This window comes from Solanum lycopersicum, chromosome 7 (genome assembly GCF_036512215.1).
Source record: "Solanum lycopersicum chromosome 7, SLM_r2.1".
In the NCBI taxonomy this organism is placed as follows: Eukaryota; Viridiplantae; Streptophyta; class Magnoliopsida; order Solanales; family Solanaceae; genus Solanum; species Solanum lycopersicum.
In genome coordinates this window covers 55,930,115-56,002,203 of record NC_090806.1, presented here as the reverse complement: position 1 = coordinate 56,002,203, position 72,089 = coordinate 55,930,115, and the positions used below count along the sequence as shown (strand labels likewise).

Here is a 72,089-nt window from a genome sequence, read left to right as displayed (position 1 = left end):
AAGCTTTTTGATGATAGTTATATGTTTTCAACAAGTCGAGTCGGTATCTTTGCGTCTTTTTTCGTTCTTGAGGATGTTTATTTGGTTTCCTTAATGTATAACCCGTTGTCTTGTATTGGTAGTTGTTAGAGATGATTAGTTGTTAAGACTGTCATGCTAAGCTCTTGGTATACCTTGTTTACGTTGAGGTTTGTATCATAGAGGCAGTATGATGTGTTCTGTAATGTCAAAGTTCAGTGTTTTTTTGGGTGACATGAATGGGAGAAAAGGATAATCCCCTTTAAGCTGGGTCTACAGTTTGTCGTTGTTCACTGTTGAAGGGGCCTTTCAATGGCGTTTTTCATAGTGAAACTATGTTAGCTGTTTGTTTCTTTTTCTTTCTCTTTCTCTTTCTTTCATATCACAAGTCCGTGTCACCGAGCTTCTTGATACGTTTCATATGTGCCGAAGATCCATTTGGATCATCCTCTCTATCTTGTATTGCAGAGGTAAGGCTGAGGCTTCCTTTGCTGGATGGTTGGTTTGGATGACATTATAAAGGAAATAATACGTGAATACAATTCTGCACTAGTTCCAGTTCTGGCTCAAGAATAAGTATTAACATACGTGATTATTTTGCTATCGAATTTTTTTTTCTTACTTGTACTCTTTTCGCCATCTTTCTATTCTTATATCTGTTATTAACTGACATACAAATTCATTGTTTTTTAAGTGACTGTTATGTATACATAGCTTATTTTATCTCTTATGTTTATTATTGGTTTTATCAATTTTCTTCTTCAAAGTCACTGTCTAGTATGCCTCTGTGTAATTGCCTTTAGTGGAATCATTTGTCAATACGCATCTTTCATGGATAAAGTGCTTATTTTCCATCAAGTTAGTTTATTTTCTTGCAATTATGTTTCTCGGATTATATATTTACTCCTTTTCATTTAATTTGTGGCATGTTAAATCTGTCGAGTTTGACAAAAACTCTCATCTCTTCCCGCATTTTTGAGAAAGCCATAAGGGCTTAAGTTCAACCTTTCGAGTCAAGCTGAGACATCGGCGAGATGATCTGAAGTTTGAGAAATTGAAGAAAGATCCAAATATGGACTAGAAGATTTTCTTTAGTTTTTCGAAAGATCCAAATATGGACTAGAAGATTTTCTTTAGTTTTTCTTTATATATTTTGCATTTTATTTATTTTTTTTTGTTTAGAATAGGACAGGTGAATGGGTCAAAAACCCAATAAAACAGGTGGGTCCAAAACTCGGTCAAGGCGAACAGAACCCGAGTTTGGACCCAAATATCTCTCTCCCTCTCTCTCTCTTTCTCTTTACTCTTTATTTACGTGCTTTTACTTAAATGCCATTAGTTTAAGGTTAGAAAATTCCAAACCCCGCCGAGACGCTTTTCTATTTTACTAAATTTAAAACTAAGCCTTAAAAGCGATAAATATTTCAACTTGTAAATTTGTCTAAAATTCTAATAAATTCAAGAATTCAAATTCTGCAACTTCGTTTGAATTTAAAGAGCTTCAACCTTAAAAAATGAAAATTGGCAAGATAAATGTTTCAAAAACTTGTAAAATTTGCCTAGATAAAATCTTAAGAAGTTTGATAGACTAAAGATTTGCAAACTTAAAACAAAATAGTCAAATAAGTTAATCGCTGGAAAACCGTAGTTAACGGAGCGTCTTAGGTGCTTTAAACACCTTCCTAAGACACTAATATGAATCCTGAACCCCTAAAATATTTTTTAAAACAATTTTCTGTTTTAAATTGTTTAGAAAAATGAGTTATCTTAATTTTCTCAAAATTAAGTGGCGACTCCTAAAAGTCAAAAAATAAAACGAACTCTTTCCGAAATTATTTTTTCGATAAAATAGAAATGGAGACTCCGCAGGGGACGGAGGATTCTAACCCTAAGACTAACTCTATTTGACTAACTTGTTTAATTGTTTAAATTACTTTAGTTTTCAAAATTGCATTTTTCATGGCATAACTTTCGCCAAACGGCAAATAGTTGCATTAGGAAACGGAAGTTACGCGGCTTATCACGACTTCTCTCAGAAATACCCCAAGAACTCATTTGGGAGTATCGAATAAATAATCGGAATGCGGTCATCCGGCGTTATTCGATAGCTCCACCCCGATGTTTGTCCGACTCGGGTAACCGTCTATTTGAAAACAACTCTAGAAAGCCTAACATAGAGCGAAACCAAAACCGAAATTAGGCATCAGCCTAGGATGACTTAATACCCAAGGCGTATTAAGTCCATTTTAGTAGAAAACCACCAAAATCACGTCAAAGGTCTTCGACCTCACGACGCACCATATTATGTGACATTCAAAATGTATGTGTGAAAAACCAACTTGGGGTAGGGGAAAAAATCTAACGGGTTTCTGTTTTTCAGATGGATCGTTTCCTGAAATTCAACATGGTCGTTTCAGTGCCACCTCAACTTACAATGTGGCACAACGACTTAAACGAAGATCATAGGCGAACTCTCAACAAGTACGTAGGGTCTTTGACCAAGCTAATCAACATGGACGGTTGGCCAGAGTTGATCAAGGTGCTTACGGGGTACTGGGACAGTCAAAGAATGGTCTTCCGTTTCGGAACGGCCGAAATTACCCCTACATTAGAAGAGATAGGGGATTGCATAGACACCGTGGGCACGGGTCTAGAAAGAAGTGCCCAAAAACAAGAGGACGTTTTCATCCCCAACAAACCTTCCGTAGAGAACATCTCGGATTGGTTAGGGCTAAGAAAGGACTTCACTTATTGGTGTCAAGATTCCCACGTGATGTTCAGGGACCTGTACGTCAGATTCGGACACGCGAGTTTCTACGCTGCGTATAATCGGGAGTTTAAGATTTCCTACAAGGAGTGAAACGAGCTCCGCCCCCTGACATTTCTCGTAGCGTTGTTGGGAACAATGGTCTTCCCGCACGGCCCGAGCCTGAGCATCAACACCAGAGTCATAACGCTCGTCCATACGTTGTTCAAGGGATACGAAAATCAGGCAACAAAAAAGTACTACTCCGTAGCTCCGGTCATATTGTCAGACATATATCGCGCTTTGGGTAAGTGCAAAGAAGGACACCGGTATTTCCAGGGGTGTAATCTGCTCCTCTAATGGTGGATTCTCATCCACTTGGCGAAAGGGTGCTGGAACTCTAGAATTGCACACTCTCGACAACAAGAACACTCTCAAGGACCTGAACGATTTACTGTTCTGGGCAAACATGAACAATCGGAGAACAAGAGAGTGATGGGCCCAAATTTTCTTCGAGCTGAGAGAAGAGGATCTCCAATGGATGCTCGATCGTTTCATATCCTAGGAGGTTGTCGTGGAGAGTCGTAGATGTGTCGTTCTCCCTCTACCCGACATTCGAGGAATTCTCCATTACGCGTCATTCAGAGTCTTGCGACAGTTCGGAAGAAAACAGACTATGCCCAGAGAAGCGTATTATGGCGGTTATGTGTATGACATTGGGGACGACAGAGTGGACGACGCTTCCGAAATGCTCAGAGAATGGAAGAACGCCAAGCGCATGGGTAAAGACACTATTGCCTCTGACCGATTCAACCCTAGATATGACGAAGGTTACAAAGCATGGTTGAAGAGGGATATACAAAATATCTCCTTTCAGATTCCTCATAGCTTTCGCAGTGTGACAGACAAGGAGGCCAAAGCAGTGGCCGCTTTGCGAGAGTTAAAGGAAGAGGCTAATGAGGTCTACGCCAAGTTCGTAGAAAATCAAGACGCTCTTGAGAAGGCGACTCAAGAGATCGAAAGACTGAGGCAAGGGGATGACGAGTTTGACAGCTGGATCCAGCAGAAAATCGAGAGGATGCGATACGAGAGTCTGGAAGACAAAGGGCGTCTGGGTGAAGGTTTTCTGTTGATGCTGAGGTACATGTTCCAACTGCACAAAATCAAGAAAGACGACGACGGAGCAGGACCATCCGGAGCAGCATAGTGGACATCGCCCCTGCGCGGGTTTTTCTTTGTTTGTATTTACACTACTTTAGCCCCTGCGTGGGCCTGATTTTGTTGCATTTTCTAATAGCCCCTGCGTGGGTTTGTCTATTTCCCTTTCCGAACATTTTACTCATTATTAAATATTATTTTAGAGGGAATCATTTATTTGGTTTAAATTCACACGTACATCGTTCGAATGCGCTAGGCCTACCTTTGGCACAAAAGGGTCCCCATGCATGATTAGGACGCGATATATGTGTGTATTTAAATGCTTATGTGTTACGGTTCTTTGAATGAGGATATCGTAAACCCATTCCTAGACAAAATTCCAAAGAGTATACAGAAGACACTATTGCAAAAGTCCGAACAAAATTCCCAAGTCTCGAGTTTCTCACGCAAAAAATCCATCTCCCACAAATCCTAAATACCGCTCTATCGTCTCAGGAAGGTGGATCGCCGCTATGGACAAAGGCAAGAACGTCCAGACAGAGCTCTCTGAGGAGGAATTGCGAAGAAAGATCGAGCGAGTCACTCGAGAAATTCAGAAGATTAAAGAGGAAGGACTTAAGGTAGACATGACCACGACAATCTACAAAGCTACGGTCACGACCTTGGATAAAGATCTGGCGTCGCAAATAGAAAGAAAGAAGGGGGTTGAGATGGAAACCGAAAGCCTAAGAAAAAGGTTGAACTTGCTTCATTTGGAGGTGCGCGAAGGAAAGGCGAGAGAAGCAAAGACATATATTGAGAATGCCGTATTGTTGGCCAGAAGTGCGGCACTCGACGAGGAATTGACGACCCGCAACAACTCAAAGGGCAGAAAATACCCCGCCCGTGACCAGGGAGCAGATAACAGTGGCCTCGACCACGAAGTAATTGAGGAGGACGACGAGGAGAAAATCGTCTACAAGCCTCTATTTTCGACTGTTTGAAGGGAAAGGAATGACGCAGCCACAAGAAGAGAAATCGCCAAAATGTTCTCTTCTAGGAGTTCCAATGTTGTTTTTCAATTCCCCTGTAATCGCAATGAAAGAATGAATGAAAAGATTTCGTACTGAAACTCGAACTACGTTAGGCCTGAATTCTCCTGGTGAGATACGTAGGCAACCTTTCCTGGCCCGGCCCCTATCGCTGAAAATTTTCATTCTCCTCCGTATTACAAAGATATGAAGATAAGATCAACGGGCATCGAAAAACGGTGGCAAGAAGACCATAGCTCAACGTGATTCAGCCTTCCCGAGATAGAGCTAAACAAAAAAATTCCTGTTTGTTCAAAATATATTTCCATCCTCATTCGTGGGTTAAGATATCATCAAACAAAGCGACTTGTGTGTTTATCTGTTTTCTGTGCGATCTTATGCATTTTTGTACTCCGAATATGCACTAACAAATTTGCCTTTGAGTTGTTTCACCTCTAAGGTACCTTTAACATATCTGTGTCGATAAAAAGTGGCAGATTACCCCTACTTCACCAGATCAAAAGGTCCCGCAGATTCCTTCCCCGGACCAAACGCAAATACAGCCATGGGAGACAACAATGAAGAAGTCAGCCTCACAGATGTTGTGGTGGCTCAGCCCACCATGGAAGAGCAGAACGAGCTAATTGCGCAGCTGATGTAGCAGATAGCTGACATGAGGTTCGAGATGCAGCGAAGACAGGATACGCCTCCACCTGGATTCGGCCCCAATTTTATCGCAAGACCTCCTATGTACTTCCCCTCATCCAACGTGGATCCAACTCAGAACCATCTATTGACGCTCGTGCATAACCCGTCTGGATAGATATGACAACCTAAAACCCCCAATACGCGTCAGTCTCTTATCAAACTCCCTCACCACTTCCAAACAAACCCCCACAGATGCCACCACACCCCCAGAACGCTCAAACAGCCCCACCACCCCAAAATCAGAACCAAAATCCGACCGCTTTCAACCCCCAAACACTGCATCCCCACTTGACCCAAAATACCAATCCCCAAAACTATTCGCAAAACTATCAAACCGCAGAGAACATCCCGAGCCCTTCCATAGCCCCACCCATCCCCAAAAGAACCACATTCCAAGTCCCTGTCCCGACTGAGCATGAGGTGCACGGCTCCGAGTTGGACCATTACTAGGAGCAGGAGATAGAGTGGAGGGCGAGGGAAGAAGCGAACCTCGACATTAAGGAAAAGATCAAACGGGCAATGAAAGAATTGCAATGCATCCCAGACGTCACCGGATTGAGCTACACAGAACTATGCATCCACCCAGACTTGAACTTGCCTGAAGGGTTCAAAATCCCGAAGTTTGATACCTTCGGAGGGGTGGGCAACCCCATGGTGCATTTAAGAGCGTATTGTGACCAACTCGTGGGAGTTGGCAAAGATGAAGCTATGCTGATGAGGTTGTTCAGCCGGAGTCTGTGCGGTGAAGCTCTGGAATGGTTAACGTCGCACGAGACTCGACAATGGCCCAATTAGAGAGCACTGGCTAAAGATTTCATCGACAGATTCGCGCACAACATCGAGATAGTCCCTGATCAATACTCTTTGGAGAAAATGAAGAATAAATCCACAAAGAGCTATCGGGAATTTGCATACAGGTGGAGGAAAGAGGCAGCGAGGGTGAGGCTTCCAATGACAGAAAAAGAGAATATAGAGGTGTTCGTACGGGTGCAGGAGCCCGAGTACTATGACAGAATCATCTTGTTAATCGGCACCAAGTTCGCCGAGATAGTCAAAGTGGGTGAGACTATCGAAGATGGCCTGAAGTCAGGAAAGATAACCGAGTGTCCGCGTCGCCTGGATCTTCCGGACTTGTGAGGAAGAAGAGAGAGGAGGTTGCTGCCATTTCATATGGGGGAAGAAAAGTCCCTAGAAACTCACCACTCCCTCAAGACCGCTCCAAGCCTCTACCAAAGTCTCACCAAGCCTATCGCCCACAATACCATCCCTCCAACAACTACAATGCTGCCCCCGCTTATCCAGATGCCCATATTTTGTCATATCAAAATCCACCCCCAATTCCCCAAAATTTTTCCTCCATATACCCAAATTACCCCCAGGCTTATCAAATTCCTCCACCTTACCAGAATGTCGCTCCCAGCTGCACTAATGTACAGCCAAGCTATCGAACACCTTCCCCTGCATATCAAATTCAAACTCCAGCAAATCAAAGCCCCCTCCCAAATTACCAAGATCCAATGCCAAATTACCAGACAAATCCCTACCCCAGAAGCCAAGCTCCACACCCAAATGCTCGCAGTCATCAACAAGTCCCTCCCCCTCAATAGAGCGGGTATGATCCCTCCCGCCCCAGGTTTGAGAAGAAGCCCTCCAGAAGCTTCACCGCGTTGGCTGAAAGCAGAACCAAGTTGTTCGAAAGATTATCCGCGGCCGGATACATCCATCTTGTGTGGCCCAAGCCCGTGGATGTTAACTCCAGATTCTACAAACCGGAGCAGAGATGTGCTTATTATTCCAACAGTGTTGGACATGACACTGAAGACTGTATCAATCTTAAGCACAAGATCTAGGATTTGATCGACCAGAAAGTGGTCTCCCTCCAACCTGCAGCGCCGAACGTCAACACGAATGTGTTGCCGAATCATGGGGGTGGAAACATCAACATGATAGAAACAACAACAATGAGCGTGAGACTAAGAGGATTACTCCTGTTGAGCAGGAAGACTTGGAAAAGGCTGTCTTTTCTTTAAGCGTCGGGGAAAAAGGAGAGTTTGTCATTCTGACACCTGCGAAGGCTGTTGCCTTGGTGCCATCGGAGACTCTCGCCAAACCCAAGTTTGTCATAGAAACGGTCGTGGCTCAAGGCATGACTAGATCTGGCAGATGCTACACTCCTGATGAGCTTGCTCTCGGAGGACAAAAGAAAAATCATGCCAAGAGACCCATAAGTGAAGCAGAAGCCGAGGAATTCTGGAGGAGAATGCAGCCTAAAGATTACTCCATCGTCAAGCACTTGGAGAAGACTCTAGCCCAGATTTCTGTGTGGTCCCTACTGATGAGCTCCTAGTCCCACAGACAGGCTTTGATGAAAGCCCTGGATGACACGTATGTGCCCTCAGGCACAAGCAGCGACAACGTAGCTGCCATGATCCACCAAGTCATTCGGGGACATCGCATCAGTTTCTGTGATGATGAATTGCCGGCTGAAGGGAGATCCCAAAACAAAGCTCTACACGTCACTATGATATGCCGCGAAAAGGTCGTCAATCGTGTTTTGGTAGACAATGGATTTGTTTTGAACATATGCCCCTTGTCCACATTGAAGCAGCTGAGGTTTGACCTCGGAAAGTTGGAGCAAAACTAGGTTAACGTAAGAGCGTTCGATGGTGTGCAGAGAGACACATTAGGAGCGGTGAACTTGACCATCCAAATGGGCCCCGCTGAGTTCGAGGCAAAGTTCCAAGTGTTGGATATCGACACCAGCTATAACCTTCTTTTGGGAAGGCCATTTATTCACATGGCTGGAGCTGTCCCCTCCACTCTCCACCAAATGATGAAACTGGTGTGGAAAAATGAGGAGCTAGTTATTCATGGCGAAAGAAACCACTCAGGCAAGTAGGTGCCAGTCTTTGACGAGACGCCGCAAGGTTCGGATTTTTACACCGTGGAGTTGGTAAATGCCACCGATGAGGGCTTGGCCCCGCAGACTCCCATGTTGGTCGTGTACAGAATTATCGCCACAGTAATGCTGCAGAATGGGTCCGAACCAGGTTTCGGATTGGGAAGAAATTCCCAGGGGATGATCGAGCCAGTTCTGGTCCTTGCTACAAGATCAAAGTATGGTTTGGGGTACATCCCCACAGATGATGATGTGAAGATAAAGAGGAAAAAGGATCAACAGTTGGCTAAACCGATCCCGCATCTGTATCAGTCCTTTCCAATCCGAGAATATGCCGAGCCTGAAGACTGTGGGGAAGGAATTTGTGGCCTTTTCAAGGAGATCAATGCCATCATCGAGGAGGAGGCTGAGCCAGCTGGCATACGTGATGCTGAACAGGGGAGATGCTGCAGAATTAGACTTCCACGCCAATCCTGATGTCCCGAACTCTTTGGTAGAAAGGAGTTATTTTATGCATATTAAAATCGGTGGTTGTCCGGAAGAGGCCCGAGACCCACCATTTCTGCATTTTTTAATTGCTTGAATTTTGAATTTTCGTTGTGATGTTTAAAAAGGGCGACATGGCCCTGTGCCACGACCCCAGTTTGCATTTTGATTTGAACAAAAGCCTCCTTATTTTGACGTTGTTTATTTAATTGCTCGTTATATCTTACTTTCCTAATTTTTTCTGTTTATGATTTCAGTAACGTAAGTTACAAACCTGCCAATGTCATGTCATGTCATGAGCTAAATGAGCAAAATGAGGCAGATGACGACGAGGTTGACGACTACGACGAATAAAGTGGGGAACCGGATTATGTGGCTGAAGAATTTCGGCAGTTCGAGAATCAACATAAATTGAATCTGGAGGAGAAAGAGACGGTGAATTTGGGAGATTCAGAATGTGTCAAAGAGGTTAAGATCAGCACTCACCTGAATGAAACTCAGAAGGAGAGCCTGGTTCATTTGCTTACTGAATACAGTGATGTGTTTGTTTGGGAAGTCAGTGATATGCAGGGTTTGAGTACTGATGTCGTATCTCATAAGCTACCTATCAACCCAGGGTTCGAGCCGGTGAAACAAAAGACTCGGAAATTTAAGCCTGAATTGAATTTGAAGATTAAGGAAGAAATCACCAAGCAGATAGAGTCTCGATTGGTAGAAGTAACGCAATATCCAACCTGGTTGGCCAATGTCGTTCAGGTCACCAAGAAAGATGGAAAAATCAAGATTTGTGTTGATTACAGAGATCTCAACAAGGCTAGTCCAAAGGATAATTTTCCGTTGCCAAATATCCATATTTTGATTGACAACTGCACCAAACATGAGATGCAGTCGTTTGTGGATTGTTACGCAGGTTATCACCAAATTTTGATGGATGAAGAAGACGCAGAAAAAACGGTGTTCATCACACCTTGGGGGGTATATCACTACAGGGTAATGCCGTTCGGCCTCAAGAACGCCGGTGCCACTTACATGAGAGGTATGACGACTATTTTTCATGACATGATTCACAAAGAAATTGAAGTGTACATGGACGACGTCATAATCAAATCCCGCGAGAGTTCGGATTATTTGACACAACTAAGAAAATTCTTTGAACGTTTGCGTCGGTACAACTTGAAGCTAAATCCCGCCAAATGTGCTTTTGGAGTCTCAGCAGGGAAGTTGTTGGGGTTTATAGTCAGCAGAAGAGTTATTGAGCTCGACCCTTCCAAGATTAAAGCGATTCAAGAGTTACCTCTGCCGAAAATGAGAAAAGAGGTGATGAGTTTCTTGGGGAGGTTAAACTATATCAGCGGGTTTATAGCACAATCAATAGTGGTATGTGAGCCTATTTTCAAGTTGCTGAAGAAAGACCCGACTAAGTGGACTAAGGAGTGCTAGACCGCTTTCGACGCTATCAAGAGCTATTTGTCTAACCTGCCAGTATTGGTTCCTCCGCGAGAAGAGAGTTCTTTGATACTGTATTTGTCTGTTTCAGATAGTGCCTTTGGATGTGTACTTGGTCAGCACGACGAGACAGGAATGAAGGAAAAGGCTATCTACTACATAAGCAAGAAATTTACTCCGTACGAGTCTCGGTACACTTTGCTGGAGAGAACATGATGTGCTCTGACGTGGCTTGCCCAGAAGCTGAGACACTACTTGTCATCGTATACCACATATCTGATTTCCAGAATGGACCCGTTGAAGTACATTTTCCAGAAAGCGATGTCGACCGAGAAGTTAGCTAAATGGCAAATGCTGTTGGGTGAGTTTGATATCGTGTACGTGAATCAGAATGCAATAAAAGCACAAGTTTTGGCTGATTATCTTGCGGAAAATCCCATTGACGAAGAGTATGAACCTCTCAAGACATATTTTCACGATGAAGAAGTGTCATTTGTGGGTGAAGATATTTTTGAAGCGTATCCAGGTTGGAGATTATTCTTTGAAGGAGCGGCGAATCACCAAGGTAAAGGTGTTGGAGCAGTCTTGGTATCAGAATCTGGTCAGCACTATCCTATGGCAGCTAAACTGCGATTCAACTGCACAAACAACATGGCCGAATACGAAGTTGTATTCTTGGTTTGAAAATGGCCATTGACATGAATGTCTACGAGTTACTGGTTATTGGAGATTCAGACCTTTTGATTCATCAGGTTCATGGAGAATGGGCTGTGAAGAACCCAAAAATTGTACCTTACATACAGTATGTGCAAAATCTGTGTAAAAGGTTTTGCAAGATCGAGTTCAGGCATACTCCAAGAATACAAAATGAATTGGATGATGCTCTAGCCACTATCGCTTCTATGATCAAACATCCGGATACTGATTACATCGACCCGCTGTATATAGACTTGAAGGAGCATCCAGTCCATTGTTCACATGTCGAATCGGAACCAGATGGTTTGCCCTGGTATTTTGACATAAAGAGGTACTTGGAGTCTGGGACATATCCAGAAGACGCTACATCTAATCAGAAGAAATCGATACGTCGTATGACTCTCAATTTCTTCCTAAATGGAGAAGTCTTGTATAGTAGGACTCCAGACCTGGGTCTTTTGAGATGTGTGGATGCTGCTGAAGCTGTGAGGCTTATCGAACAGATACATGCTGGAGTTTGCGGTACACACATGAATGGGCTTACTTTGGCGAGAAAGGTTCTTCGAGCCGGTTATTTCTGGATGACTATGGAGAATGACTGTTGTAAATTCGTGCAAAAATGCCACAAATGTCAAGTGCACGGCGATCTGATACGGGTGCCACCTCACGAACTTAATGTTATGAGTTCACCTTGGCCATTTGTAGCTTGGAGAATGGATGTCATCGGTCCTATAGAGCCAGCCGCTTCTAATGGACACAGGTTCATTTTGGTTGCCATTGATTATTTCACCAAGTGGGTGCAAGCAGCCTCTTACAAGTCGGTAACCACAAAAAGTGGTAGCCGATTTTGTCCGCAACAATCTGATATGCAGATTTGGAGTTCCCGAATCCATCATTACCGATAACGGTGCAAATCTCAATAGTCATTTGATGAAAGACATATGTGAACAATTTAAGATTATTCATCGAAGGTCAACTGCTTATCGCCCTCAAATGAACGGAGCTGTAGAGGCCGCCAACAAGAACATCAAGAAGATTTTGAGGAAAATGATTGACAAACAACGAGGTTGGCATGAAATGTTGCCATATGCTCTACTAGGTTATCGAACGACGGTCAGAACATCGACTGGGGCTACTCCATATTCGCTAGTATACGGAACAGAAGCAGTCGTACCTGTTGTAGTCGAGATACCGTCGTTGAGGATCATCCAAGAAGCTGAATTAAGTAACGCCTAATGGATCAGTAAACGGATTGTTCAACTATCTTTGATTGATGAGAAGAGAATGCTCGTCGTTTGCCATGGCCAGTTGTATAGACAAAGAATGACTCGCGCTTTTCACAAAAGAGTAAGAGCCAGAAATTTTGAAGTTGGTAAGTTGAATCTTAAGAGCATTTTTCCTCATCAAGACGAGTACAAAGGAAAGTTTACACCAAACTGGCAGGGTCCTTACATGTTTCATAAAGTACTATCTGGAGGTGCTTTGGTTTTGACGGAGATGGATGGCACTGTATGGCCCAAGCCTATCAACTCAGATACTGTCAAGAGATAATATGCATGAAGTTTCATTTTTGCATTTTTCTGTTATTTACTTGTAATCGTTCTGTTTGATTGTATTTGTTCAGTTTGAGTTACTACCCCTCGTGTAACGAACTACGTTTGACCTGAATTCTTGAGAACGAGATACGTAGGCGGCCTATGTCGGCTTCGGTCACCCCATTTACCCCCTTTAATTATTTCTTTATATCTGAACTATGTTCGACCTGAATTCTCAAGAATGAGATACGTAGGCGGCCTATGTCGTCCTCGGTCGATTTCTTTGTAAATTTTGTTCTTGTTAACCTTTAAGGGGAACTACGTTTGACCTGATTCCTGCCTCAACGGGATACGTAGGCGCCACAAGGGCAGGGACAGAATTTTTGAGAGAGACTCAAAAATTCTCCAGAAGAAGCCTCCTCTTCAGCAAGTCAGACAAAAGACATTTCGAGATTTGCGACTAGGACAGAATTTCTGAGAAGATCTCAAAAATCCCGCGATCTGTTCGGTTACAGTAGAAAGACGAGCAAGATAGTAAACTGGGACAGAAATTTTGAGGATGGCCTCAAAATTTCGTTACGGGTCTTCCCTACAAGTACAGAGTGCCTCTGAAACTCATTAGTGAGTGTTGGATTCAAGGGAGCTCGTTAAGCCTGACATGACATGACTTGGCAATGACTTTTTCAAGATACTATTTCTTAAAATTTCTTGTTTCTCTTCAAATTTCCCTTTTATGTTTCATTTGTTTCGGCATAAAATACTTTCTTATCTATCAAGAGTCGGGAAATCGGGAAATCAACCGGAGATATCAAGACAAGGAGCAAACAACCGAAGGAATCGACACAGATCAGTATGTCTTAAAAATGACAATTTTTCTGTGGATGCTGGTTTGTAGCTTTGATTTGAAATCGGCCAAATTCTCCCGATGTATGAATACGGAGAGCTCCCAAAGAGGAGAAAACCATGTCTGAAACCAGTAATTTTACTGAAAGCAGGAGGCAATTCATACAGTCTGTGTCAAGATGCTTGTGAATGTGTTTTTTTATTTCAAACAAGTATCAACAATGCGAAATTTACAAAGTGTCCGGCCAGATTCAAAGGTGAATCAAACAGGAATCTCAACGAGGATTTCACGATTTCTGTAGAGGACGCTATTCACATTACATTATCAAAACAAGATAATTATTGTCAATCAAGACAATGCATTACCCCAGAAGAGATAGTTATTTTATTATTATTTGTTATTATCGATCAAGTCAGTATATTATTTGGAGGTCGTTTTGCCGTTATTATCAACACAGATGATATAAATATTCATGCATCGTGGAGAATCATGTGTTGCTGAAAAATCATGCATTGCGGAAGTCATATACTGTTGAAGAACCATGCATCGCGGAACTCATACACGGAAGAATCATGCATCACGGAATTCATACACGGAAGAATCATGCATCGCGGAATTCATACACGGAAGAATCATGCATCGCAAAATTCATACACTAAAGAATCATGCATCACGGAAATCATGCATCGCGGAAAAGTCATGCATTGCGAGTTAACAATTATGTGCGACGAGAAGATTTCATGCCTCGTCAAAATTTATACATCGCGAGAAGATTTCATGCCTCGCTGAAATTTAGACATCGCGAGAAGAATTTATACCTCGCTGGAGTTTGTGCATCACGAGAAGTATCCATGCCTCGTTGAAAATCATGCATCGCGAAAAAATCATGCATTGCGAGTCAACAATTATGCACGACGAGAAGGATTCATGCCTCGTCAAAATTTATACATCGCGAGAAAATTTTATGCCTCGCTGAAATTTGGACATCGCGAGAAGAGTTCATACCTCGCCAACAATTATGCACGACGAGAAGATTTCATGCCTCGTCAAAATTTATGCATCGCGAGAAGATTTTATACCTCGTTGAAATTTTGCACATCGCGATAAGATTTCATGCCTCGCTGAAAGTTATGCATCGCGAGAAGATTCATACCTCGCGGGAATTTACGTATCGCGGGAAGATATTCATGCCCCGCAAGAGGACATACACGGATAAAGAAAGGGAAATTGTGTATCCCAAGAACAACATTTATCCATCGGCCTCAACTGCATCTTTTATTTTTGATAAAAAACAAACATCAAGAAAGCATCAAAGATGACGACAAAAGAGACATCAATATCGCATCAACATTTATTTATTTATTGCGACATCAAGTATAGAGTACATTGAGGCTTATATTGAAAAGCACAAGGCATAAGCTTTAATTGTTGGACGTCAGACCGATCGAGTCAACGTCGAACATTGACGAGAACATTGAGGTGTCGACATGGTAAAAAGACACTGTCTCCCATCCTGATTTCATTTTTAAGCTGACGAGTTTTATCTCAGTCTTTGTCGAGAGCATCCAAAAGGATGAATTCTCCAAAACCACAGGTGCGGACGACATCAAAAGGATGCAGCACAAAGTGAAACTTTTCTTAGCAGCGAACTGGGACACAGTCCGAAGAGGAATGTCAATCTCTTAGGACGCGAGGAGAGGAGCGACTTCCACCACGATCGAACCATTCCTCTCGAGGCATGCGGGTTTTCTTTAAGTTTTGTCAGTTCCAGTCTCGCATCCAGAAGTTTCGATTTATCAGAAGCAAGTTTCCAATCTGAGTGACAACTCGCCAAGAGCTTTGGAAATTATGTCCGTGTAAGTTCTTAATTATGGGTGTGAAGCGCTCCACATTCATGGTTAAGAGGTTACAAGCTTCTTTTTCATACTCGTTTAACTGGTCACTTGTCCAAAACCGAAGGTTATCTAGCATAATAGGTTTTCTTTTCCATCGATTGAGTCGAACTACACACAGCCTGATTCCGAAGGTCTAAGGATATGTAGGCGGATTCAATGTTGAAAACTCGGCTGTATTCCAACATTCGCTCTCGAATTCTATTCTCGAGTGTTTCAATACTTTCATAATTCGGTATCGAGGTGGCTTTTGATTTCTTCAAATCATGCAGTAAATCAAGCTTATCGAACTACAAGTGGCCAGAATTCTCATATAGCCTGAGATATGTAGGAAACCCGTTTGCAAGGGTTCGGCCATGATTCTTAAACCCTTTGTTGAATCCTTTAAAATGAATGGAATTGGTCAAAATTGGTTTGGTCAGTCTCATTTTCCTTGAATTGCTTGCATCAACCCAAGTAAAATGAGGGACAGTTGTTGACACCCAATTTTTGAACCGTCTTGGTATAGATTAGTTATCGAGCTTCCTAAATTTTCAAATAATGTAAATTAATTAAATTTCGCAAAATATAATAATATTAATGCTTACATAGCTATGTATATATTGGTATATTTTACATTCATTCGAAAATCATGCCAAAAAATATTTCAGTTTTGATACTCATGCTATTTTAGTTTAAAATTATGATTTTTGAATCACTCTTTTTAATTATATTACTAAATAGAGGAGCTCGTTAATTAGTTAATGCGAATTCATCATTTTAACCGGTTGTTCGTCAAATTATTTCAATTTCCTTCCCCATGTCTTATTAGTTCCCCTCCAGCCCATTACAATTTTTACCCCCCCCCCCCCCCTTCAAGCGGCCCATTCGTTTAATGGCTCCCAGCCCCAACACTGTCCGACCCACACATTTCTAACAATCCACTCCAATTTAATGCCCAGCCCAACATTCCCCTCCATCCCATTTTACCACTTACCCATACCCAACCCAATCCAATCCCCTTCAGACGGCCCACCTAATTCCTTCTTGACCCAATTTCCCCTCCACCATCGGCCCACTCTATGTAATAACCCGCCTGGCTCCTCGACCCGTCTGACCCAACTCCCCCTTTCTTCTTCCCTTTCCCCAAAACCCACGCGATCCCCTCCCCACAAACGAACCCAAAAAAGAAAATCCCCAGACGCGAAATCCCTTTCGCGTCTCCTCCACGTACAGAATCCCCAAACGATCTTCTTCTTCCCCTTCGACGACGCGCCTCACGCGAGCGTAAGCAACCTTTCGTGTCGTCTTCCTCCTTCACCCGTACAGCAGTGTGTCCGCGTTGTTGCAGCGAAGAAGGCTGCAAATTTCGTCCTTGTAGCGCAGGATCACTCCACGTAATGGTGCAAGGACGATGGATTGATCCGAATCGTCCACCTCACCTCCCATCCATTGGGAATTTGGAGCATCAACAGAATATTCCTTCGAATGCGGATAGGGTTTGGGGATTTGAATTCGAAATGGGCCTGAGGATTTCTAAAAGCCCCTCCTTGGAAAACCCTAGTTGTTCTGCCTATAAAAACCGCTAGTTCCTTCAGTTTGGGGGTTGGACTTTTGGGGGTTAGAGATTTTTAGAGAACAAAAAAAACCAGTTTCCGTTCAAGCTTTCTCTATTCAATCACCTTTAGCCTAGTTGGATATCGAGTCTTCTTCTCAGACTTCTCGTTCGGGGGTTGGAATTTTTCGAAAATTTCTGGGGGGAATCCTTTCGTTGGTTGTTGTTTGTTCTGGCTGAAATCCCACCAATATAGAATACAAAGATATTTGGATTTTTCAGTAGTAGCATTCGGACATGATAAACAGTTCAAGTTTTGGGAAAGTTCTTTCGTTCTTCGTTGTTCATTGACGGAACGTTGGACTGGTGTTCAGGCTCGCACGGTGGTAGTCGTCTCGCTCCTGCTCGTCTTTCCCTTGTTCGCTGCGCTCAGGAAGGTAACATTCAGTTTGTTTTAACGCAACTTACCATCAGTGTTACTTCGTTTGCTCTTCTCTTATGTAAGCAAGTTTATATGTGGATTTTCGAATTATTGTGATGTGTTGTTGATCGCTGTAGCAAGGATAGGTTCTGTTGTTAAAAGCCTTCGTTGGTTAGGGCTATTTTGATGTTAGCGATTATTTGTGTTGGTTTGTTTTGCTGAAGTTTGTCTGTTTCGTGATCTCTTGCTTTTCTTCTTCGAGTCCATCGTCGCGTGGCAGCCATTGTTTCTGGTTGGCTGACCTCGCGCGATATATGTCGACTCTAAATTTTATCTCGCAAGTTTTTTGATGATAGTTATCTGTTTTCAACAAGTCGAGTCGGTATCTTTGCGTCTGTTTTCGTTCTTGAGGATGTTTATTTGGTTTCCTTAATGTATAACCCGTTGTCTTGTATCGGTAGTTGGTAGAGATGATTAGTTGTTAAGATTGTCATGCTAAGCTCTTGGTATACCTTGTTTGCATTGAGGTTTGTATCATAGAGGCAGTATGATGTGTTCTGTAATGTCAAAGTTCAGTGTTTTTTTGGGTGACATGAATGGGAGAAAAGGATAATCCCCTTTAAGCTGGGTCTGCAGTTTGTCGTTGTTCACTGTTGAAGGGGCCTTTCAATGGCGTTTTTCATAGTGAAACTATGTTAGCTGTTTGTTTCTTTCTCTTTCTCTTTCGCTTTCTTTCATATCACAAGTCTGTGTCACCGAGCTTCTTGATACATTTCATATGTGCCGAAGATCCATTTGGATCAGCCTCTCTATCTTGTATGGCAGAGGTAAGAATGAGGCTTCCTTTGCTGGATGGTTGGTTTGGATGACATTATAAAGGAAATAATATGTGAATACAATTCTGCACTAGTTCCAGTTCTGGCTCAAGAATAAGTATTAACATACGTGATTATTTTGCTATCGAATTTTTTTTTCTTACTTGTACTCTTTTCGCCATCTTTCTATTCTTATATCTGTAATTAACTGACATACAAATTCATTGTTTTTTAAATGACTGTTATGTATACATAGCTTATTTTATCTCTTTGTTTATTATTGGTTTTATCAATTTTCTTCTTCAAAGTCACTGTCTAGTATGCCTCTGTGTAATTGCCTTTAGTGGAATCATTTGTCAATACGCATCTTTCATGGATAAAGTGCTTATTTTCCATCAAGTTAGTTTATTTTCTTGCAATTATGTTACTCGGATTATATATTTACTCCTTTTCATTTAATTTGTGGCATGTTAAATCTGTCGAGTTTGACAAAAACTCTCATCTCTTCCCGCATTTTTGAGAAAGCCATAAGGGCTTAAGTTCACCCTTTCGAGTCAAGCTGAGACATCGGCGAGATGATCTGAAGTTTGAGGAATTGAAGAAAGATCCAAATATGGACTAGAAGATTTTCTTTAGTTTTTCTTTATATATTTTGCATTTTATTTATTTTTGTAATGGGCATAAGCCCTTGTCGTTTTACTTTCCTTGTAATTATTTTTGTATGTTTAGAATAGGACAGGTGAATGGGTCAAAAACCCAAAAAAACAGGTGGGTCCAAAACTCGGTCAAGGTGAACGAAACCCGAGTTTGGACCCAAATATCTCTCTCCCTCTCTCTCTCTTTCTCTTTACTCTTTATTTACGTGCTTTTACTTAAATGCCATTAGTTTAAGGTTAGAAAATTCCAAACCCCGCCGAGACGCTTTTCTATTTTACTAAATTTAAAACTAAGCCTTAAAAGCGATAAATATTTCAACTTGTAAATTTGTCTAAAATTCTAATAAATTCAAGAATTCAAATTCTGCAACTTCGTTTGAATTTAAAGAGCTTCAACCTTAAAAAATGAAAATTGGCAAGATAAATGTTTCAAAAACTTGTAAAATTTGCCTAGATAAAATCTTAAGAAGTTTGATAGACTAAAGATTTGCAAACTTAAAACAAAATAGTCAAATAAGTTAATCGCTGGAAAACCGTAGTTAACGGAGCGTCTTAGGTGCTTTAAACACCTTCCTAAGACACTAATATGAATCCTGAACCCCTAAAATATTTTTTAAAACAATTTTCTGTTTTAAATTGTTTAGAAAAATGAGTTTTCTTAATTTTCTCAAAATTAAGTGGCGACTCCTAAAAGTCAAAAAATAAAACGAACTCTTTCCGAAGTTATTTTCCCGATAAAACAGCTTGAACATATTGTCAACCGTGTGAATCAAGAATTTGGTGGATACTTTAAACATTCTTAACATCAATAATTTGATTTGATGGAATTACGTAAACAACATAGCCCTAAGTTTTATCCTCTCTGTGAACAACTTTTTCATAGTTACTTTTTTGCTTTAGTATAATAAGTAGTATCATCATCAATCATTTGAATTTTCGATATTAAAACTAGTTTGATTTAGTTAAAAAGTTAATTACGAGTCCATGTGAGTTCTACATTCGGGTACTTTAGTACTTGTAAATGTTGCTTCTTTTACAAAATCACATGAAAATTCAGAGAGAGTAGATGACATGACTAAGCCACGGGTTCTGCTCCCTCCATTACACTTTTTTCTCCATTTCATCAAGTACACGTCTAGATGAGAGAAATATGACTTATTTAAAATTTAAAGGTCAATACTATATTATATTAACAAATATCATATACTATTTTTAGAAAATTATTCTTCAAATTCAAAAAAAAACAAGATATTCCCTACAATTTTTTATATTTATTAATATCATTAATTTCAACTTATATTTTTTTATTTGAATATCAAAATTGTAAAACGTAAAATTTTATATTTAATATGATACACAATAATCTTAAAAGACATTTTGCCTTTGAAACAAAGTTTTCTTTTATTTAAAAAAAAAACGAGTATTTTCTTTTGCTCATGCTGACGTGGTTAATGTTTTAGAGCCCGTTTGGCTTAACCTAAAAAAATAGGTTTTGAAAAAGTTAATTTATAAGTTAAGAAACGAAAGTAGGGTGTCTCTAGCTACTTTTAATTTTTAACTTTTATGTGTGTGTATATTATTTTATCAAATACTTTCAAAAACTAAAAATAACTTAAACAAATTTGACCAACTTTTAAATGAATCGATCTTGCCTACTCCTTTTCTCGTCAATTTTAAGCTTCTTTCTTGCCTTTATGATTTAAGCAATTTTTCGATTGCTTATTCTATTGTAACGTGACTTTTTATGTCATTTAAAACTACAACATACGTTTTATCTAAGATTGGTTGCTTAGTGTGGTCCTAACGTAGTTGTACATTTGTCCACAAGAGATCGGTTCTTAATCCAAAAGCAGAGCTATTAATTATATAAATTTTCGAACAATAATTTTAAGTACTAGCATCATTTGACTTTTATATCTGATGAATTTTTTAATATAAATATATTATTCAATTAAAAATTTATTAAATTCAATAAAAACATTTAAAAATGAAAGGTAAATTTTGATGTTTTATTTTTGAGATATTCTTAACTAGAATTCAGAAAGTTAAAATGATATCTTTTACTAGACTTCGACTTTCCTTATTAATGCTTCATTTTCGATGTTCTTATTTTTGAGATATTCGATCATGTAAGTGCATTATGATCTTCCCCACAACTCAAATATTAGGCATTATTGGACTTCTTTTACAAAAGCGGAAGAGCATAGTAGGTCAATTTTCATATTATAAAAAAAAGTGGAAGTCAAATTGTATGAAGTATTTCTTTAATGGGGGGCATGTTTTTTTTTTCTTTTGAAGTAAAGAGGCCAGGAACAATCCTTGCTCTTTTCTAAAATAAATAAATTGTACATCTTACTTAAAGTGTACAATTTTTGAGGCTTTAGAGTGTGGCATGTGATTGGATTACAAGTTATGTCACATTATCAAACGAAGCAAGGCGCAGACCATGCCATAAAAGCCACTTCGCCCGCTTAATAGTTACGTAGACAGATGTCTGCTTCTATAGTCTTTTTTAATCACGTTATCTAATTATATTTATTTTGTTTTTTAAAATTTTATATCAAATTAAAATTAAATATTTATTAGAAATGAAGTTTTTCTATATTCTAGAAACGAATGGAAGTTATGGTGCGTGAGTTGCAGTGACTACAAAAACCTTTAGATTGTGACACAGGGTAGAATTTGGAAAGTGCAAAATATTTCACCTTAAATGACATAAGTATCTTGCAAAGAATTTAGTTTCTACAAGCACATATATCGACCTAACACGTGAGGTTGTTCGTATAGTAATAATAAGAGAGAAGATATAAATTTCACCCTTAAACTTGTATTGAAAAGTCACTTATACACTTAAATTATTATGATAAATTATTAAACATTTTTACTATTTAGAAATGAATTTATTTAGCCCTTAAAACTGACATGGTAAAGAAGTAAAATGAAAATAAAAACTAAACGCGGCAATTAGAAATAAATATATATAAAAAAAAGACATAAAGTCATCACTAAAGTTATTTAAAATTTTTAAAAAGACATCATTACTTTGTGGGCGTCTTGTTATCCCATTAAAATATTGAATATCTTTGTAAAAGGACTATTTTAACTCATGTTCTCACCGAAACACGTAGATGACATGCTTGAAAATCTATTGCTATTGCCAAAAACCAATTAAAAAGGGTCACATTTCAATTATTCTCTTTATTAATTATTTACTTCATTCAAATGCATCATATCTCACTACAACAAAAACAACTTTTAGCGGCATTAAATATTGACACTAATAAAGAGTGCTAAAGTCTTTACCAGCATTAGTAAAGTGTCATTAGAACCAATGTCGCTAAAGGCTTTAAGGACATATACAAAGAGTGACAATTGCCACTAAAAATACATATTTAGCGACAATTAAGAATTATATGTCACTAATGGTCATTCTTGTTGTAGTGTCTTCCCCAAAACGATAACAAATTGGTTGGTGGCTTCATTTTTTGGTTTTATCTTTATTTGGAGACAGTTCTCTAGGCAGCTTCTAGTTCTGTTCCAAATTCTGGGCTCTCGACCACTTGACGAGTCGACGATATTGAAGAGAATACTAAACCAAGAGAGATTTAATTTTACGATAAGATCAGATTCTAAAGTACCATCTTCTCATGCCCATTCGGTGTTTTATACAATGACCTTTTATATTGTCTCAACTTATTTTCTCAGCTAAATGCTCAAATGTAGAAAACATAATTGATTTGGATATTCTTCATCCTTACAACTCTTAGTTGTTAATATGCATTTCACATAAGAAAAACAAAACCTTCAATTTCTTGTTTACTCAAATAGTCCAAGAATTTTGATAAAGAAACATTGAAATTAAGCAAATGATCTTCAACAATACTTTGATTAAAGAAAACGAAAAGACAAACTAAGAAATGAAAAAAATAATAAAGAAAGAGTTTTGGATTTAAGTTAATTTAAATTAAATTAATTAAAAGCGTGAGAATAACGTGCGTGCTCATAGGTGAGAAAATGGGAACAATGGTCCTTTTACAGAAATATTTAATATTTTTGTGCGGAATAGAACGCCCTAAAAGTTAAGGTGTCTATTTAAAAATTCGAGATAACTTCAGTGGATGTCTTCTCTAAATAAAAAAAAAATAATGGGATATGGTCAAAATATCTTTAAATTATCCAAAATAGCTCTTATTTACCCTTAAAATATATTTCAGCTCAAAACTATCCTTTCCGTCAAACTATTGGGTTAAAAGTGCCCGTTATATTAACAAAAGTTATTGAATGTCATGTAGATGTCACATTGCACGCCAATAGCGTTTCACTGCTACATAGACTAAAAGGAAAATGGTCAAAAATACCTTTAAACTATATGAAATAACTCATATTTACCCTTAAATTATATTTCCGTCAAACTATTAGGTCAAAAGTGCCCTTCTTATTAACGAAAATTGTTAAATGCCATGTGGATGCCACATTGCACGCTAATAGGGTTCCACTGCCACATAGACTAAATCCCGAAATTTTAATTACCCCTTTATCCCCCTCATTTAATTATTTTGTAGAAAAGATTTCACCCCTTCTCTTTCACTAGGGTTTCACATGTCTTCGTCGCTGGGTATTAAAGTGGAAATTTGTGGTTGTAGGTTAGTAAATTTTTTTTCTTATTTTATTATGCTTACAATCACGAATATCCACTTTAAAACTCAACCCCAAAGAAAACTATGAAAACCTAGTTGGGAAATGAGGAAAAAGTTGTGAAATCCTAACTATCATGCTTTGAAATCGTAAACATAATAAAATAAGAAAAAAACTTACTAACCTACAACCACGAATATCCATTTTGAAATCGAGAAAACTATGAAACCCTAGTCGCGAATGAGGGAGAAAGGGTGAAATCGTTTCTGAAAAAGAATGAAATAAGGGGGACAAGAGTAATCGAAATTTAGTATATGTGGCAATGGAACCCTATTGGCATGTAGTGTTCATTCACATTGCATTTAACAACTTCTGTTGATAAGAAGGGTACTTTTGACCCAATAGTTTGCCAAAAATGATAGTTTTGAGCCGAATTATAGTTTAAGGTAAATATGAACTATTTCAGATAGTTTAAGGGTACTTTTTGATCCTTTTCTGTTTAGTCTATGTGACAGTGAAACCCTATTAGCGTACAATGTGGTATCCACATGGCTTTAACAACTTCCGTTAATAATAAGGACACTTTTGACCCAATCGTTTGACGGGAAGGATAGTTTTGAGCCGAATATAATTTAAGATAAAAATGATCTATTTCGGATAGTTTAATAATATTTTTGACCCTTTTCCAAAATAACAATTAGAATCAACTTTTAAGCCGCCCCCTCCTCTACCCCCCCCCCCCCATACCTCTTCTTCTTCTTCACACCTTCTCTTTTTTCTTTTCACATCTCTTCTTCATCATATATTCTTTATACATCAAAATCTCAAAGCATAACTTTTCTTTTTGATTGACAATTAGGTTAATTTTCATAAATTTGTTAGTGCATAATTGTATTTTTGAAATTCTTTATCAAAGAAAGAATTTAAAAAGAATTTTGAATAAACCTAAATAAATAAATCATTAAGTTATGTTTTAGGTGATTTTGATTGATTGCTATCTTTTCTCCTTTGATTTTGTTAAAGAAATTTTGATTATTAGGACAATTTTTTGAATTTGGTGTAATTGCAGTATGGGTATGGTAATTCTAGATAATGAGTGAAAAAAAAGAGAGGAAATTGAAGTTGATGAAAATGACTAATCATGAATTTCGTGAAGATGACAACTTTATGAGTGTGGTGGCGCTGAGTAACGATTTTGAAAAAAGAGAGTGAAAATTGATTATGGTGAAGAAGAAAAAAAATTATATTAAAAATGATGATGCTGATATTCAGTGATGGATGACGAAGAAGAAGAAGAAGGAGGAGGAGAATTGAAGGTGATATGATGATGGTGAAGAACAAAGAATAAATAATGAATAAGGTAGTCGAATATGATTTTTTTCGTGAGATAAAAGATGAAGTGGTTGAGATTTTAATATAAGAAGGTATAATTATTAGAGAATTTTAATTATTAATTAGTATAAAATACTGTTATCAAAAGAAAAGTAATTAATAAAGAAATGAAAACAAAATAAATTATAAAAGTTGACATGACACTGACATAGCATTGATGTGGCAGGAAGTATGTTACACGATGCATTCTGAGAGTGATGTTACACATTTCAGGATGATATTAAATTTACTTTTAAATAGTAAAAATATGTAATAGATCACTATGATAATTTATATTTTTAATAGTAATTTTTCAATATAAGTTTAGAGGAAAATTTATATCTTTTTTCCAATAATAAATAATATTAATATAAATTCAGCTACATTTGACCCCTACTTGAGATTTCAAAGAAAGATATAGTAACATATATCTACATGGTTAGGAATAACATATGGTGGTCCAATTAAAACACATTTTACCAAATGATTACATCTTATCACATATTCAACATAATTGACAAATTCAGTCAAAGACATTATAGAACTTCAAATAGAAGAAAATGATGGGCATTCAGAAGACTAGGTGTTTGGCCGGCCTAAGTTGTTATCAAACCAAAGAGGAAAATATGAATGATACATATTTGGAGTAGGTACAATGTCTATTTATTGATTTTCACATCTTAAAGTAGTTTCTATTTTGGAGAAATTTGTTATTAACTACCATTAAGATAATAAAGATGCAACAAAAAATTTGAATACTTTTTTTTTACTAAGAGTGTCACACGTCTGTTATGAAATATGTTTAAATTTAGTATATATATATATATATATATATATATAAAACTCGATATTTATATCAGACTAATATATTTTTATAATAACTTTACTCTTTATTTTGAATATTCGTGCTCCAAATCACTTATATTTTGAGACTTGTTTGTAGGGTTTAAGATGAGATCAAAAGGCTCACGGGTGAATGATTTAAAACAAATTAAATTATCTAAAACAAGAGTTGCAATTTTTTTGTTGTTATTTGGTGTATTGTGGTTGTTGGAGACCACACAATAATCATGATGAACTAGAATAAACATTTGCGAACGCGATGCATTTATCACGATTGTGATGTGTTACAGGAATGCTTCCTAGCATATAATATTTTCCAAACATCCTTTTTATAATTCTACTTAATATTGATTATATTTGAACCATATCTATAATTATGCGTCTAAATAGAAAATTTAGATATATCTTTCAATTTGGAATTATTTGGCATAGAAATCTAAGTAGAATATTCCTGGAGTCAAATTTTCTTAGAAAAGAGTGACAAAATGTTCTTTGAAATGAAATAAATCATTACGAAAGGAACTCATTATTTGATTTGATCAGAATCATAAAAAAGTAGCGTGTTGAGAAAAATAAATTGTTGTAAAGGATAAATATTGTTATAAACATATATAAATTTATGCGCATCTCTGATAAATGGTTATACTTCATATTTATATAGTTATACACAATTTATACAATATTGATGCATTATATATTCATTACATTATTATTTATACAATATCGATGCATTACATATACATACCGTCATTTTTATTAAACTTTATGTTATCACGTATGCAATTACGTAAGAAGCTCAAAATTAAACTTGATTACAAATTAGCTCTACAATTATTTTAGAATTTGACTAATTTGACAGAGAATAGACTTCTTATTAATTTTGGCTTTATATTTTTTTCTAAAAATATAGAATTGACTACAATACATATAATTATTTTGATAATGTATATTATGAACAAGTTAAGAGTCCTTAAATGGAAGATCACAAAGAAAGTGAAAAAACGACTTTAGATCAAGATCAACTTTGAAATAAGTGAAACTTAAAGTTTTTAAATGCTTATTTTTATGAAAAATAATTAATATTATTATAAACACTAATTAAATTTAAAAAATAATATTAAATAAATTAAAAATTAATAAATAAAATTATTTAACTGACTTTTCACTTATAATTTTTTCAATAATAAATTTATCAAAGGAGAGTACTCTAGAATTGATGGTCCATCTTTATATATTCTTAGCCAATATCCAATAATCTCCCCAATAATTCCCTCCCCCACCCAAACCCCAACACACCCCACAAGTCACCATGCGTCAATCCACATTTCCATATTAATTATTTATAAAAACTTGTACTATATTCCTTGATATATAATTTAATTTACTTAAAATATTATTTAAATAATATATCCAGGTCAAGCTTATTAGAAAGAAAATATTGAGTTCATTAAGTTATTTGAAGAATTTCAGGTCAATAATTTATGTTGATGCTTAAAACACAATATACATATCTTATATCTTCTATAATTTAAAGATTTCCTTTTATATTTATTGAGAATTTATAAAATATAACCTTTTATTTTCATGAGATTTTAAAATTTTTATGTACACTCAATATTTTTTATATCTCACTTATTAAATTATATTAAATATATAATAATATTCATTTTCTACACAAAATTATGTATTTCGTTAGATATGCTTGCACAGAACTCAATACACACATATCTAAAATTAGTTATTTCAAAAATCACATACATTAGCTATTTCAAAAATCACATAAATTAGTCATTTCAAAAATCACATACATAGCTTATGTATTATGTAATAACCTAATAAAGAAACAATTTCAAACAAATTTTCAAATGGGTCAGTACTAAAGTTTTTATTTATTTTTGGTTATAAAGATGTCTTCTTTTTTTTGGCTTGTAAAAAACGTTTCTTATTAGTAAAATTAAAGCATATGTTCCATTTGTAAGATTAATAATAAGGAAATTATAAAAATCAACTAATATAAACTTAAATACATTTTAGTTTGTAATATTATGATTCTTATTAGATGTAGGTGCATTCAGATACATTTAGCTATATGTATTTTAAAATATATGAGTTAAAACAAGATATAATTTATTTTAGATACAGTGTATCCAAGTTGATAGATATAACATGAGATACATAAATAAATGATAGCAAAAATACATATATCTAAGTGTGTCTTCCTCAATATATGATAAAAAAAAATCTTAATTAATTGTAAGGTACATAAGGCATAATACATATATTAGAGTCTAAACTTGGCTTCAAATTTTAACTTTGATCTTCAACTTTCATAATGCACAAACAGACACTTTACCTATCCAACTTTTAAATAAATAAACACATGAGTCCTACATGTCACAATACACGTAGGACAAAAAATGACATGTAGGACACGTGTGTCTATTTGTTCAACTTTATACAAGTTTAAGTGTCTATTTGTGCACATCCAAAGTTGAAGGACATAAATGTGATTTGAATCCAAGTTAAAAGACACATTTATGTATTATGCCATTATTTAAAATATAAAAAAAATTAATATAATACGACAATTTCCCCTCAAAAATAAAATGCCATCCCTCACCCCGATTCTCCATGTAGGGGTGTGCATTCGGTTTGATTTTATACTATTCGATTTAAATTTTTTAATTTTTGAATTTGTAAAAGTATAACTCAATTCAAATCAAAATAAATTTGGTTTGATTTGATTTTTCTCAATTAGATTTGGCTTTTTTGGTTATGTTAATAACATAATCAAATTTATATTTTCAACTTGAAATAAGTATTGTGTTTTGAATTATACTTATGATTTGTATTAAAAATAAAAATATATTTAATAGATTCAATATTATTACTTCTCTCTCTATATAAATATAAAATTTATTTATTATTTTATTATTTTTAAAATTCGAAATGAAACAAAAAATTAAACAAAGTAAAATATTGATTCAATATCAAACTAAAAATTAATTTAAGAATTTAGTTTAATTTTTTTAATTTAATCCAAATAATACACATTCTAATCTTGTGTGTAGCGGAAAAATTACAAAAATAAACTTATTATAACCTCACTTGGGAAGATATAAAGTGAAAACAACTTAAAAGATAAGATTCTTTGTACACAATTAGATATCCCCAAAGTCAAATAATTCTAAGCCCCCACCAACCCCTTCCCCCTCTCAAGGCCCTTAACCCCCTCCACCAAGAAAAAGAAAAAAAGAAATTATTAGTGTGTCGAAAAAGACCAAAAGTCTACAATACAAAATAGTTAAATCTAATCAATATCTACTAAACTAATATAGAGCCTAAACAAAAAACTATGGTCCTCATGTCGTTATATCATTTCGTCATACACGAGGGTTCAACCCCTTTTTTTTGGCCAATAAAGTATAATCTTAGTATTTTTCTAAGAAAATCCTTAATAAATAAATAATAAATTAAAAAAATAATAATAAATTAAAAAAAATTATATTTTAGGAGTACAATTAATTTGTATTGACCAATCCTTAATCAGAGATCTCGATTGTCTAAGTCGACAACTTTATTTCAATACTAGATTTTTTAGCACAAATTTTAATATAATCGGGCTTTAATATAGGTACGAGATCTGATAAAAAAATAAAATTTAATTTGTGTTCTAATTCTTAATTAAAACATATTAATTATTACATGCTTCTTTCTTTGTTACACCTTTTCTCTTTGGGGGTTTCTTCCATTTTATCCCACAGAATCTGAACATCAAGAATTATAATACTCTCTCTGTTTTGGTTCATGGCTGCTTGATTGAACTCTTTTTTTCATCTCTGTAAATCTCTATTTCCTTTATCTGATAGAAACCCAAAAACATTTGATTTCACTCTTTCTCTTGACTTTTCCTAATTTGACGATTAATTTAAAGGTGAGTTTTTTTCTATTTATTTTTCATTGTCTTGAGATTATTTCATGTGGGTATCTCTTGATTATGATCTATTTGATGTTTGACGTCTTCTGTCCTTTTTTGGTATTTTTTTCTCATGGTTTGATATGGGTTGTTGAAAGATTTGGTTATGTTTATGGGGTTTTATATGTTGAAATTTAGTGGCTATTGGTGAAAAGTTGTAATCTTTAGCATCTTAACTAAGAAGTTATTTCACAGAAGTGGCCAACTTTTTGTGTCTTTTTCAGCTTGGATATACTTATAATAAATTGTTATATGGATTTGATACTTGAGAGTGGAGGAGCACTGGACTAAAGTAGTTTGTGATCAGTCCTGATGGGAGGAACTTTTATGATCTATAGTATGATAGAGATGTTTTTTTTTGTAAAGGAATGTAATTTTTGACTGCTGAGTTGCTACGAAGTATTTGTAAATGATTTGCCATTGTTTTTGATAGATACATAGCTATAATTTAGTTGAAAGGAATAATAAAGGATATCATACTCATTTATTTTTCAACTGCTTTCTTCTTTAGCAATTTTTTGGCATGGACTTATAGTTTCTTTTGAAAAGTGGACAATTCTTCTCCTTACTTATCAAAATGAAAAAAAAAGAAAAAGAGTTGTTATTCTCCTTGTTAGGATGTGGATGTTGGGAAACTTGAAATGTGTTATGTAGTGAGGACCAATTCACACGGTTTGGGTTGTTATGTCAGTTGGTTTTTGGTGTAGAGCGCACTAACACATAATCTGCACCAAAATGCAGGCGTTCTTTAGTTTTTGTTATTGAAATCACATCCTCTGAGTTTAGTTTTTGCTTTTCATTGTAGAAGAGAGAAGATGGAGAATATTGAAGATTCAGGTAGTCCTAGTTGGGGTGCATCCTTTTTTCAAACAACGGAAGATGTTGCAAGAGCTGTTGCTGCTGCTGCAGCTGCTGTTAGGTCGCCACGACCTTCTGTGGTATATTCATCTAAAGATGATAATGGTAGTCAGCTTCAGAAATTGCAGCGTCAAGTAACTAGATTAATGAAGGGCTTCTCCAGTCCCCCTGAAGTTAAAAGTGGAGCGTACAATCCGGAAATATTAACTAGCCAAAAGCGTCAGTGGGCTAGGTTTCAGTTGCAATCCCTGGTATGCTATATGACTAACCCTGGAGCTTTCTGCTGTATGCTAAAATGCAGCAAATTAAATTATCAATTTGAAGTCCCCCTCGAGATCTAATTCTGGTTTTAATAGCAGTTGCTTCAAATACTACATCGTTTCTATGTTTTTTCTCAATTAATTACTTGTTCAGCTTGAAAATTTGATGATGGTGAATGATAGACATTAAACTCCTGGTTTTGATGGTTAAATATACTTCTCAATTTATTCTATAAGGGCAGAGTTCTTTTGGTTTTTAGATAATTATACTCTGTAAGCTTGTAGGATCATAGAGTTTGGAAAGAGCCATCAAGGCTATTTGAGAGCATGGTGGTGGTTGGACTCCATCCTAACTGCGATATTCAAGCACTTCAAAGGCTTTATTTTTCAAAAAAGCTAGATGGTCCAGGGAGATTTAGAAGCGCACTTGGTGGTCAAAGTCAATCACGCGTGGAACCTAATTTTGAGCCTCAGGTGTTGTTTATTGTAGGGTTTAATTTGCACGGAGTTAGAATTGTATAATTTTATGGACTATAAGGTGTTGTTACTTCTTTGGGTTTCAGGTCTTATTTGTTTACCCTCCAGAGAAACCACTGCCACTGAAATACAAGGATCTTCTCTCATTTTGCTTTCCAGCAGGAGTAGAGGTTGGATTATCCCTATCAACCCCCTTTTCCCTTTATTGACATGTAATGTCTAGATATCGAGGAGATACATTTTGAAGTATTTCAAGCTTCAGATGTGATCCACTTGGTGAACTTCTGTAAATAGTTAATGTTGAAAGCAACAAACTTATTGTTTGAAGCATTCAAAATATTATAGGTGATCCTTCTCAAAAAATAAATAAATTTATAGGTGATGGATCATGCATCTCGCAATTTTTACATTTACCTGTTCCTACCTTAGGTGAGAAAAAGAAACATAGACAAAAGGACTAGTTGATTTAAGATACAGCAACTTAGTGTGGCATTCTCCTTTCTTATCAAAGGAAAACAAAGATACAATTAATTATAGCTTGAACGTGGAATGTGTTTTAGGCCAGGCTAAACAAATACTGTCTCTCCTATTGCATCTCTACCTCTTTTATTCACCGTGCTTGCAGTGCATCTTTTCTGATGGTTCAAAAACGGTGCATCTGGCTACAGGTTCATGCTGTTGAGAGAACTCCATCAATGAGTGAGTTGAACGAAATACTTCTGGGTCAGGTAGTGATGCTTCCTTTCTATAATGGCCTCCGAATTGATAATTGCAATCAAATTCCGTTAAGGAAAAGCCAAACTGTAGAGAAGCTTACTTCCAATAAGAAGCTGATTAAAATACACACTCAACCAAAAAGAAGTGGCTTAATATATTATTTGACTACTAGATTTTCATAGAGGACAAGAAGGCTTTATGCAGGTGCAAGGATATTTTTCCAGAAACTCTTTTTAAGCATATATGCGTCTTTGCAGTGGCTATTCTGAACTAGAAGCTATATCTTCTCGGTTCCATTAATTGGCCATATTTCTGTGTGTTATGTTCTTGGATCAGATTTAGGCTTCTTCTAGACACAAGGATGTGAAAATTAATGAAGACGTACTTTCTTATCTGCTATTTGGTGTATTTTCAACTATCAGTAACTTTATCTATGATACCCTGGACGATCCCCCTCCCTCCCTTTTCTTTTTTGGCCTATGGAATCAAGTAACTGTCCGGCCTCCCCAAAAAAAAAAACCTTAGATGAACATATAACTCCAATGGTTTCCTGAGCTAGAGTAGTGTATTGCCTGTTTAAAAAGTTCTCTTTCCATACCAAGAGAATAACATTAAAGAAATTACTTTTCTGTCCCGTTGTTTATTCTCCATTAGAAATACAATTATATATTTGTAAGTCTTTTGTCATCAATCTGATAATTATCAACCAACTTCAGTGTTTTGATGTGTAAATTTGTTTTTGTGGTGCAACACAATGTCTACGATATTCAGATATACGTTTTAATATGCTGCTACTTTTCCAGGAACACCTTAAACAAAATGATCTGTCCTTTGTGTTCCGGCTTCAGGTATCCCATTTGACATTCTGCTTTCATGTATGCGATATCTGCCCTGCATTACAACATCATATGACCCTTCAAATCTCTGACCAGTCAGTTTCTAATTGGTTTTCTTTTGTTATTGAGCATAACATTAATTTGCACTCGGAACAATTTTAAATTTCATTTCTATCTACAACAACGTTATTAAATTATACAACTTTTTGATTGTTTTGATTTTAGGAGTTCCTTTTTATTATTAAATAGGTTCATGTAATCTGTAGGCATATGCAATGAGAATATGCAACGTACTTGAAAATACGTAAAAAGTGCCTTACCCTATCAGTTGTAGCCTATATATTTATCACCAATATTAAGTGACTCTTTTTTTGATCGATAACGTCAGTCGTCAAGTAACTTACTAAAAGGAAACAACAGTAAGAAATAGCTGTCAACTTCTATGTCTACTCTGTGCATAGATGTGCCAGCTTTGGTTTTATTAACAAGTCTTTTTCTGCCCTTCTTCTCATCCGAATGTAAAAGATAGGAACAATAAGATGAAGGAGTTGGCGCTGACCAGTTGGAGTATGTATTTTGACTTAAGTTTCTTGATATAGGTTGCTGATAATTCAACTCTATACGGTTGCTGTATTTTAGTTGAGGAAATGGTTCAGAAACCCTCTGGATTGCTTTCCATGATTTCAGATGGACAACAGACCAGCTTGGGTATTAGCCGCCAAATTTTGACAACACGCCGCTGTTATTGCATTCTTTCCAGACTTCCATTTTTTGATCTTCACTTTGGTGTATTACATAGGTTCGTTTCTCTTCTGGTCGAATTTTCTATGTTGTCCAGATCATTTTTTGTTGTTAAAACTTGATGGGCCTAATTTAGGGAATCTTGCTGAATAATAGCTTCCTAATGTTCAATTAACTGGATGCCTTTCTTGTGTGGTTACATTGAGAGACCTATTTTATTGATAGTATTGTTCTGAAAGAGAGTCCCGACCCCCATTTTTCCCTTGCAATATAGGCAAGATCAATGTCTCTATTAAGTGGGATAGCTACTGAATTTATTGATACCTTGCAAGGTTTGTCTTGCGTATATGATGGACTTGCTATCAGCTTTCTAAAAGAAATTGTGAACTTCATGTCCTTTTCATTTCTTGTGAATATTATTAGAGGTTGCCAGCATGTACAAAGATGATCAACGAGCCTAGGAAGAGTAAGGTGACCTTCTAGCAGAATGAAATGTTGGCTAATTTTTCAGCTTAAATTCATCTGGGAATCAGGCTTTGCTGTATCAAACATTTGAGCAACATCTTAAATAGTTCAATAGTATGTTGTTTGGCTACTTAGATACAACATCTTACAGAAATGCAGGGCAAGGCTGCATACAATAGGCCTTTCTTGTCGGCCCTACTCGGCCCACACATAGTGTAGCTTAGTGCACCGGGCTGTCCTTTATACTTAGATACTTCAAGGAGTCAGAAGCATGAAAAAGTTAGTCGATTTCAGCTCTTTGGACATTGTCTTGAGAACTTAATAAAATAAAACTCTTGAGGAAGTCTATTAGGAAGTATGCTTAGGTGCTTGTACATTTAACATTTGCTTGTAATAATATCATGAGCAAGAAGAAGCATTATACCAGCTTCCGGTGCTTGCTATTCCTAGTCTATACTCTATATATGTGCAGAACAGATAAATGTATGGTTTCACTTTGGAAGATTCTTCACAAGTCATTTTTGTTATTTCTCTGTTGCTAGTGCTTAGTGCCTACTGCATACTGAGACACTGTTTGTTATTTTTCCTTTTTCTAGCATTTTCACTGAAGAAAGGTTGGAGCGGTTAACAAAGCAAGTTGGTGAACTTGATTTTGATTCACTTGTGATTGATGACGAGGAAGAAAATTTGGAAGATAATGCTCCCAGCATATTGGAAGAAACAGCTAAGTACGTCCTGAATGGCACTGTAGAAAGCCCTCAACCAAGCACTGCTGATTCTGTAATTAGTGGAACCGTGGGTGACAAGTCTCAGCTGGAGTTTAGAGTTGCAGAAGGGGATGTACTCCCAAAGAAGGATGGAGGTGATGACAAAGCTTGTATGGTTGACAATGATATAGATTTTGCTAATAAAGAATTTATATCTGGAAGGCAAGTGTCTGAAGCTTTTGATAATTCCACTGATGATAACAAACAACTGGTAGAAAAGGGTGTACCAAATGCTGTTTTGCCACTTCTAAGATATCATCAGTGCGAAAGTTCTGAATCTTCCTCTAGGTATATTACTTCCTATTTGACTTTTAGTACATTTTTCGTTCCAATATGTCTCATAAACTTGTGACCCTTATGCTCTGCGCTATATCTGTTTGTGTTCAAATTATTGAGAGAACATCTTACTGGAAGTTGGTATCTTTTATCGGCAAATCCCATCTCTATGAAGTGCTTTTATTTTTGGATACAGCTTCCAGGATTCTCCTAGTGAAGATAGACATTTTCGAAGTGATTTTGATGAAACCGAAACTGAGGAAGCATCTTTTTCTGGTCAAGATGATTCAAGCCAGCATAGTGATATAGTTGAATGGGCAAAGGTTTTATTTGGCACTTATACAGTTAAAATTTTCAAGTTATGTCTTGTCATTAGTGTGTTATCTAAGTCTTCTCTGACCTCTTCGTTCTCCTTCACCTTCCAGGCCAATAATCGTGGATCTTTGCAGATACTATGTGAATATTACCAGCTAAAATGTCCTTCAAGGGGCTCAACAATTAAGTTCCATCCCCTGGATCACCTTCATCCATTAGAATATTATAGACCTGATGAAGCACTTTTACACGTTGCTGGATCAACAATTGACTTAAAATCATGCCGTACAAGTTTGGAATTAGCAGAGGTACATTCTCTCTTTTTTTTTTGCGATTCCTGGATTTATATATTCATTATTGAAGAGTGAAGTAGAGGGGGTGGGCTGAGAGATGCCATGTTTCATGTTTGAGAAATGGTTTATCTAACTAGCTACGCCTTCCAATAGTTGGTTTCCTATGCATTATCAGCTTATGTTAATTTGGTTTCCACAATACAGGCTCACAATGCACTCATGGTGGAAGAGGAAGCAACTGCATTGTCAGTTTGGGCTGTTGCATGCTTATGTGGCTCGCTGCGGCTTGAGCATGTGCGTGGTGATACTGGGCATCTATACAGCCTAAATATAACTGTTCAATTTGACTTACTAATTTTCTACTTGACTATAATAAGTGACAAGTGTTCCGAGACAAGTGTAAAGCTTTTTGACCTTTGTCAGAAATGATGGCCTCTGTCACCAAATGTTTATAGAGAAGTGCAATGCCAGATCGGTTAATGTCATCCTCATAAACTTGTCATTGAATAGGGACTTTCTGATTATAGAGAAAAATGTGGGCATTGATTTCATACTTGTAGACAGGAACATGTATGCTATGCTCTAATCTTTGACTTAATATAATGGGTTTAAAGTGGAAAACCAGTACAGAATTCTGGCTTGTAGCACAAACACAAATTTACCAGAATATTATTGAGATAGTGCTCAGCATGTTGAAAGGTTAAATTGACTATTTTTTTTATGGCATGATAGATTTCTTTTTTCTGTTCTTTAAATTAATCATTTGTATTAAGATTGTCCTATAAACCTCTTGCAGATGACTCCACGTTACTGTATTGATTGCTTAAAATGGATAAAGAAGGTTAAGCGAAAACATATTTCTGACTAACAGAACAGGGGATGAGTTTATTTTTTTGATTGCGCTGAGTATTGGAATAATCAATTCATTCAGCCTCATATATCTAGTTGTATACTTGAGTCCATTTAATTTCTCAATGTTTTCTATGAACTCTCCACAGCCCACTTGTGGATTTCAGTAGGTTTTTGTTGTTGTGGTTCTTGTTGTTGCAATGTTGTCTTTTATTGGTAAACACACTTGACCAGTGGGCTAGGAAGCACTGGTTTTAACATGCTTGTCAAATTCTTTTGACACTATCCTACTCGCATTTTATAGGTGCTGACACTGTTTGCGGGAGCTTTACTGGAGAAGCAGATTGTAGTAGTTTGTTCAAATTTGGTAAGTATCAGTTTGCGGCATCTTTTCTGCTATATAGAACTAAAGATTTAGTTAGGTTTGTCATCATAGGAGTGCTGTCTTGATTTCACATACTAAATGCTTTCTTGATTAGTCTGTTCTTCCTAGGCAGCATATTTATTGTTGCAAAGATTGGTTTTATCTTCCCCATACATGTTATATGTGAGGTGAAGACTTCTTTCAGATCCAAATGCCCTTAGTATTCACATGATTTTTAAAGCTGGTATCTTTGAAAGCCCTAAAAATTTGATTCAGAATCTAATTTTTAGTTAATTGCAGGGAATATTGTCTGCGTGCATTTTGTCTATTATCCCTTTGATTCGTCCTTATCAGTGGCAAAGCTTGTTGATGCCGGTAACTTTCAGTTGACAATGAATGTTTTCCTGGTAATAGATCTATTGGATTTCTGATTCTTCTGACTTTCTTGACGTGTAAATTGTCAGCTTTTGCCTAATGACATGCTGGATTTTCTGGATGCACCTGTTCCCTATATAGTGAGTATATCCATTTCTTAGAATTTTCTGTCTTTCATAATTGGCTCCCAAAGAAATGTATAAGCAAAAAGGTTCTTAGAAGTTAGACGAGGCTATTCATGAAACAATTGGAGTACTTGAATGAGGGGTTTGTTTCATTTAGACTGAAAGTTGATGAGTTTGTAGATGCTCTTGTCGTCAGTGATGAATGTTTTCTTGACTTCTTGTTATATCATGTGCGATGATACCATTTTGCCAGCTTTTTCTTAGATATCTTGCATTATTGGGAAATCATTCAGTATGTTTTTATCCTGTATTTTGCTGATCTCATTTGTGCAATAATTTATTGGCTCCTGCATATTCACAAAATGTATCTCTCTTTCCTGGGATTTTGTGTTGCAAATTAATCAAATTGTTTGTCCTGTTTGAGTGCTTTCTATGATGATGTGGTGTATTATTTTTAATGAATAATTGTTAGGTCACAAGGGGCCATTTCGAGTGATTTAACTTGTATTTTGCTCTTCCTTTTTCTTCTTACCTTTGAGTAGGTAGGTGTGAAGAATAAGACCTCTGAGGTTCAGTCAAAGTTAACAAATGCCATCCTTGTAGATGCAAACAAGAACCAGGTTTGTGAGCGGGTTATTTCTATTGCATGAGCTTAAAGTAACCGTTTGCACGACTCCCCAGCAGACTGTCTTCTTAGTTTTTGTTTATCAGAACTTCATTACTGAGTACTACATAGATGATGCGAATTTTGCTGTTGCTTGTTTTGAAGTTTCCTAAGAGGGGTATTTTTTCATGCGTCTTACATTAAAAATTAGGTGAAGTCACCAACTTTACCACAACTTCCACAGCAAAAGGAGTTATACTCTTGCTTAAGTCCTTACCATGCAAAACTGGTGGGAGAAAGTTATCTGGCAAGGAAGAGGCCTGTTTATGAGTGCACAGTTATTCAGGTATTGTCGATTGTCTCATTGATCCCCTTCCATTCCTTCATTTGTCCTTGTCACAGGGGCAACCCTGATCTATTTTTGACTCATCTAACGTAATTGGTTGCATCCAACTAAGTTGACAGATCTACTTGTGTTCCTGGAAATAACATAGATGAAGCATTTCTAGTTTGACTTTTGATTATAATCCTTGAGTTTGTTAGAGTCTAGTTAATAGTATCATCAAGAAGCAAAAGAAAAAAGAAGATATAGTAGGAAAAATCAATCTCACAACAAAAGAAGAAGGACAAATCAATCTAATTATGCCTGCACTTGGAATTAGATAAGTAGATTAAGTTAAAGGCTGTGAGGTCTAATCCGTCCTTTTTAGGAGCCTCACGAACTATAACTCAACCTTAGTATGTTCTCCTCTTCTTTTCTTGGTTTGATGATGGTATGTTTTAGGCCAGCTTGCACGCATCTCAACTATTACACTGGGTACCTAATATCTCTCTGCCTACCAAAGCTTAGGCAGCTGGGAAGAAATCATGTAGTGTTTTTCGCTTCCGGGGATTTGAACTTGAGACCTTGTGGTTCTCCTTCCACTTTATTGACCACTAAGGCCCCAGATCATTGGGTGCAAGTATGTTGTCCTCTCCTTGTTACAAGGATTCTCAATTTTCCTTTCCTTCTGAGTGTTTGATCACTTACTGTTCTAAGCTCTATCCCTTTGCAAATGCTCATATTCTTTCCTTCTGACTGGATAATCACTTATTTGACCATTTTAACTCTTATCCCTTCTGGAGATGCTCATTTTGTCTTCATAGCTTATTGTTTCTCCTTTTGACCCATCATCTAAAAAATGATTAACCAGGATGGATGAAGTGTCAATTCGGTTCCTCTTATGGGGTAAAAAACAACCATATTTTGGGTGAGCTTTTGTTTATCCGTGTGCTTGTAGAAGGTGGGTGTCCTGCATGGGTAGACGGAGTATGAATTGTTATCAGAAACAGCCTAGTTGTTGTGAAACTGTTTGCGGAGTATGTAATTCCAATGAAGTCATAGCTCCACCAGTGGACCATCTTGTTAATTGAATTCTGAATTGGTAGAGATGATTAGATTGGTTAAATGTTGAGACATTGTACGTTTCGTTTATAATTGCATACCTGAATACTTGTTCTTTTGTAGGAAGCTATTTAAAATGTAAACTGAGGGTGTATAGAGTAGCTATTGGATTTTTTAAAAATATTTTACTGGTGCTTTCTTTGTTTCCTTCAGCTTCCCTACAGAGCATTTACTTTGTGCCTCTTATGTATATATAATCTTTTGGTTGAGTTCAAAAAACAGATGACCTATTTGGGATGCTTGACAACTTCAGGTGGTGTTTTTTGTGCATATTCTTTTTGAGATCTTGCAAATGAAATTTCAAAAATGTTTTTTGAGTTTTTTTTTTTAAAAAAACAGTTTCCCAACAAAGTGTTTTCAGGGTATTTTTCAAAGAAAAAGTTCTTTTTCCATTTGCAGAAAACTAATAAATGATAAAAAAGAATGTGACTATCCAAGCACGTCTCTCGTTACACTTCTTTGTAGTTCTCTTGCGACTCTGGTATCACAGATTTTTCATATAACTATCTTTATTATTTTGATCACTGGCTCTTCTTCCTTAGAATGCTAATTCACCATATCTGTACAGTATGTTGTATTACTAACTATCCAGTCAGTCTTTTGTTACTATTTAACCATGACATTATGTTTAGGTTGAAGCTGCAAAGTCTTTCCTGGGAGTGTTGCGGTCGTACCTGGATTCGCTTTGCTCGAACCTTCGTTCACACACAATTACTAATGTCCAATCAAATGATGATAAGGTTTGTAGCTTCTCCTTGGAGCATTTAATTTGGCTGACTACTTGTGTGAAATAGCCTTACAGTACATGCATCACTTTCGAAAGGTATTTGCTACTTAAATTATTCAGAATGTTGTATACTCTTTGGCATAACCTGTTCCAAATGGGGAATCATTGAAATTGGTAGGCTTAACCTGCTGCGAACTGTATGTACCGGTTTATCCAATACAGAAGTTTGAAACAGTATTTGATATTTGAGCAAATTGTACACTTTTAAGACCTGAACTTGAAGAAAAAGCAATTTACTAGCAAATATCCATTTGTGTTTCCACCCAACGAGTAGTAGATGATGATGATAGTAGATTATTTGGAGCTGTTGGTGATATCTGTAACTTTTAGAAACTTCTTATGTTTGGAAAATGAATTCACAATTCATATGCAGTAAGGCTTGTTCCTGTTGAAGTTCAAGCTCCTATCTTCCGAATTTATCACTCTGAATGCTTCAAATGTACTGATAGCTGGCACTATTTCAGAATTATTTTTTCTCAGTTTCTTTATGTGCACAAGTGGTATACATGAATATCAATATATGAGGAAATCCTTTGCTGAATCTGTCTTCATATACATGAAAACTTACACCAGAGTGTGTTACATAGTTTCAGATTGTTAAAGGTAATTTATCTGATTACATCACTCTTTTTCTGCTCTTCCTGGTGATGGATATAAGCGTCATTTTTTTATGAAGTTTTGCATTATTGAAATCTGAGTCTTCATTCATTTTGAGCTCTTACACGTTACTTGCTTAGATGTAATACTAGTTTTAGTTCTTTTTCTTTTTCCTGTAACTATATCTACATTTTGACAAACATCATCATCAGCTTATATGAAGAAATCCTTGTGTTTCATTCTTACACTGATTGGTAAAGAGACTCTCTTAACTCAGAATTCTTTATTCTGTCCTTTGGTTATTAGGTATCTCTGCTCTTGAAGGAAAGCTTTATCGAGTCTTTCCCTAGTCGAGATCGGCCCTTTATGAAGGTGTGTGCACACACTTTTTTCAGTTATCTAAAAGCCGAATAGCTTCACTATACTGCACCCTGCTAATGTCATTACTGTGCTTTGCAAAATGATCTGTGAGCGTTTGCTTGCAAATCTGAATCTGCACGTACAGAAGCTATGCACGCATTTTGTATCGTTATTTAGGGCATCAATTGATGTGATGCAAGTCCATTTTAGATTATATGTTATGTGTTAGAATGTTATCCTTCATTTTATGGTAAAGCCATCACTTTGGTTTTCCTCGTGCAAACACGAAGAACATGCTAATCTGTTACTTGTTGCTCTTGGTGAAACAGCTTTTCCTGGACACACAGCTCTTCTCTGTACATACAGATTTTGTACTCTCTTTCTTCCAGAAGGAATAGAGTTGCCATGCAACGAACCAGTTCAGATGTAATAGTGGAACGCAAGTTCCTGTATTTGTAGCTTATAGTTTATTGCTCAAAGTCTAATGTAAGGGTAATTTATGTATTCACAATTCATAGAAAATATCACTTGGTACTGGTTTCCTTTTCCCTTCTCCGAAAAACCTTTTCTCGAGTGTTCAACTTAAGCATGGCAAGTAGCTAATGCAATGGAGAACATAAAGAAAATGTAGGATAGAATCAGACTTTTGTACAGCAACTGAACTCAAGCTAAAATATATACACTGTTCTGAGTTCCATTGTTGTATTTTTTTTTGAAAAAAATTTGCATGTTACCACAGCTATATCCAAACGCCTACTAAGTTTACCACATGTCCTGTACTCATCCAAACATTTGAATAGAAAGTATAATATAGGGTTTTCAAGCATAGTGTCATAAATATAGGATGGTGATATGGCTGTTGATAACAGGAAAAAAAAGGAGTCAATTCTTAGTGACATCAATTTGTCAGAGTAGTGGTAAAGCTGTTAGATATATGCCTTTTGAAGTCCATGTGAAATATTGGATGTTTTTATGTTTTTTCTTGCATACTGTTTTGCCAACTAAGACTACTTGTGCTTTCACCTTCATTATGAGCATCAAAATACGACTCTCTTTTGCATGTGAGTGTGTTTGTCAGTCTTTGGGGTCATGTAAAATGTTAGGACTTAACCTCTCTAAGTAAAGTGCAATTTGGAGCGTACTACATGAAGTCTAGCTTGTCAGTGTGCCGGAGCATACCGATTTTTGTTGAGTGGTTCAAAATTTGAGAAACTAGATATATATACTAGTTCAAAGATGTAATTTTGATGGTTATAGTTGCTATGAATACTATTTCATTGTTTAGATATATTTTATCTGAAAAACATAAAATATGTAAGTTTTTTTTTTTTTTGGTTCAATTGAAGTTGGTTGTAGGGGACATTAAAATTATGGTGCATTTGCATTTACTAAACCCAAAATGACACAACAACTCAGCGTGTATGCATGTTGGAAGTGTACTAAACACTTTGTAACCCCCCCCCCCCCCCCCAGAGAAACTTAAACAAAGACAAAATTTAGGCTATTCGAATTCTCCACTGTTTTTCAACACTCTAAAACTACAGTTATAAGTATGTGTTTGTACAAAATTCAAGTTGAAATTGAATAAACAAGGAAGAAGGGCAACAAAAAAATCTTTTACTTTCGTTTATTAGGGTAAGTTTGAACCTCAATATTCGATGACATCATTTACTTATGCCATTATGAAGCTTAGCAAAGTATCGTAAAATGCATATATATCGTATGAAAAGTGAATATAAAGTTTATTTGAAAAGTATATATATATATATATAAAACTTGGAATATTGACTTTAGTAAAATTTCCTAAACTTTTAAATTAAAAATATCATCTGATCACCTCAAAATTCGATGTCGTTCATTCATACAAGTCAAAACTCGTATACATAAGTTACATAAATGATCAAAATAAAGAAACACCCAAAAAAATTCAAGACAACTATGAAGGTCATTACAAGAATTTTCTGTCTTGATCATTTGACAAATCATATATATCTAAGTCGACGAATTAAATAGAGTCATTTAAACAACTTGGAGGCAACTCCTTGCCGGTAGCTTTCCCTTTGGCGTGAGCGCAAAATGCAGTGGCATGTGCATGATGCCCATAGTAGACTAAGTTGATATCATTAAGGATGATATTTTCGCAAGGAAATAATGCACTGCAATCCAAAATAACTGCTCTCCCAGAACTTGAACTTCCCCTTATGTTATTGAATGTCACGTCCTTGATTTGTACTGAACTTGGCTAAATGACAAAAAAAAAACATGTCACTTTTGTAAAAAAAAGAGTAAATTATATAAATTGAGACAGAGATGCTAAGACTTAGATATTAAATTTAATGATTAAAAGAGTGGAAATGCAAGTACCTTTTTGCTGCAATGACGTGTTGGGCAATAATTTTGGTCAATAATTATAGGATTTTGAACCCTTTTCATGATAATATCTTCATAATTTATATTGGTAACATTACCAACAATTGATGATGCCCAAGTCTTAATTCTCAACCCATTTTGAGTACCTATAAGAGTGCAATTTTTGACATATATATCCTTAGCCACTTCATTTGGTGAATTCCCTAAACTACCAATGCTTATTCCATGGCCAGGACCACAAGTGACTCCTGAAATGTTGATATTATTGCTTCCCGCGATCATAGCAATACAATCATCTCCGGTCCCAATATGAGAATCCAATACATGAATGTTGGTAGAATGGCTAATGTGAATTCCATCAGTGTTAGGGCTATTGGGTGGTGCACTTATGTTAACATGACTAAATGTCATGTTGCCGCAACCAAAGACCTTGAAATGGATGTTCTTGCTATTCATCGAGTGTAGCTCACTCACAATCGTGTTATTGACAAAATCAAATCCAAGCGTCTGGTTCAAATGTCAGAGTTTAATTGTTTCAACTTTATATTATAATCACAAAAATAAATAATTATAAAATAACATTACCGTTGATGAACATTGATGCTTTCCCCAACTAAATGATCCTTGTCCATCTAACGTTCCACCTCCTTCAATCTTTAAGTTATTGATATATTGAAAAGAAATCCAAGAAGAATCGCAAAAGAATTTTGGACTTGTTGGAGCTTTAATAATTCCTTTGATTTGGAAGGTTAAAGTCGATTTTTCGCACGGGCCACTAAATGTTACAACATTTACCATGTATACACCTAAAGGTATCAACAATTTAGCTTCTCCGTTCCATTTGCATGCATCCGCCCAAGCGTTCAAAAATGCCTTCGATAATATATAAACAAACAAATAAATAAAAGTAGACTTAAGGGGTGTTTGAACTAAGTTAAAAGTCAAAAGTCATAAATTCAAAAAATTTTAATATTTGACTTTTGACTTTTCTTTTTTGTACTTTTTCAATTATTAAAAAAGTACAAATTTATTCTTGTAGTTAATGTTTTCTTATACGTTACTCAAATTATAATAAAGTAAAATTGACCAAAAGAAATAATTTCTCGATGAATATCAAATCAACAAGAGGGACAAGTAAAAAAAGAAACGGAATGAGTTTTTGCGTGAACTTATACGTAGACTTATTTATACAATAATAAAATAATAATTAACGATATTGTAAAATTAAAAAAAAGTAAAATGATAATTCTGACCTTACTATTATCTGTCACTCCATCTGCTTTAGCACCATATGAAAGGACATTAAAGACCTTTTCCTCAGCATTAGTGCACACAAGAACAAGGCCAAATATAAAAGCTATTTCTAAACATGATTTTGAAGCCATTACTTTTTGTTTTTGTTTTGCTTACTTACTTGTGTTTATATACACCTTCAATTTTCCTCAAACTTAACAAGTAATCTTGAATTTATTAATTATTACTAGTAATAAAAGAAATCCTGAATTTAGTTTTACCCAAGAGATCTCTTATTTTTAATTTATTAATAAAAAAGGAAAGTAAATAAATATTTTGACTGAACATTAAAGTAATTTTAATATAATTTTCACCTAGGCTTTTTAGATCAATTAATATTAATTTTACCAGAATTCAACGTTATTGTGAATAAGATAATTTCTACTTACTAGTAGATAATATAAATTTTACTGATGTGTTTTTTTGGGGAATTAACTTAAATTTTTATTAATCATCAGTGCAAATCATTACAAACTCAGAACATATCAAACTTGATAACTTCTTTAAAATAAAATGAGACAAGGCACAGGTACTATAAGCAAAATTCCAGTTACACACATTATTTAAAGTAAGGTTCTATTAGCTCTTGATTTTTTTTTTTTTTTTTGTAATTTTATACACCTTTTGTTTTATGTGGCACATTCTGTGACTCCGCGCAATTGAGGCGCGTGAGAGATATTTAAATGTCACGTAAGCCAAAAAAGTGCACAAAATTACAAAAAAAAAATGAGTTTAGAAAAATAACAAGACCTTAATTTAACTAAAGTGAATCACTAAAATTTTAATTTTAATTTAAAGTAGTACTCGTACATTTTCCAAATAAAATCCCAAAGCCACAAAATTTTAGATTTATCACACCTATAGAGAGCTCATATACTTGAACAATATTATATTTTTTTCTAACTCTAGTACATAAAGTAGTTTTCAGTTGAAACAAAATTTCAAATCACACCTCCTAAACATTAACAAGTCATCATTAAAACTTACATGGGTTATTACCATCTTTTGGCATCTTGAATGGTAATTGAAATTTGGATCTTTCAGTAAAGTGTTGTACAAGCGGAGAAAAGACGTTTAAAGCAAAAAGAAAACACTTTGCATATATTAAATTAACATTATTGGTTTTGGACCTATACACATAAGGTGAATGGTTTGATCTTAATTTAGAATTAGCAGTATGCAACGTTATCATATTAGGTAGTGAATAATCGAGTTCTGTGTCAAAAAGACAAGAAAATTAGTTAAAAACTTCAGAAGGACAATAAAATCGAATAGAGAATCAAAACATTTCGATGGTCTAATAGACGCTGATAGTCGTGTGCCTTGTAAGGCGCACAAAACATCGCACCTTTCATATTTTTCTCCTAATTTACACGACACTTGGTAGACCGTAAATGTTACCATTTTAGTTCTCAACTCAATTTTGTTTTCCTTTGAAATTTTTTTGCAAATATTCTTGCCTTTTTAACTGCACTCGTGAATAATCTCTCTTAATTTTTCTATGTGCATTGATTCTTTCTCGAGAGATGTGAACTTCAAAGTGGGCAATTTCTTTCATTTTGAATAGTACTCCCTTCATTCAAAATTAATTGAATTTTTGAGGTGTTTCATATTTTTTTAAAAATAAATTAAGATATAAATTAAATATATATTTTTATTTTTATCCTTATTAATTATTGTTTAATTTATTAAAGTCATCACATTAAAAATCCAAATAAAAAGTAAAATTAGAAGAATATTTTAAAAATAATTTTAAAGATTGAACAATTAAATTAATTTAAAAATAAAAAAATACCTAAAAAATTTAATTAATATGAAATAAAGGAAATAATTTTTTTCTAAATTAAAAGTTGGTCATTTATACCTTTTCCAACGATGATGGATGTATGTCTGACAGTCGTGAGAAAATATTATTCAATAGAATTTTCAATATTATTATTGTCATTTTTATTTTTGAAGAAGGGAATTGAAAAATATCTTTTTGAATTGATTGATACTGGTATACTATTCTTTTCTAAAAATTGAATACTCCTTCTATTTCATAATAACTTAATTTTTAAGTTATTTTTTATTTTTCAACTTAATTTAATTATTCAATTTTCAAGACTATTTTTAGAGTGTTTTTTCAATTTATCCTTTATTAGTTAGTATCAAAATTAGTGATTTGATTAAAATTTAGTTATTTTAATAATAAATTTGACAATAATCAATAAGGATAAAAATGAAAAACTAGGTTCAATTTATATCTTTACCTACTTTTCTTTAAGTGTGTGAAATACCTCAAAATTAACTTAATATGAAACGGAGGGCTAAATATTTTTGTAAGTGCTTGATTTATAATTGAGAAAAGACATTAAGTTACAGTTAAAGTTGTCTCAAATTTTCAAAAGACACTTTAACTTTGTAACCTTCCTATTATCCCATTAAACAATTTTGAACAGATATTATTATATCATTTTTCGTCCACCTGATATAGAGTGATGTGTACTCTATCAAAGAGAGTGACCAATCTAAAATAACTAATGTAGTTTATTTTTGCAAGTATTTTATTATAAAATATTTTTTTTTATTATTTAACTTTTTTTCCTTTTCTCTTTCATTCTTTTGTTTCTTTAAAAATTAATTGTTATATCTATTGAGCCTTTTCACTTTCAATGTCATCATTTTTACCACAATTTCACCTTCATTGTTTACTACTATTAGTTTTTACACTCTTTAATTTTTAAACTTTATCTAAATATTTTCTTATATTTAGAACAATTTGAAACTGTTAGTGAAAATCTTACAAGATAACAAAAATTAAGATTACAATTGAAAATAAATCTCTTCAGGCTGAGGCGCGGATATCTTGCTCTCTTTTAGGAGACTCAAGCCCACTACAACAAATGTTTTCACCGGTCCAGCAGTAGTCCTATTTGGCTTGTCCCTCCAGGATACAACAACCTTCACAAAGTATAACTCAACAACTCTGGACAAGAATTGTGTCCAAAGCTCCACAAACAAAAACACCTCCTTAAACTAATAAGAACTCTTTTTTTTGTTTAACTCTTTCACTCTATATTTTTCTAGTGTATTATGTGTATCCAAACCAAATGAAGACCACCACTATTTATACTAGAAGAAGTTTTTCTAGCAATGAATAAGTAGATAATGGTGTAGTAAATAGTGAAGATAAATGGCATTAGACGTTACATAGATTACACATTATAATAGAGAAATTAAGAGTGAAATATAATGTGGGCAACAAATGCCCCTCAACGTACAAATGAAGAGTTGCACAACGGCAATAACAAAACGTTCACAAAATGAAGAATGACAATTAAACCAAAGTAACATTTGATATGTCATCACTAGTCTCACAAAAATTTATTCACCATAATGTGAATTTAGGCAGAAATGAAACCACCAAATTGTAAAACAACACTTTATAATATTATAATAATAATAATAATAATATTAAAATGCCCTTAATAATCAACAATCCCCCACTCATTTTAATGTTAATTAAGAGAGTTTATCAACTAAAGGAATACTACTATGCATAATGAAAAGTGTGCTCTGCATTGAACCTCCACTTAGTGAAACAGTTACTTCTACTCAAGAGTCGTAGTTGTCTCAAACTTGAACTATGAATAATCAAGGTGTTGACATGAGCTTTAAAGCCAACACATTATGTTCATGTGTTATCCCGATTTCATGAGTGCATTTGAAAATAAGCTCAATTCTTATAGGAAGCGATTTATTTCCACAGATTACATAGGTGAAATTTGTCGAGAGTGCTCCTGTAAGCTTAACACTCCACCCATACGGGCTAAAAATATTCATTAAGATTTTTATAAACTCAACCTTCACAAACTACAGTAAACTATGCACTCACAATGCACTCACATCATAAGGAGGGAATAAAAGATAGTACATTTTTCACAACAAGTCATCATATAATTAGCTTTCCCTTTGAACCTGGTTATAGGATCTCTAATTTCTAGGTTGGTTTTCATCATATATGACTCAAGGATTTGTAGGCTTCAATCTCATCCCCTTTGATGTGCTTCAAATCTTTTCTCTTGTTAAGACTTTGTAAGAGGATCTGCAAGATTTTCACAAGATTTAATATAATCAATATTAATGGTACCATTTGTCAAATACGATCTTATATTAATGTGTTTCCTCTTTATAGGTCTGAATTCATCGTTGTAATAACGGTTTTGAACTCTACCAATAGGAGCGGTGCTATCACAATGAACTAAAATAGGAGGAATTGATTTTTCAAAATAAGAAACTTGAAACAATAAATCTCTTAACCAATTCGCTCCTCACTAGCTGAAGCTAAAACAACTAGTTCAGCCTCCATAGTAGAGTTAACAGTTATAATTTATTTTTCTGATATCCAACAAACAACATCATCATCTAAAGTAAAGACAATACTAGTGGTAGAACAGGAATCACCTTATAAAGGTTTCCAATCTGCATCACAAAAGTCTTCAACTACAACATGATAATTTTTTATAGAAAAAAACACAAGTTTTTGTTTCAATTAAATATCTCATAACTCTTGTTACAACATGTCAGTGTTCATTACCTGGCTTGTTTGTAAACTTGCCAAGTACTCGTACTGCATATGCAATATCAGGCCTAGTGCAATCAGTCACATATCTCAACTTCCGATTATACTAGCATACTATTTTGATTTATTACATTATTTTTACTTTAAACATGAAGTAAGTGAGCACTTGAATCAAAAGGAGTAGCAACATGCTTGTAATCATGAAAGTTATATTTTTTCAAAATTTTCTCAACATAATGTGACTGGTCAAGGAAAATTCCCTCACATGTTCTTGTTATTTTTATTCCAAGAATAAAATTTGCTCACCAAGATCTTTCATATCAAAATGGCTTCTAAGAACATTTTTAGCTTCATCAATAACATTCATGTTAGAGCCAAAGATCAACAAATCATCAACATATAGGCAAATAATCACATGTGAATTATTTCAAAACTTATAATATTTGCACTTATCATACTCATTTGTTTTAAAATCATTTTCAATCATGCAAGAATCAAATTTTTTATACCATTGTTTTGGTACTCGTTTCAAGCCATATAGGAATTTAATAAGTTTACACACTTTTTTTTCTTGGCTTGCTTCAACAAAAGACTCGGGTTATTCTTGTGGATGTAATTCTTGTTACAGGAGAAGAAGTCAAAAAAATTCCACGCCTTCTAGTTGTTTAAAACTTTTTACAATTAGCCTTGCCTTATATTTATCAATAGATCCTTCTGGTTATGACTTTTTTCGTAAGACTCATTTGCAAACAATTATTTTACAACCCGATGGTAAATCAACTAGTTTCATATTTTATTAGAACTTAGTGATTCCATTTCACCATTTACAACCTCTTTCAAAAAAATAGAATCATGTGAAGATAATTCTTCTTTCAAAATGAGAGGATCATATCCAACATTAAACACATCAAAATCGGGACCAAAATCTTTTTCTACTCTAACTCTTTTACTTCTTCTTAACTCAAAATCATTAACTTCTTTATTTTCCAAAGTAGAAGTAGAAGAACTAGGTAGTGACAAAATGTTTTGTTCAATCCTCTGACCCCCAATATTTTTAGAATCAAAAGGAAATTTATTTTCATGAAAAATATCATCACCTGGTTCTATCATAATATTATCTTACAAATTAAAAAATCTATAGGTTGTATTATTTGAAGCATAACCAAGAAAAATACAAATAGTAACTTTCTTACCCAACTTTGTAATCTTGGGATCCATTAACCTCACAAAGGCTAGACAACCCCAAACTTGGCTCGTAACCTTTCCACAATTCAAAAGGTGTCAATTTAGAATTTTTATGAGGCACGCGATTTAACACTTTACAAGCAGTTAAAATAGTTTCACCCCAAAAATTTAAAGGTAATGCGACTCAATAAGCATGACATTAGTCAGTTCAACCAAATTTCTATTTTTTCCTTTCCGCTTCTCAATTAGATGAAGGAGAGTAAGGAGGAGGAGTTTCATGAATTATTCTCAATGGATATAATAAAAGAATTGAACTCACTTGATTCATATTCACGACCTCTATCACTTCTGATTCTTTTTATTTTTCTTCCAAACTGATTTTGAAACTCATGGAGATGAGTTTTAAATTCTCAAAAGCATCACTTTTATTTTTTTATCAAGTAAACATATGTAAACTGATTCTTTTGCTTTTTTATTGCTCGTGATCAACGACACTAGCCTACAGTCTGAGTGTCTACGAATTGAAGCTTGTTTAATTATCCAACCAAGGGTTGGGGTCGTGTCCCATGGGAGTGATAGTGAAAATAGTATCTAGTTAGAATTTCGTTCTAAATAGTGATAACTTAAGATATTTTCGAATATAAAACAAAGTAAATTCAATTTGTGACACCAAATGTCAAATATCAAGATTTGTTTTTCACAAGTAGTAGAATGCAATAAAATAAATGAGAAACAAGTATGGGAGAGAGTTCTTAGGGCGTTATCTCTATATGTGAAGATAAAAGTGTTGGGTATGTATTTTCAGTAGCTAATTTCACAAGTCAATGATGGCTAAGCTAAGCTTTAGGTGAAAGCAAGTTCCCTGTCAGACAACTTACCCCATATTAAATTGGTTCCTCTCGGACACCGACTCTTCTAAACTATTCAGCCAATGTCTTATCCACACACACTCTTTTGACGGGATTGCTTGGATATGGGACTAGGACTCACCCTCTCGGGCTGAACCTCATGTTGACCCACTCCTTAGGAGATCATTCTAGTGATCTTAGTTTCATGATCTCTTTCTCTTGAGCAAGACAAAAATACATTGGTGACTTTGTATTTGAAACTACAAACTCATTATATTAAAACCACAATCACTAGTTGAAATTACAATTAAAATGCAATCCAAGCTACAAACAATCAAGAACCAACAAATTAATCAATCCATAACTGTTAACTGACACCCCAAGAATTAGAATTTTTAGCCTCACATCAAGTAATAATCAAATATACTTAAAATGATAAAGGAATAAGTAAGTATAATATTTTAAACCTTAAAAGTAGCAAAGTAAGGTAAATGGAGAAGATCCACTTCAAAAATAGAAAGAAGAACTTCTTTCTTCAAGCTTCCACACAAACCCTCTCCAGACTTGAGAGAAAACTTTAGAATAAAATATCAAGTGTAATTGTTTCACTCTCTAATTTTCTATATCTAAATGATAAAAAAGTTTAGTATTTATAGACTATAGAATTGTGTTGGCGAATCTTTTCGGCGCAGTTAGTCGTGATTCAGCGAATCACTCTTCATTCAGTTCATCTCCACTTGCACGTTTCCTTCCTTGTATATGTGTTCTGGATCAATTGGGTGGAAATATTCTACTTTGCAAACTGATTGGTGAAGCGCTTACTGCTCCTTTTCGTCGCCTTTTGATCCACTTTCTTCAGGGTTCACTTGCTGTAACAGAAGGTAGAACTTCACTTTACGGTGGATCGCCAAGTGTGCTTGGCGATGCGTACCTTTGCATCTTCAATTCTTTTTCTCTATTTTGCTTCCCTTTTATTGCCTAAGTGTTCATGCTCCTTCCAAATCCTCAAATACCTGAAACTTAGGCATTTTAATCAAATATCGAGATAAAATAAACAATTGAAAACACTATTTGCATTAAAATAAGGCCCTAGATGAGTCCTATTTGAGTATTTATCATAAACTTAGAAAAATCATCAATGAAAGTGCTGAAATATCTATTACCTCCACGAGGAAAAATTCCACCAAGTTCGCAAATAGCATTATGAACTAATTAACAAGTCAATTTTTCTTTCAACTTGAAAATGACATCTTTTTAGTGATTTTGGCTTTACTACAAGCCTCACACTTTTTAAAATTATTTTTAACCATTGGAATTAATCCTTAAAAACTCATGATTCCAACATAACGAGTATGTCAAAATTTGGTAGAAGAAAACATATAAACAGAAGTAGAAACTTTATTCATTTCAACATTCAATTTGAACATCTCATCACATGCGTACCCCTTCCACACAAAAATACCCTTCTTCAATATTACATTTGATCAAATATAATATTATGTTTAAAGCCTGCTTTATTAAGAAGAAAACTAGACATCAATTTTTTCCTCATCAAAGGAGTATAAAGTACATCTTTTTAAAATTAATACCCTTCTAGAGGTAAAACACAATTCGACATCTCCCTTTCTAAGCACTTGAGTAGTGTGAGCATCACCAAGTATGATGGTTTTGGGCTCCTCAAAATGAGTATATTTTTTAGACCAATCTTTGTCATAAAAGACATGATGGTTTGCACCAGAAGCAGCCCACCATCTATCAACATTCTCAACCATGTTTATGTTGATTATCACCACTGCAAAAGGTTCTCTGATAACGTTTGCCTGAGGGTTAGGATCACATTTTCAAAATCTGCAAAATCAAGCAATATGTCCACTCTTGCCACAAACAAAGTATGATCACTTTTCTTGAACTTTTTAATTTTGTGCCTGGTTATTTTCATCATTATTTTTCTTTGGAGGTCCATATTATTTTTCTTGATTTTTTTCTTCTTAGGCTTTAAAAAATTATTTTTGTGAGTTTCAGGAGTAGCATTTTTCGAAGTAGTTAAATTTACCTTCTTTGTGATGTTGTTCTCTGACGAGCACAAACACACTACAAGTTTAATGTTTCGCTAATCAAAGAAAGTATAGTATAAAGATCGTTTCCATAGAGATTGGTACAAATAATAATTCAATCAAGTCTCGCTAACTATTATTCAGGTGATCAAAAGAAAAGAGTTGATTGTGGTTATGATACACTTTTATAGATTAAATGATAATTAAAATCAATTGGTAACTATGAAGATTAATATCCATACTAAAAGATAGGGTACAAGACTAAACAAGTGCATTATGATTGTTGGGATTTGACTACATTCATTCATCACAACTAAAGTTCTAGAGCTTCTCTCGAATTCAATAGATTATTCGAGTATCCTTAAGACTTAGGTTTTTTTTTTGAGTAAATCTCAAGTTAAAGAATAAACCATTATACCCAATTGATTTTAATATGCAAAAACATGTCAATGGTTTTTCTTTTGAGTAACTCTTTCACTATATATTTTTCTTGTGTATTATGTGTATACAAACCAAATGGAAACCACCACTTTTTATACTAGCAGAAGTCTTCCTAGCAATGAATAGGAAGATAATGATATAGTAAATAGTGAAGATAAATGGCATTAAGAGTTACATATGTTACTAAATATAATGCAGGAATTAAGAGTGAAATATAATGTGGGCAACAAATGCCCCTCTACGTCATAACAACAATGTTCACAAAATGAAGCATGACAATTAAGCCAAATTAAGAATTAATATGTTATTCACCATAATGTGAATTTAGGTAGAAATGAAACCACCAAATTGTAAAACAACACTTTATAATATATAAATAATAATATTTAAATGCCCTCAATAACCAACAGAAACTCATTAGATTTAAAGTAGATTAGGAAGTATCATATAGTTTTTTTATCCAATTTCAATTAAATTTTTTCCATTTTCGGGGAATTTATTAATTCTTTTAAAATTAGCATTTTTAAATTTAAAGTTTTATAAAAAGGAGAAGTTGATGATACCTTTAAAAATTTAAATTTTCTTAGAAAATAATTAATTGTGTTATCAATAATTCAGTAAAGTCTAAAAATAGTATAAATTTTATAAAGAATTGATCGGAGAAGAAAAAACGAAAGGAAGTGGGGTTCAACTTGACGTGAGGGTGGGGTGAGGGTGGGAGATGAAGAAAATGGAAAGATGAATCACTTGAATGTGGAAGGTAGAAGATGAAGTGAAATTTAAAATGAAATCAAAATTAAATAAGTCAAAAAGTAGAAGAGATAGAAAGAAAAAGAAAAACAAAGATAAAATGAAAAAAAATTCATTAAATTAACATGTGTCATGTAATGATTGGTTGATGAATACATTTGCTTCTTAGAATGTGGGGCTAATCGAAAAATGATATAATAATATACGTTCAAAAATTATTTAATGGGGTGATAAAACAATTATAAAATTAAGGTATCTTTTTAAAAATCTGGGACAACTTCAGTGATGACTTCATGTTTTTTCTCTTAATAATTTAAAATTTTGACTTTTGACACTTAGACGTAGAGAAGAGTGACACCTCAGAAATTGAAAAGTCAAGTTGGGAAGGAAAAATTCAATTTTTTGGCACTGAAGCAGATTCTATGAGTCCTATCTATAGACTGTAGAAAGTCCTACGAACCGTATAAAGAAAGTCATAGACATGGATTTGAGTTTTTTGAATTCCTAGTTTATGAAGTTTGACCTACGAATGAACATGATGGGTCATAGTAAGTTTGACGGGCCATAGGATGATTCAATTGAGCGAAGCAGACTTGGTGAAAATTTGAACTCAAACTTACTATGAACCATCATCTTACGAGTGAGGTCTACAAAGAAAGTTTGAAAGTCCGTAGAAAGGTTTTATGGAAAGTAAGATGCATGTTGGATTTCTGAGTTGTTTCTACGGTTGATTAGTATGAGTCGTAGGAAGTCCTACAGATCATAAGTCCAAACCGTAAGTGTCATCTAACAACTATTTTAAAGAGTGTTTGGATCTTTTCCTATTCATTTAATATTTATACTACATCCTTTTTTAATCCTAATTCGAAGATTAGAACTACCTTCGAACTCCTAATTCTATCCAAAACCCTCGCGTTCTCTGAAATCCTGAATTCTCATCCAAGTTCATCCTCTCAAATTCTCTCTCAAGTTCAAGGAAGAAAAACTAGGGTTCAAGCTTAAAGTCTCATTTTTCCTTCATTGTTTTGAGATTTTGATCATCAAGGTATGTTGTAATTCACCAATGGATTCAATTCATCCATTGGGTTCCAAAATATTTGCAAGCTTCCAATTTAATTTCATCAAATTTGGTTAAGATTTGATCAAATTCTCCATGACTCTTAATTGTTATGATTGAATTTTTTGATTTTGGTTTTTTATGAATGGTTTGATTCAATTACATATTTTTCAATAGATTTCATATGCACCATGCATTATTCATGATTTTGACTATAAATTTATGAAGATATATGTTTATGAAGAAAGCTATGAAAATTGATTATGAAAGTCAAGCGTTATTTATAAAAAAATATTTTTATGAACTAAGGTTGCTTGTAAGGCAAACATCAATAACATTGTAAAAGGTTTTCTCATTTATTAAGAAATCATGATTGGTGAAAGATTTCTCACACATGCATAATTCATGATTTAAGAAGCTACTCTATGATGATTTAAGTTGGATTAGTAACAAAATTGTATTTTTTTCATATATGATGATATGTCAACAAGTATGACTACTATGTTAGGATTTTAACTGGCACCGAAAGGACATTGAGATGGATGCTCTTCCGTTAGTAGAGGACGGATCTCTACAAGTAATTTCTTTGTCCCTAACTATGTGCCCCATTGTCTTAGAAAGACATAGCTAGTGAATCCACATAAGGTAAAAGATTATGGTCCCTTCCTTGTCAAGTAAAGACATCATGTTTCGGTGTGGGAGCAAGACATCAAATTTCACATTATAACTCACATGGTCTATGTTGGTACAAAAAGAATTAAGTTTCTTCAAAGGATTTATGAATATTTCCTTTTCATTTTAAGATACACAAATCATGTTCATGATATTCTTTGTTAATGAATTTACTATGTTTTATATTGGTCATGCATATCAAGTTTTCTTTTATGTCCCCTTATGATCATGTTATATGCTCTTATGCATATCCCTCGTCTAGTACATTTCATATGTACTATGCATACTTGTTCCTAAATTTTCTCGTTATGCAGGGTCCGATGCTTCTCCTCCTCCTACTCGTGGATAGTGATTGAGTGCTTGACCGTGAAGATTTAATGAGTCCTCATGTTCTGTTGACCATGTAACATTTACTTTGCTTTGTTATGTTTTAGTTTTTGTGCGTAGTGCATATATTACTTACTAACCATTTGTATTAGATTATCTTGTCAAGACTTTGATTAGTCTTTCACGTTTATTTCAAACTCATTTATGATACGAGATTTCCTAACTTAATTCTAATTTCTATTATTTTGTGTTGTATATATGTCAAGTTCCTTGTGTAGGGCCTCTTAGAGTCTTGTATGTTATGTCACATCTAGGGTATACTTTGAATCATGAAAAACTTGATATTTAGACAACAAGGTTTTAGAAAAGGTCCTAAGATGGCTGACTAGACGTGTTAAGTAGAGTCTTGTTCATGAGTGTGACGTACACCATATTTATAAATAGAGTTATAAACGTTTAGGAAACTTTGCTTCTTTTATTACTCTAAAGTCATGTCAAAGAGTATCTCTATAAAAATTCTTCTCTAAATCTTTCCCAATCCTTTCAAGATATGGTCCCTCAAAGAGTTTACATGAGAAGGAATACGGGTGACTATGTGGATCCGAGGTCCTCAAGTTCTTGTTGACCCCTTGGCCATTTTGAGCAATTTTTCAAGTGTTGTCTCAAGCTATAACAACCCAATCTAATAGAGAAGTCATTCCTCATGTGCACCCTAATATGGGTATATATGGCGACAACAAGGTTATGGGACTTCACTAGAATGAATTCTCCATAGTTTCATAGGTAGAAAGTGGATGAGGACCCTTAAGAGTTCATTGATGAGGTGTATAAGATAGTGAAAATTATGGGATTGTCTGCGATTGAGAAGGTGGAATTGATCACTTAATTATAAATTCAAAGGTGTTCCACAAGTTTGGTTCAACTTATGGAAAAAAGAGAGGGTGGTTGATACATGTCCTCTTGATTGGGAAAATTCAAAGGAGCTTTCCTTGATCGTTTCTTTCATTTTGAAATGAGAGAAACAAAATTCTTGAGTTCATTAACCTCCGACAAGAAAATATGAGTGTGAATGAGTATGCTTTGAAGCTCACTCAATTGGATAAGTATGTACCAACTATGATTGCCTACTTTAGGGAAAGAATAAGTAAATTTGTGTCAGGTATTTCCAACTTGGTTGCTAGAGAATGTCGAACCATGTTGACTAAGGAGATGGATATATCATGCTTAATGATACATTCCCAAAAAATCAAAAAGAAAAACTTCAAGAAAATGGAAAGAGAGTCTAAGAGGGCAACGACCAGTGATGATGACTTTTCTCATTCTAGGTCTGGTGGACATGGATGTCGTCAATTCTGGAAAAAGTATTTAGGTCAAGGTTCTTCTAAAATATGTCCTTAAAGTTCAAAAAAGATGTCTCATCCTAAACCTCAAAGAGGTAATGGTGGTGGATCTTTAATATCTACTTGCACTAGGTATGGGAAGAAGGAACGACTAATGTTTGGTCGGTATGGATAGTTGCCTTAATTATGAAAAGAAAGGTCACAAGATGAAAGATTTTCCATTGCTTGCTACGAAAGGAAGGGAATGTAGTCAAGCTCAGCCTAGTGATTTTTGTTTGAGTGCTCCGAAGTAAAATAAATTATATGATCTTCAGACACAATCGGTTAGAGTATTATATTAAATTTTTTGTTTTAAATTTAGAACTTATGCTATATTTTAAATTTTCATTTGTTTTAGGAGCAGGGGTGGATCTATGTGGGCGGGTAGGGGTGCCATGGCACCCAGTGATCTCGAAAAAGACTTTGTATATATGTAAATATGTATAAGATTTTAATATATACTGACTTTTCCACCTACAACATGAAATGGTGAATGACTTAATTGGCGGAGGAGAAGTCTGCCATAGTTTGAGCGCTTGTTCGAACCTTGCTCGCAACACTATTTTTTGGCTCCCTGTTTTTTCTTTCATTCATTTTTATTTATTTGCTATTCTTTATTAATTCAAATTGGCCCCTTTTCATAATTATTTTTAGTAAAAATATTCTCTTTTACTATTTATTGATCTCTTGATATGAGCGTTACATGTTTATTCATTTTTATTCATTCTTATTTATTTGTTATTCTTTATTAATTCAAATTGATCCCTTTTCATAATTATTTTTTAGTAAAATATTCTCTTTCACTATTTATTAATCTCATGTTTATTCATTATCAATTAATATTATTAAATTATGAACGTGAAATAAATATTATGAAGAATATTTCAAATAGTAATTTTTTTAAAAATATAAGTTCTAAGAATGATGAATATTATTATTAGAGTTTATTTTATTTTAAAGGTTCTTTCAATCTTTACCGACATTCTTGCTAAATAAGATGACTAGGCTAAAACTACATTTCATTCTTTCCCTATGATATATTTGCAACAACATATTAAGTTAATGGAATATGAATTACGTTAATACTATTGGATGGTTTATTTAACCTCAAATTTTTTCATATTATTTTTTTCCCTTAAAGTTTCAGCGAATAAGACCTCTAATTCTTAAAAGGAAATAAAAATTGAATTGTTTAGTTATCTCGAAATATCTAAAAGAACTTATTACTAACATGCATGTTTCATTGATTTGTTTATAAAAATGGAAAAGATTAATGACCCGAATTGTAACTCATAAGTAAAGCAATCAATACTTTTATTTTACTTGAACGATGTGTCACCCACGACCTCCAAATCTTAGATCCGCCTCTTTTTAGGATTATTGACTCGATATTTTATATTGCATGCTATTTTTCAAAATAGACTATTTTTTTGTCAAATGTTTGATATATTATGATATTACATTTAGACTATTTTTTTTTTGTCAAACATTCATTCATGATGTTCATAGAAGTTTTGTACTTTTAGTTTTTATAATTAGTTTAATTAAAATTTGCTAATTTAAAAATGTATAAATTTTTAATATAATCTTATGATTGCACTTGTGCAATCAAATAATACATGTGTAATTACTTGCACAATTACACTATGACAAACAAACATGTTAATATAATTACTAGGTTGATAATTACTATTCTAGAATTTCATCAATTTCAATGACTAGGCGACTTTTCAAACACGCCCTTAAAATAAATCAATTCAAGTGATTTAATTTTATTTTTGTTTAAATAATCATAGTCATTAAGTCATTCTTTGAATAATCATAGTCATTTAGTTTTACGTAGATATTTTTCTCACAATAATCCATCATTTTTCGGTAACAATTTCTTCAAATAGAAGATAAAAAATGAACTTTCCAAGAGAGAAATTCGATAAGAACAATCAGAGTTTGTTCTAGTTAAACATTTATATGAGCGAAAAAGAAACATGATCCAATGAGTAGAGATAAATTGTTAAAAATTAGATCTAAACTTTCATATATAAGGGTAAAATTGTCTAATCTAAATTAATTTATATTTATTTTAAATAAATTTAAAGAATGGTTATGAGAAAATAGTAATAAGAGAGGTAGACGTTATATCGTAAACCACAAGGGAGGGGACTGTTATAGAGCGAAACCTGAAGAGAGGTCTCTGAAATTATCACTACTTTTATTTAACCAAATCCTAATAATTGAAATTATTTCTTAATTATGTTAGGGAAAATGTATCAGTATACCTCCTAGATTATGATAGAAATCTCACAGACACATCTTAATTAAATTAAGGTTCTATTATCCCTGAACCTTTTTTTAAAAATAATTTTGTGCACTTTTTTTTTTTTAATTTATGTGGCAGACAAATATCTTTCACACGCTTCAATTACATGTAGTCACGAAGTGTGCCACGTAAAATAAAATGTGAATAAAATTACAAAAAAAATCAATTTACAAAAATAACAAAACTTTAATTTAATTGAAATGTATTATCAAAATTTCAATTATAATTTAGAAAATACTTTTATTTTGTCTCATTATATTAAAACTATGATTATAATAATCCATCAAAGATAGGCCTTTACCCCAGCCACTAGTTGAAGAAAGGAAGAAGGAAGAGGGAAAAGGTGGGTTAACTAGGAAGAGTGAAATTGCAAGTGGAGTGAATGTGAGTAACAGGTTAAAGTAAACAGAGATGAAAAGTAAAAGTAGTTCATTAAAAGTTATACACCGTACAATCTTCTCATGATCTATCTACCAGGCACTGGTCACTGGGACAGCAGGTATATGGTATCAGAACAAACACCAACTCTGATTCTGATAAGCTAAAAATATTAATATAATAATTTGTTTAAAGGGAACCTTTAGTTTATGGATTTCCGTATGTGTTGTCAGAGACAATAGCTGCCATAAAGGCAGAATAGTTGCAGTGCAGATACAACAGACCTTGGCCCTCAGTCATAATATTTTTCCTCAGTACACTGTTCAGAGTGCCCCAGTCCCACCACTATACCCATTGCGAAATCAGAATTTTAATTTTTTTATTTGATAAATTTTTAAATATCAACAAAAGCTAATGAATTCGATCTAACTCCGTCTCTGGTGAGAGAGAAAATATTATGATCAGAACCATTAGTTTTATCCATGTACAGAAGATTCTGCAACCCAAATGGTCCCTTAAATAAATACATTACATGCTAGTAAGTGTGTTTCTCTTGTTGAAAGAGGTTCAAGTAGTTTGTTTCTTTCTTTCATTCACTTTAAGTGCTCTCTCTTTGTCAAAAGAAAAAGAAACAACTTGTGTGGTGATCCATGATGAGTAGTACAGGAAGAAGTAGGTTTCCTTTCACAGCAAATCAGTGGCAAGAACTTGAACATCAAGCTCTTATTTACAAGTACATGGTCTCTGGAATGCCTGTTCCTGCTGATCTTCTCTATACCATCAGAAGGAGCTTAGATTCTTCACTTTCCTCAAAGCTCCTCATTCATCAACCACACCACAGTAATACTTAAATTCTTTATTCTACTATCCTGACTTGGTATATTCATGTTGTTTTGAGATTTATGTGTGTTTTGTGCAGTTGGATGGAACTGTTTTCAGATGGGATTTGGGAAGAAAATAGATCCAGAACCAGGGAGATGCAGAAGAACAGATGGAAAGAAATGGAGGTGTTCAAAAGAAGCTTATCCAGATTCTAAGTACTGTGAGAGACACATGCACAGAGGCAGAAACCGTTCAAGAAAGCCTGTGGAAATTATGACTAATAACAACACATCATCATCAACAACAACAAGACCTATAATACCTCCAACAGCAATTCCCATCTCATCAATCAACAAAAACACAAACACTTGTAGCCCCACTTCTTTCTCTTATTTAACTTCTTCTTCTTCTTCAACTCACGAACCCCACCATAACTATCCTTTTCATTATAGACCCCCTCAAGACCATACCCCCAAATTCCTTTTCGAATCTCCTACTACTTATTCCAGGTTTCATTTCATTTCATTTTCTATCATCTTCTGTTATTAATTATGTTGGTATCAAAATTTTCTATTATTTCGATTAACCAGGAGTGGAATGAAAGAGGAAGTAGGTGAGCATGTTTTCTTCTCCTCAGAGGCATCAGGAACAATGAGAAGTACTTGTGGATCGAATTCAATAGAGAGTGATACATGGCAATTATCACCACTTACAATGAGTTCTTCACCAATGAAACAGAGGACCACTTATTCACCTTCACAGAGTACAGCACATTCCTACTTGCAACTTCAAAGCCTCAATGAATCTTCAAGACAAAATTATTACTATCATAACGATGTCGAAAAAGAAGATCACCAGCCCAAGAAAGTAATGCATCATTTCTTTGATGAATGGCCACCCAAAGACAACAAACATTCATGGCTTGATTCTGATGACAAATTTTCAGGCCTTTCCAGAACTCAACTCTCTATTTCAATACCAAATCCTTCACAAGACTTGTTCATCACTACTAATGGTAAAATTACTCCACTCTTAATTTCATCATTGAAAAAAAAAAACTCTGTTTTGACCATAATTGTTTTTTTTAAAAAAAATTTTTTGCAGAGAAATGAGATTTGAGAATCAGAAAGAGCCAAAAGAGTACTAGTACTTGTTACAATGGTGGTGGGAGTGATATTAGCTTTTTTGATACACATGTGTTGATTCAGAAGAAGTTTTTATTATTTATGCAAGTGTTTGTGTTTGTTGTTGTTGAATTAGTACTAGTTTGAATTAGATGTGTATGTGGTGCCTGGCAAGTTAACTGAGCATTCACATGGTATTTGGGTTTGTCAGTAAGCAAACATTGTATTCCTTCCCTTTCCCCCTCTGCTCTGCTGCTCCTAATATTATTATTATTACTACTCACTGATCACTGCTACAATTAGTATTTGTTTTGTTATCAATGGTCAGGTTTTTCCTGCCATTTTGCCACATGTTGTTATGTTTTCATCTCTCCATATGACGTGTTCAATATCTTCTTTTAGCCATTTTTGCCTGTTGCTTTCAACGACTATGTTCAACTTTTTGTTTACTATTTTGGATTCTCTTCTCTTTTTAAATTACGAAGTGGAAATTTTATTGCAATTAATAAGTTTATGTGCACATGCATATGTTTCTGACTTAAATAAGAATCTTAAAAGTTAGTAAGTAAATAATATAACTTTTTTTTTATATGACCACTGACATAGAGCCACTAAGGTATTAAAGATGTTAGGGACATGAGATGCTGACCTCTAAGAAACATTTCAACTTTAGGGACACTAGAGGAAGTTTGGCCCTTGTGTCGTCTAAATCTTTTTTATGTTAGGTCACAAGTCCTTTTTCTTTCCTTCATTCTTTGAAAGGGTTTAATTACAAATTAAGTAATGAATTATATATTGGTAGAATGATTTATTTTGAATTATATAATGGTATATAATCATCCACAAAAAGATGGAATTCGTAACTAGTTGTTTGTTGGAGTAATTGACTATCGATTAGAAAAGATGAAGAAGAAAAAAAAGGTGTTTGTGGTATTTATACTCTGTTTCAATAGTAAGGCTACTGAAGTAAATGATTGTATCGTTGAGAAATAAAATAATGTTTGGTTTATTGTATAATCCCTTTTTATATGGCTATTTATTTAGTTGCCTAGTTAATTTTCAGACAGTTATCACCATCAAACATTATTATTCTTATATTTTACTTTTTGTTATTCTCTCATTTATTGAATATTTGAAAGTCTCTCAAACAGTTAGACTTTGTACTTAATGCAAAATCTATTGTTGTATGTTTATAAAAAGATCAAATTTATTTTTGGGTGTCCTTTTCAATTTAAGCACTAAAACTAATTAATATTATTATATTAACACAAATTCAGATCAACACTATTTCAATATCATTATATAAATTTTTCAAATTTTCAGTAAGATAATATTAATCTAACTTTATATTATCAATGTGATGTTCATTTATATCCTATTTCTTTGGACCTCATTTATAAAATCATACTACTATAATTATTCAATTTATATATTTTAACTAAAAGAATTAGACCTCTTTATGAAATTTGACTTTTATCTCCCGGATAAGTTTGAGATGCCCTCGGGTATTTTGTATTTTTCAAGGATATACTGACTGACAATTGTTTGGTATTATTATCCTTAAAAACAAAAATAATATTAGTTTTTGCTGACAATTTCCTAAATGTGAATATTTAGAAACATAATTTCAAAAAGTGACGAGTTCCAATTTACAAAATTCATCCGGAGTTTTACGAAACATACAAGAAATTAATTTTGGTTAAGACTTGGAAAATTCACTCAATACTTAAATAAGCTGCTCAAAATTTTGTGTATGAAATCAATATAAAAGATGTATATTTCAGTTAAGGCTTTTAGTGTTCATATTTTTCATATATGAGTATTGAATTGGTATGAAATTTGTGTGCGTTGCTTATGGATTATTCATCAGAATTTCTTACATAAAAATTGTATAACTTTCATAAAGTTTTTTTCTTACTAATTTTATAGTGCATAACACATGCAAACGTTTTTAATATAATAAATTTTTGGTACAATTTGATTGAAACTTTGAATTTGGTCCAAAACTAGATCAGATTTCAATTCAAACACCCTCGTCGTTTGAGTTCTTTTGAGATGTCATCCAATAAAAGCAACACTCGTTTGTGATAAATCAATTTAAATCTTAAGCTTCGAGTTCCTTTAGTGACACGTACTGTGTGTTTGGTACGAAGAAGAATATTTTTTAATTTTCTCATGTTTAGTTGGATGAAATGGTTTGGATAATTTTTTTTTAAATCAATTCATTTTTATCAAATTTAAGAGAATAACTTTCCTTAAGAAATTAAGGAAAACATTTTCCAAAAATTTTCGATCTCCTCCAACTTTATTGTTGAAAAAATAAATTTAAAAATTATTTTTTAAAAATATTTTCTAACTTCAATTTTTTATTTTATAAACCCCCTCCCAAAAAAAATAATAATTACAGTTTGTTTTTAAAAGATATATTAATTTTTTTATGTTTTTTCACCCCACCCCATCAGCCCCCACCAAAAAATAATAATTCAAGTTTGTTATTAAAAAACATTAATTTTTTATTTATTTACTCAACTCTCCTCCCTCCCAAAAAAAATTAAATTGAAGTTTTTTTATAAAAATATTTTCAATTTTTATAGTTATTTTCTACTCTTTAATAAAAATAAAAGATACTTTTTAAAAAATATTCTTATTTATAAATTAAATACTTAAAAAATATTTTTTACTTTATCAATCGTACATAAAAAAATTAAACAAAAAATCTTTTTCAAAAAAATATTTTTTAGGAAAATATTTAGTTACCCGCAAACACACCCATAATCTCTGATTTTTGAAGAGCAGTAATACTATCAACTTACCGGGCAATGAATCAACTTTTCAGTTTGATTTGCAATTTCTAACTCAATAGAAATAGAGGAAAAATTCCATAAATACATATATTATTTTATTATAATTTTTAAAATTTCGTTTTATTAAAATTTTTTTTGTAAGAATCTCATCTATGATATATTTGTATTATTTTTGGATATATCTCTTCCATTAAGTAATGTATCATTTGCTATTTTTGAGCTATGTATGTCCAAAGATTTCCTGTTGTATATGAGAATCTATAAATTTAAGAAATTTTTGTAATTTAAAAAAAAATATATATATATTTAATAATATACTGTCTTATGTAATTAAAAGGTGTGAGTTACTTGGATAGACTAATCATTATTGCACGTTTTATTTTAAGTAAGAAACAAAGATATTAATGAGATTTGTAATTATTTTTAATTCCGTGATAACTAAATTTTAGAGTTATATTAGAATGAACAAGTTTTCTGCTCTCATGTTATTCTTATTTTATTTCTAACATTTTTTTTGTATAAATTTTTTCGATTCTGATATAACCATTACAAGAAAGTAGGAAAGTAACCACACTTTGTCAATAATGCTAGCTAATATATCGCGAAACACTGTTAACTAATTAATTTTTCTTATAATTCATTGCTACTTCTTAGCTAAATAAGATTTACATTACAAAAAAGAACCTTTTTAACTATAAAAGTTTATCATTAATTTCTTATTTTCTACTAATGAAATCCTAAAAGAAATAGTTTTGGAGTTTTGGTATCCGATTCTGATCATCAAAATCTGTGTGTGACCCTACAGTATTAATTCAGGGTTTAAGAGTTTGGCAAGAATCTAAAATATGAATAAAGTCCATCCAACATTTAAGCTCAAATAGAACGTGTACAAATACTCTTTTATTCTGATATATATCACACAAACGAAAAATATGTATTTGTGATGAGTGGTGTTTACTATTTGGATAAAAATTAATTTCAAGTAAATGAAATTGAATTTGGTTTGATGGGTAATATTTAGAGGGATATATAAAAAATTGAAACGAAAATTGAAAAAAAATTCGATCAATAATTTGATTTGACTTGGTTTGGTATTGAAAAAAAACATGACTATATTTAGGTTGGGTTGATTTCAACTAAAAGAAGTCAATCCAACACTAAATCGACCTGATATTTTATATATAATTTTTAGAATTTATTTTATACTACATAAAAACATTTACTTTAATGTAATTTTTAAATAATACTCAAAAAAATTGAAAAAATATGTCAAAAGATAAAAATTATGAATATGTTTACCTAATAATCAAAAAAGTGATTTTGATAAGCAATCGTGTTTGACTTATCTTTTTCTTTAAAAAATTGCTTTTGAGAGTCAAAGCACGAAAAAAATTGCGTTTCAATGTACTTTTGAAGTAAGATAATTTTATAGAGAAAAAATATTTTAAATATCTATTCGAAAATTTTTGTTTTAATTTAATTATATTAGAATATACACATTCAAATATTTAATCACTATTTACATAATAAATAAAATATAAATTAAATATTAATGTAATGACTTAAATATAATTCAAAAATCAAGAAAATAAGTTTAAAAATCATTCCACAAATTAAGCACTACATATAAAAAAATCCACCACAAGAATAAATAATGTCTGTCTTATTTTCAATCCAACAAAGATTTTGTTCTACGTTTATTTCCTATTCTCTAATATAAAATGTAAATAATATATAAAATATAAAATAACAACAATGTATAAACATAACATAAAATTTAAAAACTATTATATGAATATAAAAAAAATAAAAAGGAATTATTAAAAGAAACTTAATCAAACTTCTCAGATATGCTAATAAATTAATAAGAGATATTTTAGTTTTGAAGAAAATAACTTCTGCTTTTGCTCTTTTTTAAAAAAACATAATTTTTTAGCTTTCTCTCAAAAATAGGAAAACTATTTTTACTTCCATTCAAAAGCGGTTCTTGAGAATTTGTCAAACACTAAATCTGTTAAAAAATAAGTATTCCTTTTTTCGGCACAAAAAATACTTTTGGCCTTCTAACAACAATGTCAAACAATTTCTTAAAATTTTGAATGGTCCAATAAAGATTATACTCCTTAGATATTAGTTAACTCTTAAACATATCAATTCAAAACCAAATCAACACTAATGCTCACAAAATAAATTAACTCAACACTAGATAGACAATAATGTTATATATTTGTCTTTAGTTTTAAATTCGTTCAGATATTTAAAAAATACATAACCTAATTTTAGTTTAAATTTTTATTTAATGTTTAATCATGTATTAAATATTTATTAGATTTATTTTAGCATAATTTATTATTTTCAAATTCTGATCATTCTCATTATGACTTATCAATTTGCAATATTTATTTTATTAAAATTTTATTATTTATTTTTTATTGAGTATTTTAGTGTCATAAGTCATCTCATATTTTGTGTTATATTCTTAAAAAAGCATTACATAGTTGTATTTTGTTTGAACTAATGAAATATTTGGAACACAAGTTAATTATGTTTTAATTCAAAGCCCAAAAAAATTGTGGTTTATTAGTTTGGTTGGATTTAAATTTTTTTTAAAATTTGACACAAATATTTCGGTTTGATATTTGAAAAATTTGAACAAATCCGAAAAAATACGAGGTTCAAAATTTGAAAAAAAATATTGAGTGTTACTAGTTTGATATGATTTATAAATTAAAAAATTTGACACAAATGATTTGATTTGATATTTAAAAAATTCGAATCAACTCACTCATGGACACCCTAATTTTTGATATTGATTTTGCTTAAAAAATCGAATAAATAACCTAACCGATATATTATTAATTATATACATATATTTTATAATTATACATATATAATATATAATATTTCTATGAATAATTTATATAATGTATATATGTTTTAATCAAAATTTAGTTATGATTTATTTATGAAAGAAAAAATTGTCCAAGACACGGGCCTTTATATTAGTTTTATGTAGGGATAATACCCAATTACCCTCCTAGCCTATATTCAAAATTCCTGCGACACACCTTATCTTTGATGAGGTCCTATTACCTCCTCCAACTTTTTTTTAAGTAATTAATTACCACTTTCGTGCCTACGTGGCAATAATAATCTGAAAGGTTGATGTGTTTGTTCAACACGCGCCGGGACCCACTTTTTCAGCTTTCGAAAAAGTAACTTTTACACTTCCCAAGTTTGAAAAGCTGGCGTTTTATGTTTTCCAAATTAATTTCACCAAAAAAAATTAAGTAACAAGGAAAGAAAGAGGGAAAGTGCTGCATGTGTAGATCGATTTCAAAGGTTAGAAATTTGATTTCCAACTAAAATTTGATTTTCGATGTTGGATTTTGACAGTTAATTTTCGATGTTGGATTTTGATAGTTAATAATGGATGGAGCTTCTTCAAAAATGAAGAACCATGAAAATGGGGTTATTTTTTCAAAAGAGGAAGAAAAACTGCTTTTGAGCAATAAAATTTATTTTTGAATTTTTTTTCAAATTGCTTTGACACGTGGCTAACTTTTATTGGTCATTGTTAGCCAAAATCTGCGCTCAATCTGCACTCACGCGCCGCCCTACATGGGTAAAATCACGATTATTGCCACGTAGGCACGAAAGTGGTAATTAATTACTTAAAAAAAAATTGTAGGGGGTAATAGGACTTCATCAAAGATAAGGTATGTCGCAGGGATTTTGGGTATAGGCTAGGGGGTAATTGGGTATTATCCCTATTATGCATATGAGCTTTCATGGTAATTCTTGGTGGGATTTGGAATGTCTCTAGCCTTTTTATTTAGGCTAAAGTGGTGAATTTTTAAGATTTATTAAATTTTGTGGTAGGAAGTTTGTTTTTAATTATTTTTCTTTTTGAATAAATTGTTGTTTTCGTTTTCCTTTTTAAGTGAATTATTTTTTCTTCTTTTTTTGTGTATTGTTAATAATTGAATCATAATAATAAATGTATTATAAAATCAAGCTCAGAATAATATAATATATAGAAAAGAAAAGAAATGAAGATAAAAGAGAGAATTCTTATTCAAGAGTGTCTTTCAAATGGTGAGTGATATATCTGTTAGAATTGATATATCACTCCTAAAGGTCACTAAATTAATAAATAAATAGTTATTTTTAAGGGGTCGTTTGACAGTGTGTATTTAGCATAAATAATGTATGCATTAATTATATTTATTAGTATTTTTTGTTTGGTGCATCTTTTCATGCTTACATTAGTTATACATTCTATTGTGTATTGAGAAGTGTATTACTAATAGGGAAAATAGTCAAATATGCTCCTAAACTATTCAAAAAGGTCTAGATATACCCTCCGTTTAAAGTTTTGTTCACTAATGACCTCGCCATTCAACTTTTCGTCCAAATATGACCTTATGGACGTTAGTTGCCATGTTGGACATATCCAACTCATTTTTCATTTCTTTAAATTTCACATAGAATTGCCATGTCATTTTGGCCTTACCACATAACATTTATATGAAAACGGAAAGCTATTCGAACTAATAAACACCTAATCAGACCCATAAATCAACCCCCTTTTAAATAAATTATCCGACCAATTTTCAAGAATTTTGTTTAATTTTTATTTTTTCGATAAATTCTGAAAATGAGTAATTGATTAATTAAAAAAAAGGAAAATATGGAAAAAAAAATTAACGCCAAAAATTCATAAATAATTACAGTAACCTTAAATTCAATTTAAACACTTTTTTAATTTTTTTATTTTTTTCGATAAATCCCAAAATGAGTAAGGTGATTAATAAAAAGTATGAAAAAAATATAAAATTAATGCCAAAAATTAAAAGATAAATACCGTAACCTTAAATTCAACAATTTCAACATCTTTTTAATTTTAATTTTTCAACAAATCCCAAAAATGAGTTTATTAACAAAAAATATGAAAAACTATAAAAATTACGCAAAAATAATCAGAAATAAAAAATAGGAAAATATAAAAAAATAAAAAACAAAAAAATTGTTGAGATTATTAAATTTAAGTTTACTATATTTATTTGTGAAATTTGACGTATATCTTTTATTTTGTTTTCATATTTTTCCCTTTGTATTAAAAATTAATCATTTTCGAGATTTGCCAAAAAAATATTAAATTTTAAAAAAATTATAGATTGAAATGTTACTATATTTATTTATGAAATTTTTGCGTTAATTTATATTTTTTCATAATTTTTATTAATCAATTACTCATTTTTGAGATTTATCGAAAATAATTTTTTTTAAATAAATTGAAATGTTATATTTAAGGTTACTATATTTATTTGTGAATTTTTGGCGTTAATTTTATATTTTTTATTAATCAATTACTCATTTTCGGGAGTTACCGCAATAATAAAAATTAAACAAAATTGTTAAAAATAGGTCGGATAGTGAATTTAAAAGGAGTTGATTTATGGGTCGGATTAGGTGTTTATGAGTCCGAAAATCTTTCCATTTTCATATAAATGTTATGTGGTAAGGTCAAAATGACATGACAATTCCATGTGGCATTTAAAGAAATGAAAAATGAGTTGGATATAATGCACAAATCATCACAGATCTTGTAAAAATTCTCTTCTCGAAACATCATCTTTTGCCGAACTTAAGTTATAGGAATTTTACCTTTAGGCATCATATATTCAACAAGGGAGATTCAAACTTATCTAACCCAAAGAAGAACAAAATAAAGTAAACATCCAACAAATGATACACTCCAAAAAGTAAAATCTCTAACAACACTTTCACATAACCGTAAACATTTCATGGAAGCTCTTCCATAAGTCTCATAAGCAAGGTCGTGTAGGTAGATATAGTGATGTCTTTTACTATCCCAAACAACATCAAATCAATCATAATTGAAATAACCAAGTCCGCCTAAAGAACATACCCTATCAAGAGGATATTAGAGGATCGGTACTCCGATCCACCACTAGGGATACACCCATAGAAGTGAAACACGTACGTGAATCATACTAAAACCATGTCCAAAACGAAGAAGGTTGTCTCATAAGAATATATAGAAGAAAACTCAAATAACACAAGATACTCTTTTCACAGTGTCCATATCAATAAGATTCCCTTCATTTGACTCAATCTCTCTGTTTTTAGCCACCCACAACCAATCAATTTGATCTCTATCACAATATTACAATTACTTAATTCATCAACTCCCACATACTTCTCACAGTATCTCACTGAAGCTAACACTCTAAATACTAACAACATCATAACTACACTATCAAAGTTTTTCTTGTAAATCCATTGTCATCTCTAAAAATTTCAAAATATGACTCTAAGTCACACCCAAGACTGATAACACTAATTTTAAATCTAAAGTAATTTTCCATCGAGGTACGATAATTGAATCATACTAAATGTCAACTTCACGCAAACTTTCAAATACTGTTTCGCAACTACCATTCATACCATCATGTACCTCTGTCATGCCAAAACTCAA

General features: G+C 33.5%; 3 protein-coding genes across 6 annotated transcripts; 2 read left to right on the top strand and 1 right to left on the bottom strand.

Annotated features, from left to right (window-relative positions):
* Positions 1-29,389: 29,389 nt before the first annotated feature.
* Positions 29,390-41,894, top strand: LOC101255216 (uncharacterized). 4 transcript variants are annotated; one of them, XM_010325707.4, is made up of 19 exons: positions 29,390-29,647; positions 30,495-30,798; positions 31,093-31,281; positions 31,371-31,454; positions 31,953-32,012; positions 32,805-32,849; positions 33,437-33,636; positions 34,640-35,098; positions 35,283-35,409; positions 35,512-35,709; positions 35,899-35,988; positions 36,848-36,910; positions 37,208-37,282; positions 37,372-37,422; positions 37,950-38,027; positions 38,223-38,357; positions 40,088-40,195; positions 41,146-41,211; positions 41,529-41,894. In XM_010325707.4, exons 2-19 carry the CDS (start codon positions 30,505-30,507, stop codon positions 41,595-41,597), a joined length of 2,391 nt encoding a protein of 796 aa, XP_010324009.1. In that variant the 5' UTR covers positions 29,390-29,647; positions 30,495-30,504; the 3' UTR covers positions 41,598-41,894. The 4 variants fall into 4 exon arrangements, with proteins under 4 accessions (XP_010324009.1, XP_010324010.1, XP_069143052.1 ...); XM_010325708.4 differs by having other exon boundaries at positions 29,405-29,647; positions 30,498-30,798; XM_069286951.1 differs by having other exon boundaries at positions 29,405-29,647; positions 31,086-31,281.
* A 1,135-nt stretch (positions 41,895-43,029) lies between these two features.
* LOC101244096 (exopolygalacturonase-like) lies at positions 43,030-44,886 on the bottom strand. Its single transcript, XM_069286687.1, has 3 exons — positions 44,155-44,886; positions 43,564-44,076; positions 43,030-43,441 (listed from the first exon to the last, which is right to left on the bottom strand). Exons 1-3 carry the CDS (start codon positions 44,365-44,367, stop codon positions 43,205-43,207), a joined length of 963 nt encoding a protein of 320 aa, XP_069142788.1. The 5' UTR covers positions 44,368-44,886; the 3' UTR covers positions 43,030-43,204.
* Positions 44,887-61,111: 16,225 nt separating this feature from the next.
* Positions 61,112-63,063, top strand: LOC101255511 (growth-regulating factor 6-like). Its single transcript, XM_004243669.5, has 4 exons — positions 61,112-61,674; positions 61,754-62,165; positions 62,247-62,671; positions 62,761-63,063. Exons 1-4 carry the CDS (start codon positions 61,485-61,487, stop codon positions 62,766-62,768), a joined length of 1,035 nt encoding a protein of 344 aa, XP_004243717.1. The 5' UTR covers positions 61,112-61,484; the 3' UTR covers positions 62,769-63,063.
* The last annotated feature ends 9,026 nt before the right edge of the window (positions 63,064-72,089 follow it).

Excerpts from the sequence above, each read along its gene's own strand:
- LOC101255216 (XM_010325707.4), top strand. The coding sequence starts at position 30,505 with ATGGAGAATATTGAAGATTCAGGTAGTCCTAGTTGGGGTGCATCCTTT. Across the intron at positions 31,282-31,370 it reads AACCTAATTTTGAGCCTCAG|GTCTTATTTGTTTACCCTCC; the intron begins GTGTTGTTTATT and ends TTTGGGTTTCAG. Across the intron at positions 35,989-36,847 it reads GCTCGCTGCGGCTTGAGCAT|GTGCTGACACTGTTTGCGGG; the intron begins GTGCGTGGTGAT and ends CGCATTTTATAG.
- LOC101244096 (XM_069286687.1), bottom strand. The coding sequence starts at position 44,367 with ATGGTAAATGTTGTAACATTTAGTGGCCCGTGCGAAAAATCGACTTTA. Across the intron at positions 44,077-44,154 it reads AGCATCAATGTTCATCAACG|ACGCTTGGATTTGATTTTGT; the intron begins GTAATGTTATTT and ends CATTTGAACCAG. Across the intron at positions 43,442-43,563 it reads CACGTCATTGCAGCAAAAAG|CCAAGTTCAGTACAAATCAA; the intron begins GTACTTGCATTT and ends TTTGTCATTTAG.
- LOC101255511 (XM_004243669.5), top strand. The coding sequence starts at position 61,485 with ATGATGAGTAGTACAGGAAGAAGTAGGTTTCCTTTCACAGCAAATCAG. Across the intron at positions 61,675-61,753 it reads CATTCATCAACCACACCACA|TTGGATGGAACTGTTTTCAG; the intron begins GTAATACTTAAA and ends TGTTTTGTGCAG. Across the intron at positions 62,166-62,246 it reads TCTCCTACTACTTATTCCAG|GAGTGGAATGAAAGAGGAAG; the intron begins GTTTCATTTCAT and ends TCGATTAACCAG.